Genomic DNA, 72,089 nt, shown 5'->3' with positions numbered 1-72,089 from the left:
AACTCTTACACATTTATTTGAAGACTCTAACTCCCAGCAAAAGACTGGTCAAAGGAATAGATAAGAATGTGAAATAGGATCTTTAGAATCTACTTGTAGATCCAGGTGTGCTGATTTGGAGTCAAAAGCAAGTGATACACTCTGGAATTTAAAGTTTTTTTCAATCTGTTTTGTCTGTACATGGTTGGATAGACACAGGGGAATGCAGAAGGGATTAATGGTCCAGTGTTTGGGGCTGGAAACAGAATATATCAATTGACCTCCAGCTCCAGATATAGGAAGAAGATTTGAACTGAAACCAATTAAATGGGAAATAGAAAGAAGGGACATTGAAAAGTACTGTTTGTGTTAAAAAAAAAATGCTTGGATATACTTCTCACAACAAATGAAATATTTTTAAAGAAATAACCAGTAAAGAGTCTGAAACACAGGCGATAACAAATAAATATCTGCTGAAGTCAACCAAAAGAGAACATAGAAAGGAAATGACAAAGAACAAGATGATCTTCCAGGCTTTAGGAAGCTCTATTTGGTGGGAACAACAGACAATTACAACAGCATTTCATGAGTGCTGTTTGCACAGGGCATATGAGAACTCTCATGGGCAACACATCCAACTTATGTACATATGTGACAAGGAGGTGTGTAAAAGACAGCAGTCCACCTGGATTTAAATGGCACAATTGCTATTTCTGCAGATGGAAGGGAAAGTAATGACATTCCAGAAAAATTAATGTAGCCTTTCCCATGAGTCATGTATGATCAGCAAGCAGCAGGAGATGCCTTTGGAGAAATAGAATCTACAGCATGGAGGTTCCTGCATGATACCCTGAAGAACTTGTGATAATGGGGTGGGAGTAGAGGTAGTTTTAGATGACACTTTGAGAGGCCAAAATGTTGATGAGCTTTTTATTTTATATAATGATGATGATAAAAATATTGAACTGTGTACTGGCCATGTATTAGGTGTGAGATATATGTGTTTTTGAATTGTCTTGTTTTATCTTAATAAAACAAACCTCTATGTATTAAGGGCTATAATTATCCTCGTTTCAGAGGTGAAAAAATATAACCTTAAGAAAACTAAATTTCCACAAGTTATGCACACACTATATATAGTGTGTGTGCTTGTATATATACATAATACATATTTATATATAATATATACTAATATATAATATAAATTTTTATATACTATATATACATAATATAAATTATGTATATACTATATATACATAATTTATATATAATAATTTATATATACATAATTTATATATAATATGTATCATATTATATATAATATAAATATCATATATATATACATATATATATATAAAAATATAAAGAGGCCTTACCATTGTCAGAACGCTGGACAGGACTATAGACTGGATCATCTTTCATCCTTTTCATAAATGAAAACACATGATCAATGAAAATGAGTTTCTTTGTACTGTTTACCTCTGACTTCGCCTTGGTCTACCTTCATGTCTCAGAAAAGGGAAACAGCAGACATTTCTATGTGATAAAAATGAGTGACCTCAAGAGATGTAGACTGTAGTGTAAGGAGAGAGATTGGGAATTTATCAAAGCATGATTACCTCAAGCAACATGCAAAACAGAATCCTGGTCTGACTGAACAGAGTATTTGGTCCTCAGCATATGATATAATAGCACTGAAGATATTCAGCAATCTTAAACTAACTATTTCTGGGTCCTACTTGTCCAGTCGGAACTGGTTACCTTCCATTGTCTTCCACATCTGGGACACAGTGCTGAGCTTGGGTTCTCAGTCGACCATCCTCTGAGGAATTTTATCCACTTTTCTGTTATTCTTGATCTATTTTCTGTACACCATTTCTTTCTTTCTCAGTTTACTCACTTACTTGAAGAACACATCTTCCAAGAACTTATGGGTAACTGCTCCCTGAGGGGAAATTTTACTGAGATCTTGAATTTCTGAAAATATTCTTATTCTATCCTCATACATCATATTCTATTCCTATTAACATATATTACCATTTTCTGGATATAAAAGCTTTTTGATTGGAAATCATTTTCCATCAGAGTATTTTAGATATTTCTCCATTGACTTCTTGCTTCCAAAGTCACTATTGAGAAATCTCAAGTCATTCTGAGCTGTCTTTCTGTGGACCTTTAGTGTTTTTCTCTACAAGCTTCTTGAATCTTCTCACTGTGCATAGCCCTCTGATATTCCAAAGTCCTGTCCTTTTTTCAGTGAAATTGGTGTTGGTTTGCTTTCATCAATTTTGATTATCACTTAGTAAGAGCTTTCAATCTGGGGCGCCGGGTGGCTCAGTGGGTTAAGCCGCTGCCTTCGGCTCAGGTCATGATCTCAGGGTCCTGAAATCGAGTCCCACATCGGGCTCTCTGCTCAGCAGGGAGCCTGCTTCCTCCTCTCTCTCTCTGCCTGCCTCTCTGCCTACTTGTGATCTCTCTCTGTCAAATAAGTAAATAAAATCTTTAAAAAAAAAAGAGCTTTCAATCTGATAATGTACATTTTTTTGATTTTAGGAAATTTGTTTATAAATTTGTCTATTATTTTCTATAATCCCTTTTTGGAAGTGTGAACTCCTGAATGCAGGATTTTCTGGATGGCTCCTCTAATATAATTTTATTCTCTATTCTTCATCTTTTATGTTCAATTTTAATATTTCAACTTTATTATTAATGCTTCTTTTTTCTATTTCTAGTACCATGTTTTAAATCACAAAAGCTGTTTTTTTCAATCTTTCATTTTCCTTTTTTTTTTTTTTTTTTAAGAGAGAGTGCACATGAGAGAGAAAGAGAGAGAGGAGGGGAGGGGCAGGAAAGGAAGAGAGAGAATCCCAAGCAGGCTTCACCTGCTCAGTGCATTGCCCAATGTGACGCTAGATCTCACTACCCTTAGATCATGAACCTAAGATCATGACCTGCACCAAAATTGAGAGTTGGACGCTTACCCAATTGAAAGACTCAAGTGCACTTTCTTTTAATTCTTGAAATATTCCTTATATTATGATACCTGGGTTGCATTATTTTTTCTTACTTTTCTGAAGATATTTAAACATATTTAAAATTAGGGCATACTTTCTGTTTCCATTAGTTTGTTTTCTGTTGATTTTGCACTTTTTCTGCGTAGTTAGAGGCAGTCTTCACATATCTGATAATTCTTGATTTTAGCTTATATTTAAGGATAAAGATATTTTTTGAAAACCTGAAATCAAATTCTGAACACAGACTGAAGCTTGATAACCTTAGAATTTACTGTGGGCTGATCTGAGTGGAGTGTTTAGTGGGTCATTTCTCATTCCAGCATATTTGATTCTTTCTTCTTGATGGATCGATTTTTGCATTGAAAAGTGTTCCAAACCCTTGCTCGGAGACAGAAGTATTGCTTCCAGCATTCTGGAAGAACAGAGAGTGGAAGGAATAAGAGGTTCCAGCATTCAACATTCGCATTTTTTTCACCTTCTAGAAGTGGTACTTAAATATTCAATTATTCCAATCTTTCAGCCTCAGAATAACCTGTTTGAGTCCTTTGAGGAGAATAGAGTGGGGGTAGTGAGGATTGGCTTCTAAAGCTTCTCACACATTTTCTCCATCTATTTCTTATTTTAGTGACATCCCGTCGTCATCAGGTAAGACTGGATGTGTTGTGTCCCTTACTAGAAGGAGGTCTTTCAGCATAAATCTATTACTGTTAATAGTAAAGGAGAATAGGTTCTCTGGGGATTGGCATTTAATAGAAAAATTATGTTTAACAGAAATACATTTATAACTGTGTATATATTTAATTTGTAATAATTTTACATGTATACTACTTAATTTTCTCTTTTTTACTTTAGATAAATCTTATAAATGTGAACATATTTTATAGAAAATAAATAGACAAAATACAGTGTATTTGTAGAGCTATAGAAATAAGTACTAGCAATTTAGAGACATGCTGATTTTTTTATGAATTATTTAGAACTATCAAATACATTAAAATAGAATTACATGAATAATATTGACTGAAGTGTGAAAATGATACATTGGCTAGTAAAGTATTCTCTGTCATTAATATGGAGAATCATGAAACTGAATTGTGCAAATTTTCATTTGAAGTGCAAGTATACTAACAAATAGTCTATATTACAACTGTGCAAATTAGAGAACACTTGTATGTTATGAAGGTTTTAATTTATAAAACAAACTATAGATAAAACTGTGTATAAGGGAGTATTTAAAGAAACACAGAAAATACTGTTTTATGCTAACTTCTAAGTGACCCAGATTGCTGATTAAACAGAAGACCCTGCAAGTTACCATTAGAGATGGCAGACAATGTTCTCCTCTAAGAAATCGTTGTAACATTGTGCGAGGAGGAAGATGAATAGAGAGTGAAATTAAATGAGATTGCACATCTCTCTGTATGTTTCGGAGAGATAGGCATTTTAAACTGGATCATGAAATGGATTGGGAGCTAAAAGGAAATCTGAGATAAATGAGAAGGCAAGCATGAGATTTAGCGTAATACGGATTCGTACAAAAAGCTCTTACACAATTTAGAAAATGGGAAGTTGAGATCTGTCTGTGTTGCTTCAGAGCAAACAAAGTGTGAATTTAAAAGGAGTCAAAATCGAAGAAAGAACATATTTTCAGAGTACTGGGGGAAAATGACCACAGGCATGTTTAGAGATGCGAAATGAGTGGAGGTAAGCTGAATTTTCTAAACGAAAATGATCAGTAAGTGTTGAGGGTGATCAAAGGATATAAAAGGGATTAGAGACCTGAGCTTGGAAAGGTTTCAGATCAAGAAGAAATTGTGATTTTGAAGCATATAAATAATAATAGCTATTGTTATTATTATTTAATATCTAAATTATTTTAATGAGCTTTTGGGTCATCCAAAAATTTCCAGGGAACATGAAATCAATCAGATATGATTTCTCCCAATCAATTTGTACATTTAAAAAAAATAACTAGACACATCACGACTGACAACTGGGGCAACAATGAATAGCAACAGCAAAAGCAACAGCAAAGCCATAAAATGTCCCTACTCTGTACAGAGGGAGTCAGAGATATTTTTGGGGCGGGTGGGAGGTGGATATAATTGCCAGAAACTCCAATTCGATTGTAGTGAATAGAAAGTGGGGATTTATTAGTTCATAATGAGTGGTTTTTGAAAAGAGGACGAATTAGACTAGGACAAGATTCCACCCAGATATTAAGACATATTAGGGATTTGTTCTCTTCCATCCCTTCTCAGGCCCTCAGCTTGCTCCTGTCTTTTTGTTTTCATTTTCTGGGAGGTTCTCTTCATACAGTGGGGAGAGACACCTACTTCCAGAATTAAGCTTTGTCTTCATTGCTCATGAACCAAAGGATGCTGGAAATAAAAATAATAAAGTGCCAAATACCACCATATGAATGGCTCATTGAGGGGAAGAAAGGTCCTATTCTAATTTCTTCAGCTAAGCCAGTTCTGTTACTTTTACCACTGGAGAATGGTAGGAGCAGTTGGTGGGATCAACCACTCTCCACAAATGGGATAAAGTACTGTCTACTAGCCGTCAAAGACTACCTGCAGCTAGTATTTATGGAACAGCAACTCTGAGCCAGATACTGCTGTAAGTACATCAGTGCAAAAAGAAACAAGCATTTCTGTTCTCAAGGAACAAAGGAAATCAGAAAATAAATAACACACAGACACAAAAGAGTACCTGATATATTGCTTTAGGAGGTGATAAATACTTTGTAAAAATGATAAAAGCTAGAGTGAAGAAACGGGCTTGGTGCTGCTGGAATCTGGGATACAGCAGGATTGGTACATTTTAAATACAGTGCTTAGGGTAGGATTCATTGAGAAATTGATGCCAGAACAAGCCTGGCATGGACTGTGGGAGTTAGTCATGAAGATAGCCAGTAGAGTAGCTCTCCTTCCAGACCTAAGACAAGGACCTCTCTAACATGTTAGAGAAATAGCATGAAGGCTATTGCGGTTAGAATTGGAGAGCCAGAGGGGTGCCTGGGTGATTCAGTTGGTTAGGCGTCTGCTCTTAGCTTAGATTATGATCCTGGAGTTCCAGGATCAAGACCCACATCTGGCTCTGTGCTCAGTGGGGAGTCTGCTTCTCCCTCTGTTCCTTCCCTTGCTTGTGCTCTCTCTTCTCTCTTCCGAAATTATACATTGTTTTTTGACCTTGACTTTTACTCTGAGTGAAATGTGGAGCCTTTGGAAGATTTTGAGTAGAGGGGTGACATAATCCAAATTATATTTTAAAAAAGATCACTCTGACTATTCTGTGGAGACTAAATTGCAGATGGACAGAGTGGTATAGAGATCAGCTAATAGGACACTAAGTAATCCAGGAGAGAACTGATGGTGTCTTAGACCAAGATAATTCACGATAATTCTTCTGGTCCTTGGAGAGATGCTAAGTAGGCAGAGAACACACGTCTACTGAAACAATTTGGATAGCAATTTGTATAAAAATTTGATTTGGCTAAAGCTTAATGGAGAGAAAAAATGCGGCATTATAAGACTTTATCATAATATATGTAGTTATCAATACTGTAGATACTTATAGCTTTACTAATAGCATTCTGTACAATTATACCGGTCTCTCCTCTATCATTTATTTACTTGATTATATTCTTCCATTATTCTGTGAAATAAGGAATCTAGGCATTATCAATGCCTTTTTTAAAGTAGATAAATTAATGATAGAGAAATAATTGTCTTGCTCAGCTCAAGAGATCTTTGAAAATTCCAAGTGTCAAGCAACATTGGAAATGCACCTGGCTTATCCTGCTCTTTTCTCTGGTAAAGTGTCTTCCTGTTCAACATGTTATTTTTAGTGAAGTTGCATGGTTGTGTCCATTTTCTTCCCACTCTCTCCTTTGACATCCACAGATTTTACTCTCAGTGTTTTGATTGATCTTTGAAAAACCACCCCCTTGGTTGGTGTTTCTCCATCCCTTCTTTCCTCTTTTACCCACAAGGAGTTCAGAATATGTAATGGGGAATTTTTGTTTTCTTTGTGTCCTCAAATTCTCTCGACCTTTGCCTTTTGTCTTGGTTCTAATCATCTGACCTTGGGTATCATAGGATGCTGAGTTCTATATTTCCCATTGAAAATTCCATCTGTTAAAAAGATGAGTCACTTCTGGATACTTAATGGAACTGGAAAACATGGGATTCCCACCATTAAGTATGCTGGGATTTAAGTCTGTCTCATTTGAATGTGAGAGGACAGGCTACTAGTCCAGATCATAGAACTGATTCTCTGTGGGTGTAGCCACTGTGTGCCATTGGGCCATTCCATGCCAAACTGGCCATGGGAGCAGCCATGTATCCAGACACAATCTATTCTGTATCATGAGGGAACAGAAGTCATTTCATCACCTTATTACCTCAACGTAAGAGGAACACCAGTCCTGAAAGCCTGCACTCCAAGAGAATTTCAGAGTTTTGTTGTTAAAAGCAAGTAGGGAGATTGAAAAACAAAAGAAAAGCAAAAAGGTGAACAAAAACAGACTAGTTAAATCAGCAACGCTGAGGAAAGAGACACTTACAGAATTTTTAAAAGCTTTTAGGTGATATTAACTTAGTTAAAGTTGAGAACCAGCGTTTTGGGGGTGATATAACTTTAATATATTCCAATAACACTTTGTGTTAATAACAGTTTATAACAAGTATGGGATACATATTATTTTCTCCTTTTTTGAATAGATTGAAGGCGCCTTTATCTGTTATACACAGGTTAGGTAAGTTGCTATAGGAACACTAATAAAACAACTCTCTGGAGTGTTTCTTGTAAGGCTACCCTTCAAAGCAATCCTCACCAGGTGTATTAGTTTCCTAGGGCTGCTATAACAAAGTATAGCAAATTGGATGCCTTAAATCAACAGAAATCTGTGCTATTACAAGTCTGGAAGCAAGAAGTCTGAAAGCAAGGTGTCAAACTTCCTCCCTCTGAAGTCTTTAAGGAAGAATTCTTCTTTGCCTACTTTATGTTCTGTTGGCCCTAGGCATCCCTTGGCTTAGGACACCATAACTTCAGTTTCTGCCTCAATCTTCATATGGCCTTCTCCCCTCTGATGTATCTCTGTGCCCTCTCCTTCTTTTAAGGCTACCCATCATGAGATTTGGGATTCACTCTGAATTCAGGATAATTTATATATTGAGATTCTTAACTAATTACATATGCAAACCCCCTATTTCCAAAAAAAGATCACATTGAGGTTCAGTGTGGGCATGACTTTTGGGGAGTGCTGCTCAACTCACTACACTAGGATTGTTAAGGAATTAATTACAAATTGTCCCTCTTGAAGTGTTAAGTTTGGGATTAGTCCTGTGACAAATATCCAATAGGACAGCTTTGTAAAAACCATCAGGGAATTTCTACTTTGAGTCATAAACTAAATGTGCTGCATTTCAAGAGCCAATAAAGAAGTGGAAAAACATACCAAATAGTTTTGTCTTATTTCCGAAATTCTGTTTTGCTTCAGGGGAAAATTAGAATTGTTTGTTAAAAATTATCATTGAATATTATATATGCAGATGTGAATGTTGTTTCTGTGCGTAAGAACTTCATTAGACAGATTCAAGATTCATCCTAATGACTCATAACACAACTTTAGCTGTAAACAATCATTTTTACTATGGCATTGAAAGCTTATTCTTATATAAAAAAATGCTTTTAAAAACAAATTCAGAAACTCAACGTTCAGGAATTTTCAGGTTTGTAGACTATGCTTCTTATACTAGTAAAGATATACAGATGTATGCTTTGCAATAAGGGTTCTAGATTCCAGTAAGATTTCTTCCTAGAAATAGTAAGTGAAATTACAAATAGTATTATACAAAAACTCACTGTCTTTTATCTTGTAAAATATATCTGTGAATGAAGAATAGCTGGAAATCCAAGAAACAGATGCTTTGTAATTGATGGCACAAAATTTGGGTTACAATACAAAGTCTGAGACTTCTTAGGCCAAGAAATTTCTTCCTATTTATTTAATTTATTCTATAGAATCTGTAAGCAAGAAAAAATGATGGTATTGACTCTGAATGGGGATATACATTTCCTTTCACAGTTTATCTTATGAAAATATTACTATAATCAAATAGTTCCTTTTATCATGTGTAAGTGTGGTGTTTTAGCTGTGAAATATTATGTGGATATCTTTTAGATATTTTTATTATCATCAACAGCAATCATGCATAACAATAATAATAACAAAGAATATTATAATGGATTTATAGAAAATAACGTACTTAAATCAAGCACATTTTAAATAGTTAAATTTCTCATGCATAACTTCAGACTATACCATTTATATTCAAATTTCAATTTAAGTATACTACGTTTATAGATATATACTGACAATTTCAATATGTAGTTGAGTTAAGTCAATCAAACTGTAACTGCTGAGTAGACCTTCTTCCAGATACATGACTTCGGATTAAGTTTACTCCTTGATGTCTACTCTAACAAGTGAAAAGAAATAATTGATGGGTTGTAAAGCAAAGGCAATAAGCTTTAACATTTGCCTAAGAACATTTTGATTAGGAAGAACAAGGAATTCTGTTACTAACTCTTACAGCCTAAAGCTTGCTATAAATACGTAGGCAGTATTCATTTAGAGAAACTAACAAAATCAAATGGTGACTTTGCATTGTGAGAATTGTACAGATTGTAGTTTGTAAGGTAAAGATATACTTCACTGGCCCTGTAGCCTAAAGTAATTTCTCATCAGTGTTCAATAATATCTTTATTAATGATCAGATAGAAGACATAAGTAGCATGTGAGAACTAAGAATGTTACTCTTTTTGGAAAACAATAAAACTAGGAAAGGCAGCACACTGCATCAGAAAAAAAAATGTGTAAGAAAGTATAAGTAAAGGATACAAATGGACAGTTTTAGAAGGGAGGTGGGATGAGGAAGCCTGGTGTTGGGTATTAAAGAGGGCATGGATTGCATGGAGCACTGAGTGTTATACAAAACAAATCATGCAACAACATCAAAAACTAATGATGTACTGTATGGTGACTAACATAACATAATAATTAAAAAAAGGATAAACTGAACTTTAAATTAAAAATGTGGAGTGACGGGGTGCCTGGGTGGCTCAGTGGGTTAAAGCCTCTGCCTTCGGCTCAGGTCATTACCCCAGGGTCCTGGGATCGAGCCCCACATCGGGCTCTCTGCCTGGCTGGGAGCCTGCTTCCTCCCCTCTCTCTCTGCCTGCCTCTCTGCCTACTTGTGATCTCTGTCTGTCAAACAAATTAAAAAAAAATGTGGAGTGACATATGTGGAATTTAAGAAACAAAACAAAGGATCATAGGGGAAGGAAGGGAAAAATAGAACAAGATGAAGTCAGAGAGGGAGACAAACCATAAGGAACTCTTAATCATAGGAAACAAAGGGAGGGTGAGTGAAGGGGAGGGAGATGTGGTAATAACATGATGGACATTAAGGAGGGCATGTGATATAATGAGCACTGGGTATTACATAAAACTGACGAATCACTGAACTATACCTCTAAAACTAATAATACACTATATGTTAATTAATTGAATTTAAATGAAAAAATTGGAGTGAAAAAAACCCACAAGACTGCTCATTGCCAGTTTCAAGTCAACATGAAAATCAAACCTTATAACTTCATAAAGTTTATTTAACAACAAAGAAGAGGCAATGAATTAAATAAGGACAGTTTCTTTCTTTCTTGTTTAAAAAATTTTAGCTAAATCCACTTTCTCATTCTTTAGGTTTATTTATTTTTGCTTCTCTCTCTCTTGCTTCATCTGTATACATTCCTATTTCCATCTACCTTTACAATTTAACTTTGATTCTAGTTCCTTACTTCTGTTTTTCTCCCCTGGGTAGGATAAACCTGATAATTTCACCCTCTTTTTTAGATCCATTCCCAGAAATAAGAATTGCCTGATAAAATTTTGAAGGAATATACTAGAAAGATTATCCACTGTCCTATTGCAAACGTCAAGACAAATCTGTATGAGGGCATGCCACATAGCAATATTTATTAAATGTAATTATAGATGATTTCAAACTTGCACACTAAACAACTTTTTTAACTATAGCTTCTGTACTATACATATGCCCATCTCCCTCTCTCTTCTTAAAGTCTTAGCCCAAATATTAGGTTTACATGTAATTTTCATTAGTTCAAGACATTTTAATTCGTATCTACCTATGTGCATATGAGTTCATACATATATAAATACACATATTTTTTAAAAAGTGCATTGTGATTAAGAGTTTATTCTTCTCTATGGGATGAAATAGTTTGCATCAGGTCAGCATTCCCGTCAAAGAAAATGAGAAAAGCTGGACAAAATAGGGAAATCATCTCGGGGACGGTATAAGAGATTTGGAGAGGCAGTGAGATCGGGGGGCGGGGGGGCAGTGGCTAAAACCCCAGGGCTGAAAGAACCTCTGAGAGGTGAACTGACAGCTGCAGCCACTTTTATTCTGGAATACTTTGCTATTTCTAAGCACGAACAGATGTCCGAGAACTGAATCTTTGTATTGGCACAAAGCTATTGGTCGTGGAGAGAGTTTGGTGGACTCAAGCATGCAGGACATGTGCCAGTCTGGGTCTTTACAGGGAAGGAACCTAAAAATCTGAGTTGACTTTCAAACTCAGTTTGAAACTCAGTGTTCTCTCAGTCTTGTGAGAGAATTCTAGAATCAGGTATTTATTGATCAAAGGAGGGGCTCTCATGGACACTAGACACAGAGTTTAAAATCCGAGGTGATCAAATACACATCCAGTGTAGATGACAGTCCTGGGTTCCCATGTTGACTGAACAAAAGCCATTTAAGGTGATCAGCTTCACCCCATCTACCTAGCAGAGGAGCAACTTCATCATCTGTCCAGGAAGCTCATCATCTGGAGACTTTAAAAAATACAATATTTACCATTAAAATAAAATTGCTAAACACACCTAACCATATGACCAAAATGAAACACACACACACACACACACACAAACTCAAACCTGCAGTGATCTATGTATCGGAATTAGCTGATAGAAACTTCAAAATAGCTATGATGACTATGTTAAAGAAAATAAAGCAAAAAAGTAGGGAATTTCACCAGAACCGTGGCATCTATGAAGAAGAATTAATTAGAAAGAAGTAGATAAGCTAACAGAAAAATAGATGAAAACCTTGCACAGGCAATTCATAAAAGAGGCTTCGAAATGACCAAAAATATATGAAAACCTTCAACTTCACTCTGATCAAGAAAACGCAAATCATGAGATGCTCCCACTGCACACCCACCATGATGAATATAAAAAAAAAGTCCGAAAATAACAAGTGTTGTTAAACCTGTGGAAAATCTGTTATAGACTGTTGCAATGATGTTAGAAACTATTAGGTAGCATTTTATAAAGCAGAATATATAGATTTGCTTGGAACCCAGAATCCCACCCTTTGGTTTCTGTCTAAAAGATATCCAACAAAAGATACATGCAAGGCATTCAAGACAGCTCCATTCATAGTACCTAGAAGCTGAAACAACTCAAAATGCCTGTTTACTGCTAAATTAGTATAATTTATAATAGTAGTAGTATACAACAAGCAATGAGAATAAAGTCTACAGAAATCAACTTAGAAGAAATTTCTCAAAGATAATTGAACAAAAGAAGCCAGATTCTGTAGAGTACATACTTCCAATTACATTTATATGAAGTTAAAATGAATGTAAAATTTATCTATATTTCAGTTTGAGATGGGCATTTTATGATTGACATAGTGCACAAGAAACTTTGGGATATTAATAATGTTTTAGTTCTGGATTTGGATGTTAGTTATGTAACTGTATCAATTTGGCAACTCTTTGCACTGTACACTTAAAATTTATACTCATTTCTTTTGTCGTACTTTATTTATTTATTTATTTAAAAATTTTTTTCATTTATTTGACAGGAAGAGATCACAAGTAGGCAGAGAGGCAGGCAGAGAGAGAGGAAGGAAGCTCCCCACTGAGCAGAGAGCCCAATGCAGGGATTGATCCCAGGATCTGAGATAATGATCGGAGCCGAAGGCAGAGGTTTTAACCCACTGAGCCACCCAGGCAACCCTTTTGTTGCACTTTAATGAAGGGTTTACATTAAAAATAAATAAAAAATTATTTCAAAGTCATGCAAAATTTTAACAAATTCAAGGGAATTTATACAACCAAGAAAACGACCTTTAAAGTACTGATATTTGTACTTTACAGTATATTTATCTCTAGTGATGAGGCTAACACTACATAATTTATTGCCTATACTTTTGGAGTTCTGTTTTAATTTATTTGTATAAATTATTTTTGAAAAGTCAGATTATTACTATATTTTATATCTTTTCTGTCTATATTCAGTCATTTAAAAAGGTAGTAAAGATGAAACATTTTATATTAAATTACTCTAACAATGATAAGAGAAAACAGTATTCTAGAAAAGTAGAAACTTCAAAAAATTGTTTAAAATACTGTGGTATTGACAATGACTGGTGTGTTTTCCAGATAACATTGGGATACTTATAAATCTAAAACAAAAGCAAGGTGGATAATTATGATGACATTCCCAAGGAAAAGTAAGAATGAAGTAAGTGATTTTCCTCATGTGGCTTGTCCAAGGTCCTTGCTATGACAATCTTATTGATAAAAATGTAACCTAGTGTGCAAGACAGTTTATTTACAATAGCTGGTGTACTCAGATGTTACCACACAGGTATCATAAATATGACACTTTAAGAAGCTTTTTATAAATTAAGTCAACATGCCTGTTTTTAGCCAAACATAAGAACAAAATACACAGGCTCTCTATTTAATGCGCTTATCTATTGAAAATGATGTTTAAAGGAGAGCACCTAGAGGGGTACCTGGATAGCTCAGTGGGTTAAGCCTCTGCCTTCAGCTCAGGTCATGATCTCAGGGTCCTGGGATTGAGCCCCGCATCAGGCTCTCTGCTTGGCGGGGATCCTGCTTCCTCCTCTCTCTCTCTCTCTCTCTCTCTGCCTACTTGTGATCTCTTTCTCTGTCAAATAAATACATAAAATCTTAAGGGAAAGCACCTAGAAACTGATAGATTGTGAAGGCAAATGTTTTCTCTGGCATGTCGAAGCGTACATTTCTGATATCTTTGTTAAGGTTATGCATTCAAAATTAAAGGACAAATATAAATTTGTCAAATATAAAGGAATATGTGTGTGTGTGTGTGTGTGTGTGTATATGAGAAATGCAAATTATATTTCCTGCTTTACCAACTAAAGAAAAATTCCATTTGCTATTTTCAGCGGATTTAGGTGTAAATTGTTCAAGTGCCTTGAGAGAAGCAAATTTTAAAAGCTCAGTATTTATACCACAATCAATAATTAGATAAAAGAACTGACTTTGAAACAGACAGGTATCAGGTATCAGTTCAAGTTCTGGCTTTGTCACTTCCTAAAGGTAAAATTGGACAAGTTCTATCAGGCTCTGAACTTTAGATTCTTCTTCTTCTTCTTCTTCTTCTTCTTCTTTTTTAAGATTTTACTTATTTATTTGACACAGAGAGAGAGACAGTGAGAGAAGGAACATAAGCAAAGGGGAGTGGGAGAGGGAGAAGCAGGCTTCCCGCTGACCAGGGAGCCAAATGCAGGGCTCAATCCCAGGACCCCGGAATCATGACCTGAGCTGAAGGTAGACACTTAATGACTGAGCCACCCAGGGTGCCTCTAGATTGCTCATCTTTAAAATAGAATCATAATAGTATCAATTTCTCAGGTTTGTTGTGGGGATGGAGCTGATTAATGCATAGAAATTAGAAATGTGCTTGGCAGGTATTACACACTATGTAAAGGTGAATTATTATTAAAAATATTTTTAAACTACTTTTAATATATTACTTGCTACTTCAGAATTTAAACGGTTAATACCTAGTTTTACTGATATTCTCTATGATTCAATACTGGGTAATGTAACTTGTTTTGTTTGTAATAAAAATATAACACAAGCAAAGGAAATAACTACATTTGCCTTCAATGGCTAATAGTTCATTCCAAAAACCAACAACTGTTAAATATTTATTGTATACCAGAAGAGTTACAAAATGTAGGATATAATCCCAGTCCTCAAGAACCTTAAAATCTAGTAGTGTTTACATTCTAGCAAAGAGAGGGAGGGAGAAAGAGAAAAAGGGAAACAGAAAGAGAGAAAGAGGAGAGAGATGGAGAGAGAGGGAGAAAGTGTCACACGTAGTTGTTTAAGAACTGTAACTGCAGTACATAATTCCATTTAATTTAATGCATTTATGTATTTATTTGCTCACTGTTTTGATCATTCATTCATTCATTCATTATTTTATACATTTAAATGACATTAATTAATTTCCCAGGTGTATTTATTTATTTAAAATAGATACTATTTTTAATATATGTAAAATATAAATACACTACATGCCTTCTCATCTTAAGCCAAAAAAAAAAAAAAGAAAGAAAGAAAGAAAGAAAAAAAAACTGAATTAGTGAAAAAGAGAGAGAGAGATTCTAGGTGTCTTGGGATATGAAAAAAAAAGTATATTGTCTCAAACAAATGGGTTTCCTGAAAAAAATGTCTGTAGAAACTATAGGTTATTTATATTGTCAAAGAAAATTTGCACCAGACAGGGTTAAAGAGTCAAGGAAGATTTTATTCAAGACTACTGCAATAGGGGTCAATTCTATTACAAATTAAACTAGACTCCACTGAAATAGAGGGAAGGAGAAATTTTAAGCACTGTAGTGAGTTGGAAGAAGAGTACTGGGAGAGGCTGGTCAATGTGATTAGGCCATCTGATGTTCCCTGAAAGACATTATGGAAATAGGGCTCCTAACCTCCCAGAGAGACGGAGAGATATGGGTACTATTTTTCTTGGTGATTATATTCAAAGACAGCTCTCAGATCCATAAGAAAGGTGTTCTGGGTTATAAAACTAGCAAGAAACTAGGAGAAGATTTATATCTCAAAGAAGCAGAAAATGAATTTATACTTGGAAGTTTTCTAAATTACATGTTCTAGAAAAAGCAGCCTATGGTCAAGAAGAGTCTGGCTAAAGTATAATCAAGCTAAGGGTTATTACTGTAAGACTGTCTTGGTCAACATCTTACTTCAAAATACATAACTGCAACATTTTTTTAGACTAGAAAACAAAACAGAAAGGGGGGGAAAGCCACTAACAACAACCCAAATGAAAAATTCCACAGTAAATACATATCCAAACATGTAAGAAAAAGTTCCACTCTGTGACTGTGTTGCTAATTCAGTGTTATTTAATGTCTAACAAGACTCACAGATAGTAATGTAACATAGACCCGTATCTCAGTATAAAGAAAATTGCATGTACGCCAGTTTTTTGGATCTTGATCTTGAACTTGCTGTGTTAATGCACAACATAATGATTCAAAGGCTGCCCCTATTTGCCAGATTATATTTCATTCAATATGAACAGATGGTCTCTCATTTAGACAAATTGTACCTCCAAACAAAAGATTCAATTCCCTACTTATAGAAGATACATATTCTGCCAACTATTTTTCTAAGTAAGCATGATATTAGATAAATAAGAAAAACAGTTGTAATTATGGTGAAATCACCTGTCAGCGCTGGTGATTTCCTGCAGACCACATTTTCCTTTCTAATCTTGTAAGCAGAATATATTTTAAATTCTATCTCACGGATGAAACGCATTTTTAATGCCTGTGACACTGACACTTCAAATTTTAAATGATTATTGCTGAATTACAGAGACTTGCAGTTAAGTTATAAAACGAGACCAGAGAACTTTATAAAAGCTGTACTCATTAACTTCCAAACAGCTCTAAAACATTTAAAAATATAATTCTCATTAATTTTTAACAGTTGCTGGTAATTGTTTAGTAGAGGTGAGGGATAAGGAGGGCAAGGTTCTCAAGAGGTAGAAAATGAGGGTTTGATGCAGATTATATGTTTTTTTTTAAATTTATTTATTTTCTTCAGCATAACAGTATTCATTGTTTTTGCACCACACCCAGTGCTCCATGCAATTCATGCCCTCTCTAATACCCACCACCTGGTACCCCAACCTCCCACCTCCTGCCCCTTCAAAAACCTCAGATTGTTTTTCAGAGTCCATAGTCTCTCATGGTTCACCTCCCCTTCCAATTTCCCTCAACTCCCTTCTTCTTTCCATCTCCCCTTGTCCTCCATGCTATTTGTTATGCTCCACAAATAAGTGAAACCATATGATAATTGACTCTCTCTGCTTGACTTATTTCACTCAGCATAATCTCTTCCAGTTCCGTCCATGTTGCTACAAAAGTTGGGTATTCGTCCTTTCTGATGGAGGCATAATACTCCATAGTGTATATGGACCACATCTTCCTTATCCATTCGTCCGTTGAAGGGCATCTTGGTTCTTTCCACAGCAGCAATGGCCATGGTTGCCAAACTGTGGAAAGAACCAAGATTTTTTTTTTTTTAAATTAAATGGGAAGAGCTGTCATCTCCATATTGAACAATTACACAATCATGGTCATCACAGTACCATCACTGTCCCCATCATTATAATTGTCGTTACTATCATGTCACCATCATCACATATTAACCTGGGTGGGAAAACAACAACAACAACAACAACAACAACAAACCAACTAAAATCACTTCCCTCAGCTCCAAATGCTCCTCCGACAACTAAGTCTCTGTTTCTCATGATCAATTTATGAGCTTCCTACCGCTGCTTCTCCTCAGTCCACCTTTGCTGCAATCCTCCATAGACAGTGTCTTTCTTAACAGCATCCAACTCACACGTGTGTGTTTCTAGAAGAGGTATTTGCTACTTTTCTCAATGAGCTGCCATCATCACCTTTAACGTCATTAGTTGTCCCACCCTCTGTAAATGATACCACAATCTGAGCCAAAAAATTGAGATTATGCTTGGTTCTATGCTCTCCATGTCCCTATCTACAAACCCTAGAGAAGTTATATCCATCTGTGGTTGTATCTATCCACTTCTCTAAATGTCCACCACCATTAAACTTGTCTGTGTCAGTCAGTGGTGTCTTGATGACAGCTGTTTCCTCTAACTTGTCATCCTTTTTCTTGTGTCCCCTCAAATCCATTCTCTACATGATATGCAGAGTCACCTTAACAAGAAGAGGACTGCATCACTCCACTTAAAAAAGTTCTGATAATGTACCAGTGTATGTTGATTGAAACTAAAACTTATTTAAATGACCCTTTCTGGTAGCACCTACAATTTTATTGTTCTTCTCGCCCATTTAGATTTGGCTGGGCTTGGTCACTTTCCGTTTTCTCAAAAATAGTCACTACCTTCCTGGCAGAAAGTCCTTCATACATGAGATGGTTCCTTCCTTGTTGTTTTCTCTCCTTGTGTTTGCATATGTCCAAAATCATGGCATTGAATACATTAAATACACAGACTTCATTGTATGTCAGTTACATATTCATAAAAACTGTTAAAATAAAAGAATCCATTTTAAAGGAATATTTCCAAAATGGCAATTCCAGAAATATTTTATCTCATCTCTCAGTCTTAGTTTTTGTCCATCTCTTTACCCTATTCACTTTACTTTTATCCCGTATTTTAATTTGTAATCAAGTTTTGCTTGCTTACTTTTTTTTTTTTTTTTTGTAGTCATGGTGAGATTACCTATCGACTCTGGGAATTTCCTATGGGACACATTTTTATTTAAATTTGTAAACCAAAAAATAATTTTTAAAATTCTTTTTCCTCAGTGATACTTAACTTATGCCTGCCAGCGTCATGCTGACAAGAATATGTACTCTGGATGAGAGAAATTATGTATGTATTGTTTATTGCTTTATGTTCACTGGCCCATAAGTTTCTAAGTTGTATATAAGCACAGAACTTTTAAATCAATTAATATAGTAACATAAAGAGTTACTCTTACTCCATAGCGAAACCTTTATAAATTCCCACTTTAACCATAGTCTAGATTTTCTTTTAAGCTTTTCTTACTACAAAGACAGAAAAATATTTTAAACCTGAGTTTGCATTTCATTATGCCACATGTAATAGAAACCCCCATGTAGAAACCCACATCAACTTCTATTATATTAAACACTAGTTTTTGATGGTGGCTTTTTTTCGACAAGTATGTTCCTTGGTGGCATAGGCAGTTAGCCTCATCTACCAAAGAGAAAATTTAAATTATAAAAATAAAATGAGAGGCTCCCATGCACTTTATATGAGGTTGCTGCCTTGATTTCATAGATACTAATCTGTCCTACGGGTTTGGAAGGAACATGATATAACAAGAATATTGATGGAAATTTCTGAATATCATCATCAGTTAGATGTTGTCAATACTTTATATCAACTGTCCATGTCTGCTTTTCCTTTGAGGAAAGGAATAATAAACAAAGAATTTTGAAAAGAGGTTTGTACTGGAAGTCCTCATCTGAAGGGGAGGAATGTCTACCTCACTCTACTTGAGCACAGCTGGGGGCCTTAATGAATAAGAATGATGAATTCTCCTTCAAGCAAGGTTAATTTAGAGCATTTCTGCCTTCAGGATCATCTATAAATTAATTTCTACAACCTATAACATTTTTATTAGCTCTTTCGGGAGAAAATTTGAATGTAATGTGCATAAAAATCCTATAATCTCACATTTCCTGCTTAAGAATGAAATGAAATATCAAATAGAAATGGTTAGTGTTGTACCTTATGTTTATCAATTAGCGGTGTTATCAAAACACATGAGTTTTAGGAATGTACAAAATACTAAACTGTGCTGATTAACAATTTCTTTTCTGCTCTGATAATTTTTTCAATGTATCTTTCAGTACTGGCTTTTAATATATGGTTGTTTTCTTGTCTACAAATTTTGCTATAATCCATTGTGAATTACTACTTGTCAAGAAATCGATTTTTTTTCCACTCCTTATTTTCTAGTGCCTGATTATATGAACTTTATCACTTATTTAACCACTTTTCCTAAATTAACCAGGTTTCCTAAGCAACAAAATGGGTTTTGGACTAAAAATAATTGCTGACAGACCATCTATCATTAACAAATTAGGATTGGCCTACTTTATTATTAAATAACTTATGACTAGCCTTTTCTAACCTTATCAAATTATACAGTGGTATTTAGTCAAAAAGGCATTCTTTTTATAGACCTGGTTTATAACACGCTCCAAGTTTCTTAAGTTGCTTGACTAGCGACAGTGTGGAATCCTGCAAATTCTAAATTGTAAATGACTGCATGTTATAATGCCTATAAGTTGATAATACTGTATTGTATACTTAATATTTGCTAAGAAGGTAGATTTTTTTTTCTTTGCTTCTTTGTTTCTTTTTTTGTTAGAGACAGGGAGAAAGAGAGAATGAGGGGGGGAGGGGCAGGAAGAAAGGGAGAGTGAGAGATCCTTGAGCAGGCTCCTCACCCTGCGGGGAGCTCCAGCTGCGTGGGACTCGATCTCATCACCCTGAAATCAGGACCTAAGCCAAAACCGAGAGTGGACGCTTCACCAACTAAGAAGAATGTGGATCTTAAATCAGGCGTTCTTACCATAGACACCTAAATAATAACAAAGGAGGGGAGGGGATACTTTGCAAGGCGATGGATAGGTTTATGGTCTTGATGATTTCATAGCTGTGTACCTATCCCCAAACTCATTGGATTGTATGCATTAAATATGTGCAACATTTTATATGTCAATTATATAATAAAATAGTTTAAAAAATAAATTACTTCCAAAAAGTGTCAAATATCAAGCTGTATTACTAATACCTACTATGTTTAAGGAATTCAGATGGGAACTTAAAGAATTGTGCTTTTAATTTTTCTTTTACTATTTATTTAAATATAATACACAAATAATTTGTATACGAATAGATACACTATTTTTACCATCATTCTTTTATTTACACACACACACATACACACACACATACATATGAATGTTAGTAAAAAATATTGAACTAAGCATCCCATTTAGAAATAAAATATTAAAAGCAAATTTTAGACTTTCCAACAAGACCAACATTTCCCTCTCTCCTTTCCAGAATCAAATTTTCTTTTGAATTTTATGTCAAACATTTTGTTTCTTTTTCCTTCCTATACATATATACATGTATTGTCTTGTGCTCAATATTATGATGTAAAGAGAATCATTCACGTTGAATGAAGCCCATGACTGTAATATTCTTGTTTTTTGTTACATAATTATCTATTGCATGGTTATGAGACAATGTATTTATCTTTTGTGTTGTACATATATTCAATAGATATAGCCAGTGCTTAAGTTACACACTTACAAAGCTATGAATATTATTGTGCACATCTCCTGGGTACACATAGAGGTGTTTTCAGGAGTGTTACCTTGGACAGGTATTTCTGGGTCATAGGGTTTGTCCATCTTCAAATTTGATATATAAGTCTAAACTATTTTAAAAATGGTTTACAAATCCTGAGGCTCCTGGGTGGCTCAGTTGGTTAAGTGTCTGATTCTTAGTTTCTGTTCAGGTCATGATCTCAGGGTCATGAGATTGAGCCCCAAGTCTTGGTTATACTCAGTATAGAGTGTGCTTTCCCCTCTCCCTCTACTGGTCCCCCCGCTCACACTCTCTCTCTAAAATAAATAAAATCTTTAAAAGAAATGGTTTACAAATCAGTGCATACCTGTATAGGAAATGACAACAGGTTTATTTATCTACAACACAGTCAAAACATGATATACAACATTTAAGTTTTTTCCAATCTATTTGGTATGAAATAGTATTATTTTAATGTATATTTTTTATTTGGCATTTTTCTCCTATTTTCATAACACACTTGTGTTTTCTTTAAAATGTTTGGCAGGGTTTGTTTATACTATACTTGGATGTTTCTTCTTTCTCTTAAATTATTATAGGAGTTCTTTATGTATTTTAGGGCTTAATTCTTCAGAAAATAATCTTATTGAAATATTATTTCCTAATTTGGGTCTTCTTTTCTCTCTCATACTTTTTAATGTGTGTTTTCAGGAGCATATTTCTTAAATTTAATAGAGTTCTATTTGTCAATTCTGTGTTTTACAGTAAATTGTTTTAGTCTTATTAAATAATCTTTTTCTCCCAGGAACAGGAACATCTATACGGTAATTTGAATTATTCATTTATATTCTAAAGAATACTTCAAATTCTGTATGTTGCATAATATTTATCAAATCATATTCACTAATTCATGTTAACCCACACTTGTAAGTTAAATCAGTTTGAGTATAATGTGTGATAAGAATTTTATCTCATTTCATTTTCATAGAAAAAGCCAGTTTTCCCAGAGTCATTTTAATAACAGTCTATCCTTTCCCTACTGACCTTCAGTGCCCACTCTGCCTCATATTACAGTTCAGTACATGTGAGCTTCCTTCTGGCTTTCTCTTCTGTCCTCTTCCAGGATGACTTCAGGCCAACATTTGGATACTGACATATCTACCAGAGTGCACATCTAACACGCAGAGATCCTTCTCGCCTGGCCTGGCTCTGACAGGCTACCCCACATCATCTTCCTTTATACCTGGACACCCTCCTTCCTCTGCTTTGGATTTGACAGTTCAGACCTCTACGCATAATCCTGTCACACTGCTTGGGCTCCCACATTCCATGTCAGGTTTTCCCTCACCTGGTTTGGGCTCTGTCACTCTGACAAGGATTTCCTCTAACTTGGAACCTTCTTCATCCTATCAGGCCCTGACATCTGTGCCACGTTAGCTCCACATGAGGCAGCTCTCCTCACTTTGCTTATGTTCTAACCCCAGAGCTGGGACATAGGGCCTCCCTCAGTGACCACGCTCAGCAATCTCTTCAGAATCAAAACAAACAGTAAAACTCTTCCTGAGCTCAAAGTGTGGGTGTTGAAGAACCCAGTAAAAACAGCAGGGCCCAAAAGTGTCCTTCTGGGGACACTTGGGTGGCTCAGTTGGTTAAGTGTCTGTCTTCAGCTCAGGTCATGAGCCCAGGGTCCTGGAATTGAGTGCCCCCGGCCCTCCCCTTGAGCTGCTTCTTCCTCTGCCTGCCCCTCCCCCTGTGTAGGCTTTCTCTCTCTCTCTTTCTCTCTCTCTGACAAATAAATAGATAGAATCTTAAAAAAGAGAAAAAGGAAAGAAAGAAAGAGTTCTTCTGTACTTCAGCAATAGTTACTGCATTAAGGAATATCTTCACAATGTATAAGCAGGGGAAAGACAAACAAAAAACTCAATATACATATTTGCCAGACTCCAATGGATAAAATAAAGCTAAGTAATTTTAGTGAGTAACCGAATGAATCACTTTTAATGATTGATTAAAAGAGTAAATAAATGATTAAATACAAGATTAAAAGTATTAGAAAACATCACAAATTGTAGCTATAAAACTGGATGAAATTTGGTGGATTTCCATGAGGGTAATTTAGTTTGTGTTTAATTTAATGATTTCACTTTGGGTTTCTTGCAGAAAGATACATTCTTTACATACATATTTACCTTTTGGCTCCACTACTCTTCTGTTAGGGAATAGATAATCCTAAGAGAACCAGTCTTAATTGAAAAGATGAGCCTAGGAGTGCCTGCTTGGCTCAGTCCTTTAGGGTCTGCCTTAGGCTAGGGTGGTGATCTTGGGGTCCAGGGATCCAGCTCAGCATCAGGCTCTTTGCCCAGCAGGAAGCCTGCCTTCTCTCTCTCCCACTCCTCCTGCTTGTGTTCCTGCTCTATCTCTGTCAAATAAATAAATAAAATCTTTAAAAAAAGAAAGAAAGAAAAGAAAATATGAGACTAAGAAGGGTAAGAAAGTGAATCAGGTGAGTACAAAAGAACATTTAAATAGAGCTTATAATGTTGGGGGGAAGTAGGAAAGAATGTTGGGTCTCAGTAAGAAAAATGGCCTCTTTGAAGAGAATTTTAGTTGGTAAATAATAAAAGCATAGAGAGAGAATGGGTACCAGATTTGAAAGTTATGAAAGCCTGAGAAGTAATGCATATTTAATTTGCAGTGAAAGAAAGAATATTAACTTGAGCAAGAAGACAGTACAATAAAAAGTAGCACACAGGGTACACTAAACAGGAATAAATATCACATAAACCAATTTTGGAAAAAAATACGTGACTATGCACAAGGTGTTCACAGCATATTATAGTAGCAGAAGAATAGAATGAGGGTTGACAAATAACCACACACAAATTTATGATTCTAATTATTTAACAAAGTTTTCAGAGATTCAAGATTATTACCAAATTGGAATGTGGTAAAATTAGGTATTTTTTTTTTTTCTTCTTCTTCTTCTTTTGGATCTTCTCCCTCTTCCAAATTTTACCCACTGGGGAAAGTAATGTATGCTAAGATGTCTGTTTAATGTGAACTTGAAGTTCAAAATGAGATTTTAGAAGCTCAAAAATAAAATTAGCAAGTAAAATAAGTGCATTTCTAATGGAACTCTGGAGACTTAATACTCCATAATGGAATATGATGATAATTGGTTTTTTGAATAATTTTATGCTTTTATGTCTATTTTGAGTGTTCTATTAGATTCATACAATTTTGTTTTCATGTTATCAGGATATTTCTGCTCAATACTATAACAATATGAATGAATTCCATTATTTTATTAGTTTGGTCAAAAAGTAGAATTAGGCACTTTCTAGAATGTGTTGAAATGTATTCATTACTTTATCTTATATATCTCCTATCTTTTATTTTTAAAAATAACATGTTCTAATCATTTGTTCATCCTTAAACAAGTTACTGAAAAATACTTATGCAAATTTGTAGATTTTATCTATCACGTTTCATCTAATTTTTGGTGCTATTAAAATAAAAATAACACTGATAATGTTAAAAATATAACCCTTTGCTTATATATGATCTCAAAAGCTCTATCTAAAAATCTTCCCACCCATCACATATTTGTGATGACCATGGCATTTTAAATGCCTTTTAACCTGATAACAGCAAGATTTAATCTTCGCATTTGGATTAAGAATGGACAACTCAAAATATGCACAAACCTAAAAGATTTGAGAACATAAATGTGATAAAACACAGAGGCCTAGTGATAAATGACTTCTTTAGATCATAGGACAGACATTTGCTACTTATTTGTCCTTTATAAAATAGCAGAACTCCTAGATATGTATTGATTTAGCTTGTTACAATCTCATAAAAACTATGTAGAATTATTTAAATTTTCAGTTATATATTTGAAATATTAATTAATAATATACACTCTGATGGAGTGCATTTTACAATCTGGATACATGAAATGTTAAACAAGCAAATAAATTAAATATGTGTATGTATGTGTGTAAAAATAATTGTCAAAATTTTCTTTGATATTAATCAGGTTATGTTTGTCAGTTTGGAGTAGCTATTTATACTTCATCACAACCTCGTAAGGTAGATATTTTAATGCACAATTTGATTCAGGTTGCATATCCTATATATCTTAGAGTTATCAATTGGAAGAGATGATGTTCAAATGCAAATCTGTTACAAATTTTGATGTGAAAACCATCATAAATAAATTGACAATTACATTGTATGTATTTGTGATAATTAAATACTATTTTTATTGTGCAAATAATTTTTTAGAACTTTTTTGATGAATATTAATCAATTCATTTTTAGCTGTATCTCAGTTCTGATAAAAATCTTTAAGTGCTTTTATGAGGCTACCTTAATAACTAGAGAATATTGAAAATATCCTCCTCTTGGCATTCTTTCCTCCCTACACTCCTTGTTTTTCCTCCATAACATTTGTTATTATCTGACGTAGGATGGTGGCATGAATAATCACACTTAATGACAAATACTCATAGTACAACAACTGCCATTTGGACAGGGCTTACCATGAACCAGGCACTGTGTTTCGTGTTTTGTGTAAAATTGCTCTTTTAATCTGCAGGAAATCCAGTGAGGTAAACAGTATAATTATTCCCATTTTATAGAGGGGAAAACTGGAGTGCAGAAGGGTTAAGCAAGATCTTTCCTAGGTCCACACACTAGTGAAAAAGCATAGCCTGAATTTAGCAAGTAACTATTCTATGATCATGGAATTCTATTCTATACAGCATTTGCAAGATGTTAAGTTAAACAACAGTGATGTGCTTCCCCATACATATAATTGAAACATTATAGATTTAAAAAATCACTTACTTGTCAGTTACTTTCTGATCACTCATAGTTTAACATAAATGAAATTTCTGAAGTCATTTCTCTTCTGAAATATTTAATATGCAATGGAATGTAAAGAACAGAAAGCGCATTTTCCCCCTTTCTCTGAAAAGTATTATACTAAATAATGCATCCTTAGCAAATGACTTGGGAACTTTTTAGTAAGTCTTTTTATTTCCTACTCAATAGACATTTGTTTCTTGATAGAAAATTTGAAAATTACAGTTGGATTATCTATTGTTGTCATTTTATTGCTGAGTGTATTTTGAAAAAATATTTATAGAAAAGACCTTTTGAAAGTTATTTTAATGTGTTGCATTCTGATTACAACATCAAATATTATAGATATTTAAGTAATATGTATTATAAGGATGAATTTATAAAGAATCAGAAATAGCCTCAGTTCATTTTACACAATTTGATTATGAGCCAAGAAGTATCTTGGTGGTTTAATATTTTTGAAATGTAGCATAGTGACCCTAAAAATAGAAATTTAATAAAAAACTGTATAGTAGTATATTGTATGTCTCAATGATGTAAGTATATGAATCTAATACTTTTTATAAGTGGTTATACAGGTAGACACAACTCCTTGTCTCATATAAGCCATATTATCAACAGTGCTAAGATTCTCAGAAAACATAAAAGATCATTTTCATGCATTAATTCATTTATTCATTCACTCAGTTAGCATTTATTGAGAGGTTACTTTGTGCCAAGTACTGATCCAGAAGCTGTCAAAACAGTGGGGAACGAAGCAAAGAAGGTTTCTGTACTGTGTTTATGTTTTCACTGGAGGAGAGAGGGGAGAAATCTAATTCATGTATATGTAGATTAAAAATTCCAGAAAATGAAAATAGATACAATGACAGTTAAAACGACAATGTGATAAAAATGAGAAAGGGACGTAACTTTTTTGGACTGAGTCCTGAGTGGTAAGGGGAAAGAGCCATGCATGCATCCTGCTTATCTGGGAAGGAGAGTGTGTTCTAGATAGAGCAGATAATGACGCTCAGGACAGAGTGTGGAAAGGAAAGCCTTAAATGTAATCCCAAGTGTTTTGTACAAGAGGGAGGCAGAACAAGATTTGGCTAAAGATGATGCAAAGGTGGGGCACCTGGGTGGCTCAGTGGGTTGGTTAAAGCCTCTGCCTTCGGTTCAGGTCATGATCCCAGGGTCCTGGGATCAAGCCCTACATTGGGCTCTCTGCTCGGCAGGGAGCCTGCTTCCTCCTCTCTCTCTCTGCCTCCTTGTGATCTCTGTCTGTCAAATAAATAAACAGACACTTATTTACTTGTAATAATTTATAATAAATATTTATTATTTATAATTTAATATAAATATATAATAGATAAGAATTATTTAGATATAATTTAAGATAAATATAAAATATTCAATTATAATAAATATTTATGAATATTTATGAATAAACAAATATTTATATTTATAAATAACTAAATATTTATTTATTTTATTATAAGTTTAAAAAAAAAAAGATGATGCAAAGGCAATGTGACAGTACAGAGACTGGAAGGATGCACTTTGAAGAAGGAGGAGGCCACAAGCCAGAAAATACAGGCAGCCAAGAGAAGCTGAAAAAAAACGTAAGGAAATGGATTATTCTCTTACAGCCTCTGCAAGGAAACAGCCCTGCTAACAATTTGATTTTGTCCTGGTGAAACTGATTTCAGATTTTTGACCTTTAGAACTCTAAGACAATAAAGGTGTATTGTTCTAACTGGGAAAAAAAAAAAAAAGGGAAGAAAGAAAGAAGACAAGGAAAAGTCCACAGCAGCTAGTTATAATAGGGTAGTGGAGAAAGCAAGTTAAAATAGAAGGATTGGTTTCTTGCATACTAGGAGTCCAAGTTTGGACTATATTCTAACTGCAATGATAAACTGGAGAATTTTTAAGTAAGGAAGGGGATATAATGAGATTCAGATTGAAAGGAAACACATCAATCAAGATGTAGTGAGACATATTATTCCAATGCAATCTGTAGACTGAATTTCATTCAAAGAAACCAGCTATGTAAGCAAACTTAGGAATTTTTAAGATTGACTGGGTATTTGATGACATTAAAAGAAGGAACTTTTTCTTTTTAATGTGCTAGAGGTTTTCTACTTTCATTTTCAGTAGGAGTCCTTATTTTTAGAAATGTATATTTAAATAAAAGGTGTAGCTGAAAAAAAAAGGTGTAGTGCCTGTTATTTTCCTATTGTGGTAGGAGACTAAGTGAAAAATAAATAAAATATTTTTCCTAAGATTATATTTTTGAAGTTGGTTTATAAGTACATGATTATTCAGCTCTCCTAGAAAGGGTTCATCTCTCTCTCTCTTGTGTTGGTTATTCTAGTATTTTTTGCTAAAACTGTTCTTCTGTGTCCTCAAAAGTATGATATACATAATTTACCTGTTTTTAATTTTGGTACAATGGGATTGATGGCATGGTTTTACCTATTCTATCCTACTTGGATAAGGACATATCCTATTCAAAACTTTAAGTTCTAGTTTCTTCTAACATATAATTTCTAGGAATGTCAGAAGACTCCAGATAGCCTCACATACACAGTGATATATGTTCAGGAGGATTATAATCTCAGGATGTTTAGGAGTATTTTGCCATATATTTGCTGCTAGAACACTAAGTGATATATTTTTAGTCGAAAGATCATATGAAACTAGCCCTCAGAAAAAGAATCTAAGACTGAGTTTTTTTCATAGTGTTGGGTCCCCCATAAATTAGGTACCCCAATAATGGGTCCGTGATTAAAGGAGCGAGACTGATACAAAGCGAAGGTCAAGCAAAGCTTTATTTTGTGCCAAGTATCAGGAATCATGCCGACGGTCAAACAGACCGGTTGGGACCCCCCTCCAGAGAGGACGACCCCTCCCTGCTTTCCAGACTAACTTTTATAGAGCAAAGGCCATGTGGTTGAGCCTGGCCACAGGTGGCCAATGAGATTGTAACTCACACAGGAAACTCCACAGTGATGCTAGGTGACCAATTGAATTACAATTTACCCTAGTAGACATTTGAACCAGCCTGTCACACCTTGGTTAGGTTTGCACCAAAGGGCTCCCAAAGGGCAGGGGCCCATACTCCTTGGTAGCTAGGAGACAGTATGCACCCCCACTGATTGAATACCTCCACCTGGCCTGACCTACCCTTGTACTTGGACTTTGTTACCTGAGACTGGTTTCCCAGACTTGCTTTTAAATAAGTTTCCCTTGGGGGGGGGGGCGGTCAAGGTTAATTTAAGCTTTACAGCAAAAATGGCAGTTCAACCAGGGTGGGGCTGCTCTGACTGAATAGGCCCTTACAATAGATTTAAGGAACACAGACTTCTAGGTCCAAGATTTCACTGACCCACCAAATACCTCCACTCGCCTGAAGGTAGAAATAATCACTACTGGTTGTCCTAGCAATTAAATACATACACAATTGTTCTAATGCTTTTCCTTCCCTCTTTGCTACTTCCTATGCTGAAATAGTGATAATCAGACCGATTATGGTACCAAAAATGCCATGGATTACCCATTTCCCATTTTTCTCTGTCAAGGAAGTTATCCTAGGATCCTTAATATGCAAGCAGACCAATGTCATATTCTTACTTTATGGGTCTATTTTCCATAAACTTTTCAGGTACCTATTACTACGTCAGCCAATGATTAACTAGAGAACAGATAGCTCTCCCAAATTAAGGTAATTCCAGTAGAATTTGAAGGAACAGAGACCTTCAGTGGAGGGCAATGCGACAAGAAGGAAACCATAGGAATAAATATTTCAAATTTATATTTATCCTTTTCACCCATTTTCTGCTGGGCTCCTCTTTGGAAACAAAAGGGCAAGAGCATTCATTGAGTTAGGACATACTTGTCAGCATTTCAAGGTAGAGAGTAGGGTGGAGAAGATTCTTCTTCTAATTAGATTCATAAACTCATCACTAATGACTATAATATAATGTGATAATGTATTCATTTTAAAGAAGCCTGGTCAACTTGAGGTACCCAAATCAACTGTAGGATTAGATAACGAGAAGTAGAGAACAAGATCTTTGATTGTAATCATATCACTGAGAAATGTTCATCTATCCATCCATCCATCCATCCATCCATCCATCCATTTCCTTCTTTATCTCCCCTTGAATATATGCCTACCATTTTAAGTCCAATTACACTAACCATATGGGTTTTGTTTTATTAGGTTTTTTTTCCCACCAGTTCTTTAACAATAATCAGATAAACATTAGGATACCATGGAACAGTGAACAGATTTTTTTTCATCTGCTCCCGATATCAAATATAGAAAGAAGATTCATCTGATAAAAATCAAACAGAACCAAACCCAAACACAAACAACACCAAAAACTCAAGGTATAAAACAAATACATATGCAGTTTATCATTTATTATTTAATATATGTCTTCAGCTAGTAGTGAAATAAGCCTTCACATGGCTATAAATGGGGGGAAACTGTTACACCTCTTATCCTTTCCTTTCTTCCCAACAGAGATGCCAGTCGTTGAAAATGATTTAGCTCAAGTATGAAAGTTAACCCAATTGAAACATAACATTGATGTATCAGATTCTATTTATACATAATTTTAATGAATTAAAAAAATAACCATTTAATTTGAAGGAGATGTATAGTTTGGTGTGAAATCAGACTTGTTGTTTTAGTCTATATGAATTTAAATAGCATGTAATACAATCAGTGTATGAATACTTCATCTGATTATGAATTGTAATAAATTCAGATAGGACTTAAATTCACATTTACAGAATATTTGAATGAATTAAATGCTTTTGAATGCATGGAAACATCAGTTAAATGCTTTTAAAGACTGTGTAATGTCTGACAATATAATTTATTTGTATTATAGATGTTTGAGAAATATATAAATAAAGTAACTGTTCAGCATTATTCTTTTGCATCTACGTCCCAAGCTCTTATCTTGTCTGGGTGAATTAAGCTACTTGAGAATCTCTGTTTCATTCAAAATTCTTTCTCCTATCCTCCACTCCTGACGAAACAATCTTTGAAATCATCAAATAGCGTAATTTACACTATTCATCCTTAAACTACCAATTGCACTAAGCTCTCTCAGTTCTTCCCTAATAGTGACCAATTCCAACCTTCTTCCTTTGCATCCAGTTCATAGTCGCAAATGTATCATGTACTTTGTCACAAGATCTATTTCCCCAATGCATAATTCTGATGAATTTCTTCCCTTGTAAAAAAAGACTTAAATTTTTCCCCATACCAATAAAGCAATATTATTTAGCATAGATCTTTAAGTGCTTCAAAATCTAGCTGCAAGATGTATTATTTACTCATCCTCTGTGCAACTTACAGCCAGACTGGAATGTGATGTTAGTCACTGTTTCTGTTCCCTCTGCCTTTGAGTCTCCAAAATTGACACTGATTAGAGGCTACAGAACTTCTCTATCAGAGATGTAGGGTCCAAGATATGGAAGGAAAGGGGAGAGCACAGACTAAAAGAAGAATTTTCAGCATAGGCACACTGTGCTTCTGATTAGCAAAAATCACAACGTTTTAGAACATATTTTTATTCACAGTGTAGAGAAGAAGGAGAAAATATCAGGATTGCTTATTTTAAGAAAATATAGTAGTTGTGAGATGGGGGATGCTAAGGCCTTCCATGGTATGAGTTGTGCGTACACCAGTGCACCCAATGCACAGATGATCCATCTCCTTGAAATAGTTTTTTTCTTCTCAGCCTCCTTACTCAATCCTAATCCAAATAGCAAGTCCCAACTCAGTGCTACCACCTGATGAGCCTTAGTTCAACTTACAGGAAGAAACCACTTATTTGAGATAACATTTTAATATATTTTATACGTATGTGATCTAAATGCAGACAGTGCAAAATTTAGATAGGCTATAAATGAGAATATCGTGTTGATGGACACTTTCACATGAAGTAAATTAAGACTTATTTCCATAAGAAATAAAACAATTTCTATTTAAATAAAAAAATTTTTACAGATGGAAGTTATAACAGTAGCTAATATTTCCAAAAATGAACACTCGAAGCCAATTCTAAAAATAATTGTTCCACAGTCTCCATCTGTTTCAATGCTCTGTTAAATTGTAGGATCCATACTTTTGTATCATAAATAAGCTACGGTAAGTACATATTCCTGTGTAATTTTACTGTGGTCCACAAACTTAAACTAAGGAGTTTTTAGGCATTACCTTAGTTTTGCAATGAAATATATTACACCTTACAGGAAAAAAATTCTTTCTTATGTTAAATAATAATAATGCGGGGGTCCTGGGTGGCTCAGTGGGTTAAAGCCTCTGCCTTCAGCTCAGATCATGAGATTGAGCCCCACATCCGGCTCTCTGCTCGGCAGGGAGCCTCTTTCTCCTCTCTCTCTCTCTGTCTGCCTCTCTGCGTACTTGTGATCTCTGTCTGTCAAATAAATAAATAAAATCTTTAAAAAAATAATAATAATAATAATAATAATAATGCTGTGTAACAAACCACTCTAAATCACAGTAGTTTCTATTGAAAACATTTTTTTTTTTTTTCCTGGTTCACTGCGCATAGCAGTTCCCTTGGAGTAGCCTTGATCCAGACAGTGATCTAGCTGGGTTTTGCCAGGCTTCTCAGGGCTTGGCTCCAGTTACCTGACTTTGGCATATGAGTCAAATCTTTTTCAAGTGCGTTTAGGCGTAAGGGGTCAAAGCTACATAGAACCCCTCATTTTTATGATAGACCAGCAGAGCACAATATATCAATCAAACTGCAAACTTCATTTCTAATTTCTGCTCCTATCACTTCTATGCATATTTCAATGCACAAATCAAATTACCTGGATAAATGGAAAATAATAACTCCCCAGAAAAAAAAAACAAGTTCTTCCTGAAGAGGGAGGGGAGTCGATAACTGCTGAAAAGTAATTTACTCCATTACACTCTGACCTCTTGTTTACAACATCCACTTGCCTTGTGTATGCAAAATCTATAAACATCTGCCTATGACACACTAGAGGACTCCTCTATTTACAGCAGGAGGCTGGGCTTCTAGGATCTGTGATCATCTTAAGCATGAATTGGCTTTTCTTTGTCCAGATATCCCAGAACTAAAAAGACACCAAACATAATGGTCAAAAGCAGGGGTGGAATTAACAGGGGAAAATATAAAGACCTCAAAGGTCTAGAGCCACTATGAAACATCACAGGGCAGATTTTCCAGTTCCTTCTGCCCAGTGTTTATATACTGTCTGTACTCGTTTAAACTTTTCTTTTAATGTTTAGAAACACTTCCCTAGTTCAGTAATATTCAGTTTTTGGTTCCACTTTCTAGAAGGCACTGCCTTTTCTAAGATGCTCATTAGCCGCAACTGAGTAGGAAATTGGAGAGCTGATTAACTAATGAAGTGGGAATAATGAATTGTGATTGTTAACATACTGGCTTTCTTTTCATCCATAGTGATTCCAATTAAATGACCGAGTGATAATAGTCTTGTACTTTTTTATGCTCTTCCCTCTCATTCCAAGGAAAGTATGCTTTCTTAATGTGTTTTCTTTGATATTTGGTTCAATGATCTGATGATTTGCTAACTAGATATTGGCTCAAATAATGCATGTTATTGAATTTAAATGGTTGGGTGATACAAAAAAAGTTTGAATATATTTTTTCTAAAATTGTTTGCTGGATTTTTGTAAGGGAATATTGTGTATATCTGAAACATTTTGTGGTTTGCTTCTTACAAAACAATTTTTGTAGGTACACTTTTTTACTAGCAATACAACTTTGTAACTTTGTTGTTATGATTTATAAATTTCAATATACACTCATATAAAGTGTATGCAGACATATATGTGTGTGATGTTGTATAGTAAATTATATTAAGTATTCTGTTATTAAGTATCTCATGAAGTTGGAGGGACCATTATACTGTATTAATGTCTCCTCCCTTTTATGATTAAAGAAACATTGACATTTGCCAAATTATGAAATTTGCATTTATTATCAAGGATGTGATCCAATGTCCATAGTAGAAGCTTAAAATAAATTCACTACAATTTGCCCATTTGATTAATAAGTCAGGTGATTAATATGCAAGTTGAGTAACTTAAAATCAGAAATATTACAAAAACTGGAATAAGGCTTTTGTCTTTATAATATGTATTTTTAATTGTTGCTCTTAATTATAGTACATATTTAAAAATTTAGTTTATTTTCTGCTGAATCATAAGTATATTCTCTTCTGCATACAGTGTGTTATCATTTGAAATAGAGATGACTACCTCTATTAATCAGTCATAAGTCACTGAAGAGCTGTAAACCAAATGTAGGAGTTAAAATTGTCAGTGTGTTCAATGTAAACAAATGTTTAGCCATGGTTTATCAATTACTAGAAATTCAAATTTGTATAGAAGCATGATTAATCAATATTTACAAAATAGTTCAGCAGCCGCACAGGTTTTTTGTCTTGGCATGTATCAAATTGTAGCTACACACACATACACTTGCATTATAGTAATTTGTTAAGCAGCTCAAAGTATTATTACTTCCTAAATAAGAGCCAAGTGATACTTTGGTATGAAATAGCCTATAAAATCTATAGCCTGCAGAATGTATAAAGGTAATAAATACTCAAAAATGATTTGTTACCAAAAGATAGGTTACCCAATAACAAGATCAATCAACAAAATGAATGAAATATACACCATTTCCTTTTCTGCATGGTAATAATGGTGGATAAGTAATAATACATACTTCCATTGCACTGATCCAGTAAATATTTTAAAATATTTTTTATGTATCAGCATGGACATCTGTATCAGTATCTATCAATCTATCAGTAGAGAATACATTTTGCTTCATACAACAGAGAAACATGATTCCCCCCCGGCATCCCAAACAATGGCTTAAATGAGACTGTAAATTAGAGGGTTGTTTATTTCATGTACCAAAATGTTTTGAGTCTGCTGCTCAGGGTTGATGCAGAGATCATGGAGGTCAACCCAGACTTAGACTTCTCTCTCTCTTCTTTAGTTTAAGGCTTTTATCCCCATTGTAGCAGTAAGAGTAATGGTAGGTGATGTAACAAACCTCTAATATTAATGGTTTTAATACAGTAAATTTTCATTTCCTATTTTTCCGAAGTCTCATGTGCTACTTTAAAATTTGACAAAATAGGGGTGCCTGGGTGGCTCAGTGGGTTAAACCACTGCCTTTGGCTCAGGTCATGATCTCAGGGTCCTGGGATGGAGTCCCTCATCGGGCTCTCTGCTCAAAAGGGAGCCTGCTTCTCTCTCTCTCTCTCACTGCCTGCCTCTCCATCTACTTGTGATCTCTCTCTGCCAAATAAATAAATAAAAATCTTTAAAAAAATTTGACAAAATATAGTTAAATTCTCATTATAACATTTTATTTTCTTAGAAGAAAGTGTTGTGCTTTATCTTTACAGATCACCATTTATCATGGGGCTTAAAAATATTTATATGCACAAGAGTGTTGGACTAAACTATGGTTCCAGGTAACTATGTCATGTGCTTCTTATACTTCTTCTTATGCACCAATTTCCTACACATTGCGTAAAGCATGAGGACCATTGTACTGAATGCAATCATTTTGTAACTTAGTAATACTTCTGAATTCTTTGAAAACCTATTCCCTGTAACTTGTAATGAAAATGGACTTAAATTCATGAGAAAGAGAAAAGGGGAGAGAGAAGGAAAATTTTTCTCAGTCTTGACAAATTTCAAAAAAACCTGTTAGGTGCAATTTAATTCTCAAAAAATTTAAATTGGGTGAGGAAAAAAAGTAAAAGCACAATTTGAAATGAGAAGTCATTATAATTAAAAAATGATGACTAACTGAATATTCTTTAACAGATTAATTTAATGATAGTATTTCCTATATGTGCTCCTGTGTGCGTGTGTGTATGTGTGTGTGTGTGTGTGTGAGAGAGAGAGAGAGAGAGAGAGAGAGAGTAGTTATACAGTTCCCCATAAAATTGGTACTGAATAACAGCTGGGATTACTAGTGAAGATACTTGGTTTTATCCTTGTATTTAAAGCAGAAACACAGGGATGCCTCTGTGGCTCAGTTGGTTTAGCTTGTGATTTTGGCTCAGGTCATGATCTCATGGGTAGTAAGATGGAGGTCACCCTGGGCTCCATGCTTTGTGGAGAGTCTGCTTGAGATACATTCTCTCCCTGCCCCCCATCACTTGCACTCTCTTTCTCTTTAAAATAAATAAATAAATCTTAAAAGAAATAAGGCAGAAGTCCATGGAACTGTAGAAATTTGATTTTCTGCTAAATTATTAGATATTAAATGTGGTGGGCATAACTTAAAGTTCATAAATGTTGCACTCTTCTGGTTCTAGGACACTAAAACTATATAACTATGATTTTTTTTTTCTTTTCAGACATATTTATGTAGGCAGTGAAAAAACTACAAAGTAATCCCTTTCTAGAGTTTTCCACCAGTTCCATCTTAACGTCATGAGATGATTAACAAGGTAACAAGGTTAATCGATACCCTTCTTCCCTGTCAAAATTAAAATTCCAGAGGATTTCCTCTGAGCCATTAATGTGAATAATAGTAGTAGAGTTCTTCGCACATCATTGTATTATTAGAAACAATGTCAAGTTATGTATCTCAAATTTTTATATGAAAAAATGATCCTCATGTGATTTTTTACTTTGGTCACCAACGCATAGTATACATATTTGAATATGAATGTGAAAAAGAATATGTTTAGTGTATTTTTCAGTTCTGAATTTTTACTACTAAAGCTATATGTTGCATTCTTTAGTTAATATTGGAAAGAAATTGTTTGTGTTTAGTGTTTTTAGTAATTTTAATAGATCTCTAAGACATACCATCTTGAAAATGTTTATTTTCAGAGGAATACTTTGATAGGTCTAATGTACCCTTAACCCATATAAAAATAATTGCAAACCTAGAATATTTGCATACTTTTGATAATATTAAATTATAATTATGTATATTACTCCATATAGTTCTCCTGAGCAGATAATATGACCCATTATTCTTTTTCTTCTGTTTATAACACTGAAAAATAAACAGAAAAACAAGATTTCAAGGCTTTCAAAATCAAACATATTTAGTCATTTGGATTAAAAACAAAATTACATATATATCAAGGTAAACAAGAGCCATATCCTAAAATATATTGCAAAAAATTCATTCTTAGAGTAAATACATGCATTTTTAAGAATATGACAATTCAAAACTTATTCAACCTAAATTGAAAATTAATGAAATCCAGAAATTTTCACCATTGTTAAGCTATTGGCTCTATTTTATTTATTTTTTAAGGATTTTGTTTACTTATGCGAAAGAGAGAGAGAGCATGAGTGGGACAGAGGGAGAAGGAGAAGCAGGCTCCCTACCAAGCAGGAAGACTGACTCTGGGCTCATTCGAGGACCCTGAGATCATGAACTGAGGAGAAGGCAGATGTATATCCGAATGAACCACCAGGCGCCCATCTACTGGCTCTATTTTAAAGTGAATGAGTTATTCACAAAAAACTCCAATCCAGCATACAGAATTCATGTGCAGAAAACAAATAATTATAAAATAAGTATAAAGTATATTTATATATAATATATAGCATATACATAAAATTTTAAGTTACACATGTATAATCCAATATTATCATGAATAAATATATGAATGAATAACTCATAGGTTCAGCTGCAGTTGAATTAAAAGGATTGGGCAACATTTGTCCTCTAAACCATTCTTATTTTAACTGCAGGAAATTCGTACACCAGTTCAGAAGTCAGAGGAATATTTGTTTTAAGGATCAGAGTAGCCATTTTCACTTGATGTTCATAATTTTGTTAAATATATCTATTCTTAATTAGACCATTCCAAGTCAACATACAGATAATTCACAATTTGTTCCAAACTTATTTTAGAAACACATATTGCTTTGCATTTAATTGCCTCAGGTTTTAAAATTTGAACTTCGATCATGAGGCTATGGGTTATTATCAAGATTTTGTTATCCACGATATGCATTTATTTGTGTATATGGGATGATATATGAACTTACTGAACATACAAATATTGTATATGTTCATTTCTATTATACATTTATTATAACATATTAGGAAGCAGGGAGGAAATTTTTTGTTAGCTATCCCTTATTGACACCCATGGATTGTAAATTTCCAGATGAACTCCTTATGAGAGCATATAAAATAGAAATCAACTAATCAAGGTCAGGATTATCTAAATGGGATAATAATAAGAAGAAGAAGCTGGTTCTTCAGAATCCATAGACATGAACCAGAGGCTAAATGTGAAAAGTATACCTGTTAGGCACTTTGGGACAAAGGAATTTACCTCTTTCAATCCCAGTGTTGTCATTTTTAAATGGGAGGGGACCATAATAATAGCTAATATTATTTGTGTGTAAGATTACCCCTGCATTAACTACTTCATTCTTACAATAACTTAGAGGGCTTTGCACCATTTCCCCCCGTTTATAAAGAATTCTGAAGTTGAAAGATGAAATATGGATAGTCATTTACTTATAAAAATAAATATCCAAGTTATAAATGGCAGAGCAGTAGAATAGCCATGAACAATCTGATTCTAGAGCCCAAACATGTAACCAATGTATTTTTTTTTTCAAGGAGTCTGTTGAAGATTAAACTAGAGCATGTATGTAAAATGAGAGTGAAATTCCTGGTACATAGTAGAATCTCAAGAATTATACATTGTTTTTGCTACTAATATGTTATTATTTTGCTTTTATAGACTGTCTCCGAATAATTTTAGCATAAATCCACTTAGTTTATTTGAGTAGAACAAATATTAATTAAAACAAGGATGCATAAATCATCCCTTAAATATAAAATTTTAAAGAAAAAAACATGCTATCATAAATTTAGTAAAAAATATCTTTATGTAGTCATAAACTTTTTATTCAACCCTTTTGCTATTTTAATCATACTAATTGCATTTTGGTATTGCATTTTTTATGTATTAGAGTCATGAAATCATACTCATGAAATCATAGATTTCATAGTCATGAAATCATAATCATAATAAAAATTGTTCTAGTCTTTCTCATTTTCCCCCCTTCTGGCTATTATTTTACTCCTTTGGCTATTATTCTCTTGGTTGAAGCAATATTTATGTTTCACTTGAAATAAAGATATAGACTACCATATTTTCATGAGGAATTATGCAGATAAATTCAGATTATAGTCTAAAAACCTTCAATTTACCATATTTTTATTGATGTTATTGAAATGGTGCCCTTAGAAATAATGAAGATTGATATTTTATTAATTTTCCACCAATTAAAAAAGTATTTCTATTTATCCATAAACTATATGTACATGGGAGTTTTTCAAAAACTATGCTGTTTTGACTGCATAACTATAATTAAATAAATATTTTCAAAAGGATACCAAGTAGTGATGTTCCCTTCTTTTCTAGATACAAAGAAGAGAGGGGATACTATAGGCTACATGTTAATTATTGCAACAAACTCATTTATGCCAAGTGCTTGCACACAAGCAAAAGTTGTCTGCTTTCCTCTCTCCTTCTTGCATTCATCTGTCTTTCCTTATCTGTGTTCTTTTTTATTTCCCCCTTTCACCATTTGGTGGCATATTCATTTTTCAATCACTTTACCTTGGCATCACTAACAAACCTTAACTCTTTTTATTTTCTCCCACATCCAGGCTGTTCATCCAACACATTTCAAAATTTTGTTATTTCTTCCTGTTCCTGTCTTTAAAAGCTGTCACTTCCTTTCTGTTCCTGAAGACAAAAATCCTCATCCTAACATCTTTATCTACAACAGCATGTCCTCTTCTCCTCAAAATGTATTCGGTGGTTAAACCACATCAATTAGCAAATAAAATTCCTGCTTTCCATTCAAGGTGATCACACAGTTTTACACTAAGCTGCTTTCAAGTTACTTCTGACACTCCTGAAGTTGAATTCATTTGGACTGACCCTGGGACTTCCAGGTTTTTCAAATAGTATCTCCTGCCCCAGTTTGCTTCTCTACATTGTTTTCAAAGCCAGACAAATTGCATTTATGAATGTTGTTGTTCTTGTGGGGTAAAAACGTCTCAAACTTCATACCTTTGAATAAATCAGCATAGAGTAGGACATGCTGCAGTAAGAAATGACCTCTGAGCCTCCATCTCAGATCAGTCTCAATACCAATGTCAGGTTGACTACTGTCTGAGTCACAGTTGCATGGTGTCTTCACCTTCAGTCCAAGACTGACAGAGTAACCCGTTTAGAAACACTGCAAGTCTGGGGCGCCTGGGTGGCTGAGTGGGCTAAGCCTCTGCCTTTGGCTCAGGTCATGGTCTCAGGATCCTGGGATCGAGCCTCATGTTGGGCTCTCTGCTCAGCAGGGAGCCTGCTTCCCCCTCTCTGCCTGCCTCTCTGCCTACTTGTGATTTCTCTCTCTCTCTGTCAAATAAATAAATAAAATCTTAAAAAAAAAAAAAAAAACACTGCAAGTTTGTGGCAGCAGGACATAGGAACCATGTACTGGCTTTGAAAATGTCTGCTTTGGCAGGCAAAGGTTACTTTCTTTCACACATTGTCAAAAATAAGTCCAGTGACAGTGCTCAGGTTCAGTGGCATGGGGATAGAGGTTTCCTGCAGGTGCACTGAGGCAAGGGCATCAACGTAATTGGCCAATAGCAGTTAAAATTTACCACAACCTCACAATCACTACCACTACCACCAAATTTATACATGCATTCTGATGAATAAAATTCAGTTGATTTGGAAATATGAAAAGCACAATCTCTTTCATCATTCCTCTGAAATTAGGTTGTCAGTTTGAAACAAGTCTCTGTCAGATTGTAAGTCTGAGTGGCAGAGGCAGAGCAAAAGAGATCGCGGAAATATGAGTTCCAGAAGGACATAGGAGAATGATAAGACTCTGCAGCAGCTTCTTCTCTACAGTTCTGCTCACAAGCATTTTTGTCAATTATTTTTACTCAAATGTAAGGGCTGATGATGTAGAGTGTGAATGTCACCGGTTTAAAAGAGTAAGTAAAACCAATTAGCAAATGCATCATGCAGGGCACCATTGTGGGAGAAAATGTTTGCAGGGTTTAAGACCCTTGTCTGAGACCTAAGAGAGCGTGGACTCAAAAGATATGTGACTCACTAGTGAATTTGAACACCTTCAAGGTGACAGTCCTTATTATAACTAAGCATGTAATTACAGGTGGATTGATTAGTAGATTATTATTACTGAGAAGTCTTCTTAATCTATATAATTATTTTAAATAAGTTATAGAAATATTTAATTTTAGTATATGCTTAAAACTATTCTGTTCATTGAATATGTTGGTTGTTTAAAAAGTCTAGGGAGTTACAATAATTCCTTTTCTTGTTTGGAATTCGATGATAGTATCAATGAATTATAAGATCTCCATGCTATAAATGTTCTTAGAAATAATATAATCCTTATTTGTAACTAATCCAAAAAATGTTATCGGTGTGTTCTAGTAACTATTATTTCTCTGTGTAGGTCTCTATGTGGGAGATTGATAGACATCACTTATCAGCTTACTATATTGTAAACTCTCCCACTGTTTAGGAAAGTCTTCCTCTGTGGTTTCTTGAAGTTTATGTAGTTTTTTTTTTTCCCAAGATTTTTATTAATTAATTAATTTACTTGACAGATGGAGATCACAAGTAGGTAGAGAGGCAGGCAGAGAGAGAGAGAGAGGAGGAAGCAGGTTGGTTCCCTGTGAGCAGAGAGCCCAGTGTGGGGCTCGGTTCCAGGACCCTGAGATCATGACCTGAGCCAAAGGCAGAGGTTTTAACCCACTGAGCCACCCAGGTGCCCCTATCTAGTGTTTTATCACATTTCTACCCACTGGAAGAGACTAATCCAGGTCCATTTTGTCTTTTATGTTATATAATTTCAAACATTTGGAAACTACTGTGGATTCTTTCTTACTCTTCCCTTAACTTTTCCCAGAATACGCAACTCAATATCTCTGATGTTTTTCACTATGGCAAAATTTATAGATCCCTTAGCAATCTAATCAAATTCTTTAGGGTTCTTTTCTTCACTGAAAACATATTTATTGTCTGTGTATTCAACACCATCAGGAATTGTGCTGATAAAATGTTGATCATGCTAAAACAGTTTTTCCTTTATGAAACTTACTGTTTAGTTAGTAGACACATAATAAGAAATAATCACATAAGTTCATATATAGTTGCCATTATGATACATTATCCGAACGGAAATTACTGCATGCTTTCTTAATACCTTACATGGAGCCAACTGCTCTATTCTAGCTGTTACACTGTCTGATCAGTTGGACTTCTATCCTAAGTTACATTAACTCTATTTGAAGTAGCATTAAAACAGTGACAAGTTACTGATCCCAGTTTTTTTTTTTTAATTTTATTTATTTATTTGTCAGAGACAGAGGGAGAGAGAGCGAGTGAGCACAGGCAGACAGAGAGGCAGGCAGAGGCAGAGGGAGAAGCAGGCTCCCTGCCGAGCAAGGAGCCCGATGTGGGACTCGATCCCAGAACCCTGGGATCATGACCTGAGCCGAAGGCAGCAGCTCAACCCACTGAGCCACCTAGACGTCCCCTGATCCCAGTTTTTTAACAAGCTGTCATACAGAGAACTTTTTTTTTTCCAATTTATTTATTTTCAGAAAAACAGTATTCATTATTTTTTCACCACACCCAGTGCTCCATGCAAGCTGTGCCCTCTATAATACCCACCACCTGGTACCCCAACCTCCCACCCCCCCCCCCGCCACTTCAAACCCCTCAGATTGTTTTTCAGAGTCCATAGTCTCTCATGGTTCATCTCCCCTTCCAATTTACCCAAAAGCACATACCCTCCCCAATGTCCATAACCCTACCCCCCTTCTCGCAACCCCCCTCCCCCCAGCAACCCACAGTTTGTTTCGTGAGATTAAGAGTCACTTATGGTTTATCTCCCTCCCTATCCCATCTTGTTTCATGGATTCTTCTCCTACCCACTTAAGCCCCCATGTTGCATTACCACTCCCTCATATCAGGGAGATCATATGATAGTTGTCTTTCTCCGCTTGACTTATTTCGCTAAGCATGATATGCTCTAGTTCCATCCATGTTGTCGCAAATGGCAAGATTTCGTTTCTTTTGATGGCTGCATAGTATTCCATTGTAAATATATACCACATCTTCTTGATACAGAGAACTTTAAATGAAGTTTTAAATTCTACCCTCCAATTTGTATTTTACCATATGATTACCTATTAAAAATACCCTAAGGAAATACCACCCTCAAAAGACCTCCCCACCCCCGCTCCCCCCCCCCCCCGCCCCGTTTTCATGTATTTGGTTGGAATTATTTAAATCAAGATTAAGTTAAATCATACTGTAATGTAAATGGAATAGGGTGTTGTTTTAGTTGACCTTAGGAATCTATGGAAGGTGTCAGGTTAGATGGCAAGAGACAATTGTTGTTTGTACTTCTTTGCTAAGGGTTGACAATAAGCCAGAGTGCTATGACTTATTGTTTTCAACCAGCCAAGAAGCAAAAGTCTCTTTTTATTCTTTTTACAACTTAGTAATCATAGAATGCTCAAGAAAAGCCCAAGGTAGAAAATGTATTGAACTAGGTAGAACTTAGCAATTTAAGGAAAACTGCTGTTCTTGTCCTGTAAAAATGAAAGAGATGATTGAAATTTAAGACATTAGGAGGTAAAAGAAATTGAATTCTCAAGATTAATTTTTTAAAGGACCCAAGGAGTTAGTTCTGTTTTTTTTTTCTTTTTTTAAGAAAAGTTGCTGTTGTAACTTGCTAAAAGAAAATGCAATCTTCAGATTCCATTACACAAGGGGGGTGAACTCAAGTTTTTGATCTAGATAATTTATGTACAATGTCCATTAGAGATAGTTTCCTAAAATTTGTCACTGATGAGGAGAACAAAGGAAAAGCAAGTATTTCCTAGATTAATATAGTTTCAGATTGAGGATATTAAAAGTCTAATTCAAAGGACATATTTTTGAAAGAAATGCTATGATGTTAATTAATGTTTACTAATAGAATAGTGATTTTATGTGATCAATTTTCTAAAATCTGAAATCCATAATTCAATTATATAAAATATAAAATAAGATATATAAAGTGTCAAATAAAAAGTTGATGCATTTTCTTATTTACAGTAAGTTTTGGGACAATGTAAATATGACAATGACAAGAAAGATTGTCAGGGAAAAGAGTGACTAGCTGTATAAAGTTACCTTTTCTCATACATACCCAAGCTTCATGCTACAGCCACTGAACTGAAGTAAAATACTTATCCCTGAGTGTCTCTGTGTTCCTCAGGTAAACAGAGGCATCTATTATCATCAACTTCTGTACGTGTACCCTTAAAGTGGACCAAAGTTGATTTACGAATCAATTTTTAAAATATCTGCAGCTTTGCCTTCTTTAACAGTCCTTTTGCTCATTTTTGCTCAGAATGTTCTATGCTGTATGGGCCCATCTTGCAATTGATCCTGGATTTGAAACTGACAGCTATGAACTAGCAGGAAAATGATGTGGCAAGTGTTGCTATTCTTAAAGAAAATTCACAGAAAGTTCTATTTGGGCAGATCGTAATTCATAACTCACTCATAGAGCACAAATTTTTATCTTCTGAATCCCTTTGGGCCACATAGATTTCAAAGTGTAAAATATATATATATTATATATATTACATATATGTAATATATATATATGCATACACACATGTATACAGATACATATATAAAAATACATATATATAGTATTGGATTTAAAATTTGGAATATAAAATAAATATAGTTTATTTTTACTTAATTATATTATAAAATTTTGTTATTTACTTAAAATACTTGCATTTATTTTTATATTGTTATATGTAACATTAAAAAGTATTGCAGTATACATGCCAAATATTATGTTACACTCTAAATTAGCTCTGAAGCAGTACTCCATAACCACATCCATGAATATTTCTGTATCCAAAAGATATCCCAATCACACTAAGAGAGATGAATAATGATTATAAACCATGTTATGGCCACTTACGCTATGTTTAGAAATGAGCTAAATATTTTGAAAATATTGGGTTTTTAAAGCTTTTTAAATTTTGTTATTTGTATTATAAGTCGATATTAAAAAAAAATATGTGCTCTGAATCTTGTATGTTCCAGGTAACCTATTAGGCATGGAAAAAGAATGTCAGGGAGTAAGAAAGATAAATCTAACTTTTTGGTTTCACACAAGTTTCAAGAAATTTGAGTTTTGACTTATTTATTTACCTATCTATTTATTTATTTATTATGTTCAGTTAGCCACTGTATAGTACAACATTAGTTTTTGATGTGGGGTTCAGTGATTCATTAGTTACATATAACATCCAGTGCTCATCAAAATTTGTGCCCTCCTTAATACCCATACCCAGTCACCCCATCCCCCAACCAAAACTCTGTTTGTTTCCTGGGGTCCATAGTCTCTCATGATTCGTCTTTCTGATTTCTCCCCCTTCTGCTATGGTCCTCTGTGCTATTACTTATGTTCCACTTATGAGTGAAACCATACAATAATTGTCTTTCTCTGCTTGACTTACTTCACTTAGCACAATCCTCCCCAGTTCCATCCATGTCAATGCAAATGGTGGGTATCCATCCTTTCTGATGGCTAATATCCCATTGTATATGTGTACCACATATTCTTTTTCCATTCATCTGTTGAAGGGCGTCTCATCTGTTTCCACAGTTCCGACTTATTTATGCAAGAAAGGATTGTCTTCGGGTATCTCCATGAGAGGAGCCCTTGATACCTTCAGGGACAGGCATCTTCCCCATGGCACTCTGAAGAACTGACCGACACTTCACAACACTGTAAATATTTTTATTCTCACTCTCTCTCTTTACTAGCTGTGATGTCCCCAAAACGAGGGTTCTATTTTACTCATATCTATATTCCCTGCACCCAGCCCATTGCCTAGAACATGAGAAGCACTAAATATGTATTTAATAACTAAGTACAATGAATAATTTTCACCCATATTTTGGGGAAAATAACCAAAATACTTACTGATTCTTAATTTTATGTGCCAAGTTATATTAGAACTTCTCTTCAGTCTATCAGAGAACGTTTATTAAGAACATACAAATTCATTACATGTGTATATGGAAAACAAATCTGAGTCCTGTTTCTTGTTTCCAGTATTTGATAGGTCTAGTTGGGAATATGGTGTGAATGCATGCACACAAAAATTAAAGTGAAAGACACAATATACTTGTTACATGGACATTCATCAAGAAAATATTGTGAATTTGATTTGCATGAATATTTGCTGAAAAATTGGAAATTATTATTTTTGGTTGCTACTTTCCTTATCCTTTAAATAAAAACAAAACAGTGACAATGTCTATACCATCACTCTGTACAATGATTTGAAATGCAAAATTGCCACGCCAACATTATTTAATATAGGAGCTCAGGAAAGGTAATAAATACAGTTGGAAAAAATAAAGGGAAAAGGTGCTTTGGCATATGTTGAGAGATTGGAAAGAGCATTTACAGGAAGAGGAACAGCATTTTTAAAGATGCAAATTAATGTTGTCTAGAAGAGATGCAGTGATAATTAAATATACATAGATGGGCTTGGGAAGGCTAAATCATGAAAGCACTGTCTAATGCCTAGGCGTGAGTATTAAGGAAGTAGTACAGTTAAAAATTAGATCACTTGTGTTCCATTCTGATTTTATTGATAGAACTTGACAAGAGACCATTGTCTTTAATCCAGTAAAACGTGTTTTCAAAACTACTATCCGTAATTATTTTGAAAATGTACCAAATTTCACCAGACAACGGCCATACATGCTATGTGGATCTCTACAGATTTACAGATTTTGAATCATAACATAAAACCTATTTGCATACGTTTTAGCAAAGTTTGCTTTTGGGAGAGAAAGGATTCAGAACCAGACAAGACTGGAAACATGATTAAGATTCGGAAGCTGCATCTGGAGAATGTGGGGCATTCACAAACTTGGGTATTTCTGTTTAGGGGAAGAATGGGGATACTCAGATAGGCCCATGTCACCACCTTGGTTTCAGGAGACCTGCCTAACTACAATGGCTCTCTCGCTAGGGTCCTTACTGTAGAACATAGGCTTTAAGAAAAGGGAGCAAACACTGATTAACGGAGGCTTGTAATCCCAAAGACTGTCCTATCTCCTGGTACTGCCTTTTGTTTACTCTACCGTGCAGTAAGCTGAGATCAGATAAGGGCAAGAACATACCTTAGGTAAGACCAAGTGCTATGACGCTTGGGGACCTAAAGAATCAAAAGACCATAGAAGGACAACCAGTAACAAAAGACTTTTATAGTTAGAAGAAAGTAAGGAAACATGAGCATGGCTAGGAAGAAAAAAGAATTTTCTTTTGGGTTTTGTGTTGAATCCAGATGGATCCAATGTTATGTACTCCTTGGATGGCATACTCTTTTGTTTTTCATGTATGGGATTATTTTCTATGCATTTGAATTGATATTTCTCCACTAGAGGCTCTTTAATATACATCTAAGAGTTTCTAAGTGAAGTTCTTCAGTCATAGTATAGGCATCATTTTCTTCCCTATGTAAGAGCTATTTCTGTTCTAATAACTGTATTTCTTTTTAAACTAAGGCTTTAAAGATTTCTCACTTTCCTTTAGCTACTAAGAGAGAAAACCAATGTTTAACCATACAAACAGTTTTGGTCCATCTAAGGAATGTGTGATGTTATGCATTGTCTAAGAAAAATTTTTCTAACAGATATGAAAACAGAAATTGTAGACAACCAACTGGAAAAAAAAAAAAAGTAAGGAAAAAACATACCTGAGAAATCTTCAAGACCAGAGACACTGATTAGCCTTACTTCCCTATAGGCAAGTTATTTGTCTTAATCTTTCTCAAATAAAGAATGAGCCTGGAATACAAGTAAGTATTAAAACAGCTGGGAATCAGTATTGGGGAAATAAATCCCCCAGTATTGGGGAAATAAATAAAACAGTATTAGAATGCCATGAAAGATGGCTTAATTGAGCCCCATAATTTTTATACTTGACATAAAATACTACATTATTTCACTAAATATAATTTTTTCTGAGATCATTTTTGCCCACTCCCACCTCCATTCCTGGATATACCATCACCACAGAGTTTTTCAAACTATAAAAGCAGTTTATGATTTTTTAAAAAATCTGCTTAATTATTTCTGTTTTGAGCAAGAAAGGAGTAGAATGCTACAACAGGATGAAGGCTAATTCTGCTAGAAATGAAATTAAAGTTGCTTCTCTTGTCACTCCATCTGTCCCTTTATTCCTCTCCCTTATTTATTATTAACCTTTTTGCCCTCATTAATTTATAGCCTGAACTTAAGGTGCCTTTGGCTGATTGTAATCTCCTTATTGTGCTTCAGGTAGAGTTATTTGACCCCAAAGGACCTACATTATAAAATTTTCTTTCTGACAATATCTGTGTAGCTAACTTTGATAATTTCTTGAGAGGATATTAAGAAAAATTAGAGTAGATTAGATAAATTTCTTTATTTTCTTAGTGCTTATTTTGTGCTAGATGTCCATGTAGTGATAACCACATTTTAATATGGCATAAATATTACTGCATACTGGATTGTTTCATGCTTATGATGTTATCTATCCTACTCAATATATATAACTTACTTGAGTTTTATCAAATGTTTACATATCCATCTTGTAAGTGTTCACACTAAGTAAAAAGAAAGATAGGCAGAAAAAAGAATTAATATTCTTATTTGTAGTTATTATTGGAGCTTTCAGTCTTGATAAAGATTCATAAGTACTGGGGTGCCTGGGTGGCTCAGTGGGTTAAGCCTCTGCCTTCGGCTCAGGTCATGATCCCAGGGTCCTGGGATCAAGCCCCGCATTGGGCTCTCTGCTCAGCAGGGAGCCTGCCTCCTCCTCTCTCTCTCTCTGCCTGCCTCTCTGCCTACTTGTGATCTCTGTCTGTCAAATAAATAAAATCTTAAAAAAAAATTCATAAGTACTGAAACTGAATAAATTCAATAATTAATACCTAATTTGTAGAAGACGCTGCATAAGAAATCATTTTAAAATGGAATAATGCCTTTTCTCAAAGGCATTTAAATCTATAGCAGGGCTACAAGAACACCTGTAACAGGGTCTCAAACAGACCACATGTGGGCTAATCACCAAGGACAAAAGGGCAAAATCCAAAGGCAGTGAAAGGAAGGTAGTGAAACAAGAAAGGGATTCATTGCAGTGAGGCCAACATTGAGAAGACAACAAGCTAATGTCTCAAAGACTGTCTCCAAAGGGCTGAAAAATACTTCCATGTTGATATGAGCAAAACATGGGACAAAGTTGGGTGGGTACACGCAGGTGGGCACCAAGGAATAAGAGATCCCTGTCTTGGAATCAGTCAGGGGCAGGGTCTGACTGGCTCCAGGCAGTCCTTATTGGCTGAGGGGATGGTTGCAGTTCCCAGCAGGGGATGCTCCGCCCACTGGGTCTTCTGTCTGGCCCAGAGACAACCCAGAAAGAAGAATCCATCTAGAAAGTTTGAGGTCAAAATGGAGGCAGCCAAAGTCCTCTTTCAAATTTACAAGAAAATGCAAATGCACAATGACAATAATATATGGCTTAAAACTATAAAGAAATTAACCCTTCCCCACTATCCAAACTTGCCCCAATAATCATCAATGTTGGCCTAATTTAAAAACAAAAACAAAAAGGCTCTTTGGTGAAAGGAGAACACTAGTTTTTCTCAAAAGATTAAAATAATATTATTTTAAAAAGTGGTAATGAGAGTTATTAATTATACAATGGCACAGGCATTGGAAAAGAAAAAATAAAGACTACTTATGATGTTGATAAGTACATATGAAATGGTGTAGGAGAAGAATTTTTAAAGAAGCAGATTTCACATAGTTTCTTTCTTTCTTTCTTTCTTTTTTAAGATTTTATTTATTTATGAGAGAGAGAGAGAAGAGGAGACAGCCCAAGAGGGAGAGCAGCAGACGGAGAGAGAGAAATAGTGTCTCCACTGAGCAGGCAGTCTGATGGGGGACTCAATCCCAGGACTCTGGGATCATGATCTGAGCTGAAGGCAGAGGCTTGCTTAAGGAACTGAGCCGTCAGGACATTCCTTCACATAGTTTTCTTTCTTTCTTTTTTTCTTTCTTTCTTTCTTTCTTTCTTTCTTTTTTTCTTTCTTTCTTTCTTTCTTTTTAAGTAAAGATTTTATTTATTTATTTGACAGATAGAGATCACAAGGAGGCAGAGAGGCAGGCAGAGAGGAGGAAGCAGGCTCCCTGCTGAGCAGAGAGCCCCATAAGGGGCTCCATCCCAGGACCCTGGGATCATGACCTAATCTGAAGGCAGAGGCTTTAACCCACTGAGCCACCCAGACGCCCCCCACATAGCTTTCTAAAACAAGCCAGACAACTTCTAGGTTTCAGCGTGCAGCGCAGGGAACTGGAAAAAGGACTGTGACACTCTGACAATTCTCAAAAAGCTGAACAAACTGAAAATTAGATACTTCTCTTGAAAATATTGGCAAACTGAATTTACAGTGAATGGAGTAATCTGAAACCTGGGGAGAGAGAAGGCCAAGGTTTTGCTGACCTGCAGCTGAGCTTTCAAGGCCATAGAAGCCATTAAGAAGATAAAGCTTTCAAATTTTAAATTGACAAGAGTTGGCTAGCAGAGGAATGAGAAGCCACTTAGGATGGGAGTGGGGGGAGCTCTCTTGCCGGGGGCTCACAGGGAAGATCAGACAGTCTAAGGAAGCTTTTCTTCTGTGCTGACTACAGCAGGGGAAGAGAAGTCACCCCTGAAACTCCACTCCTTCATCTCTACTACCAGCCCTAAGGGAGCCAAACCCTTAATCTACAAAAGAACCAGGAACACTCTTCCTTCAGAGAAGCAGTGGAAAACCACTGTAGGTGGCTTTCCCTTTGTGCCTGTGTGTCTTCTTTGTCTTCTCATGACAGCCTCTCTGTGGAGTCTAAATTTCCTCTTTCTTTCTTTCCTTTTTTTTTTTTTTTTTAAGATTTTATTTGTGTATTTGACAGATAGAAATCACAAGTAGGCAGAGAGGCAAGCAGAGAGAGAGAGGGGGAAGCAAGCTCCCTGCCCAGTAGAGAGCCTGATGTGGGGCTCGATCTCAGGACCCTGAGATCATGACCTGAGCTGAAGGCAGAGGCTTAACCCACTGAGCCACCCAGGTGCCCCTAAATTTCCCCTTTCTTAAAAGGATACCAGTCATATTGGAATAAGGCCCACTGTAGTAATGACTTGATTTTAACTTGCTTAAATCTACAAAACCTTAGTTCCAAATAAGGCTACATTCACAGGTATTGTGAGTTAGGACTTGTACATATCTTTTTGGAAGGGGTTACAATTCAACTCTTACCAGTACAAGCTCCAAAGCAAATTTAAAATTTTTCTATTATTAGGAAAGGCAATGATAATAACTTACAAAAGACAAAATGATACTGTTAATCTTTCTTTAGTCTTCTAAGTGCTCTAACTACTGTCCTAAGTAATCTAGACAAGTATTAATTTAATTACTCCTTCAATAAATCTTTTGAAGTAGGTACTACTTTTTGGCTCAAGACCACATATCTGACAGGTGATAAGACCATATTATCACCTACCTGTATTGTTATGTTTTAGAGGTAGAGTTATTTAGTCATATGAATATAAGAAATAAAATCCATAATTAGACCTTTGGCATTAGCATGATCAGAAATAATTAGAAACTAAGATCAGAGTAACATCAATATGACACCTTTTGCTTAGAGTGAAGGCTTCAGGACACATGTTTTTTATATTTGGGAGAACAACTCAAAACATTTGTAGTGAGACACTTAAGGAGTCTAAAGAAAGAGAAGAAACTCATTCTTCCTAAGATCCTGAATGAGAATTTATAAACTTAAGAACTGAATGTTTCAGAGATCTCACACTTTTAAGATTAGCCTAAAGACTATTTGGAAGACTTTTTTTTTTTTTTTTTTTTAATTGTTACCTATATCTTCATACCATCTTGATGTATCCAGGAAGATTATCATTACAAATCATTATATTATTTATTCAAAAAGAAATGGAAGAAAAATAAAGAAAAACCTTGGAAAGAACACAGACATAGAATTCATAAAAGTAGACTCTTCTTACGAAATTAAACAGACCCTTAACCTACCATCCAGCAATCCACTCCTTTGTGTTTACTCCCAAAGTAGTTGAAAACTGATGTTCAGACAATTATCTGCACATGGATGTTTATAGCAGCTTTACTCATAGTTATCAAAACTCGGAAGCAAGCAAAATGTCCTTCAGAAGGTGAGTGGATCAATGAACCGTGGCAATTTGGACACTGGAATGTTATTTAGTGCGAAAAAGCAATGTTCTATCAAGCCAGGCAAAGACTCGGAGGAACCTTAAGTGGATATTGCTAAGTGAAAAAAGTCAATTTGAAAAGGGTATATACATTATGATTCCAGTTTCATGACATTGTGGGAAAGGCAGCACTATGGAGGCAGTACAAATATGAATGGTTGTTCCGAGTTGGTGAAGAAGAGGATGTGTATAGACCGAGAAGAGAGGATGTTTAAGATAGTGAAAACACTCTATACGGTACTCTAACGGTAAATACATGTCATTATACATTTGTCCAAACCTAGAGAACGTACAGGACCAAGAGTGAACCCATTTTGTTCTCCTGAGTAATCTGACGGACAGTGTAAGTAGAAGTTACTTGGTTTGAAACACAAAGCGTACATTAAAAATAAACAAATATGCAAAAGAAACTAACAGTTTGATTAAATTTAGCTAGAGGCTATGTTTAAAACAACAGAAATTTGAAAACTGTTTCTTTGCCAAATTAATTCACTTGTCAAATCAATTCCTCATGTGACACAAAATAGTTTTATTTAAGTTATAAGGAAATTTATATTTTGTACTGTAAATTATGGTAAATTACTAAAGACCAAGAGGTAAACCTACCCACTCCTTTGTAGCCATGCCTAATTCACTTGCAGTAGAACTAAAGACAAGGCCAGACATGCTTTAAATTCATCATGACCTCTTCACTCTTGTGTTGTCCGTGGTCTTAGAAGACTGCGTGCTAATTCTGGGAGTTATAAAAGAATATACACATGTCTGGTTATACAGAGAACCCACCTTTGGTTGGAACTTTACAAATAATATAACCTCATATGACTGTGCGTCCTTTTGATTAATAATTCATGAAATATCATACTTTCAAGTAGACCCTCTTGTTGTCATTCTTAGAACAGTTACTTTTCAGAGCATTTTTCAGAATGTTCCTTTATTTTCCTAATTGCAGCTGAAATAACATTTTGAAGCATCAACAGTTGTGTTGTTCCTTACACATTACACTGTATTCTTCCAGGAATTAGATTTTATTCCTGATCATAAAAAAAAAAGGGGGAAGCAATTTTATCTTTTTTTTTTCTCTCCCACATGTATCTCTACTCAAGAAATGAATTTCAATATATTTCTGTGGAAGCATGGGTTTTAATTATTTTCTTAGGGACTGACAATTCCAATTTCCCAGATGATAAGTTAAATGTGTAATGCTCGATTATATATCACATTTCATTATATGAACTGGATAACACCCATGTGAAAGTTATTCCCTAGAAACAGATCACTAAAGTACTATTTAGTACACTGTTGATTTAGGACACAAAATGGTACTTCAGTATCCAGAAATAGTTAACAAAACATCAAAAATTATGTAATTTACTTTCTTGAAATATTTTAATAATGCCAAGTTCTTTATAGTTTGCAAAGCAATTGTAAAACTGTTATCATTTTGTACTCATAGTAAACCCAAGAGATAACTATTGCTGTCTCCATTCTCTAAATGAAGATATTATAGCTCTAACGAATTTTCTGTTCCTAAAGTATCCATGGTTGTTAAAAGGCAGGGCTGGAAATTTTACACAGACCTTCTGACAGTAAGTTTTGGCTGTTTCCTATCATACAGCTTCATATAGTTCTGGATATATGAAGATATTTAAATCCTCTTCTGAGAGGAGGAAATATTCTTAACATAAAATATTAAGCTACAAGCTTTTAATGCATCATTTGGGGGAATAAAATGCATAATACCTTGAAGTGTCCAAAATTCACGTTTTTAAATAAGATACTGATTGAATAAATAAAAAAATACATGTGCTCAAGCAGGATATAAATTATATTTTTCTTTGTCTAGAGATTCTGAAAAAATATGATTGTTGGTTAACAGAACAAGTATTTCTCTAGCAGTGCAAGCAGACGTTTTCTTCTTGGTGACATGTGAGAGTGGGTGGTGAGTATTTCAGATCAGAACATTGAGTTCTTGTGAACAAAAAAATGTATAATGGCTGGATTTACTTTTTTCCCCCTTTTTCCCTTAGATTGGCCATGTTACAGGCTTTTAGAATTAAATGCCAGCCCCTCTTCAAAAAAAGAAAACAAAAAGCAATACTAGATATCTTGACTACAGATAACCTTCATAACAGATTATTTTTTCCTGCTTTATTTTCTCTGGGGAATAATTTAAAAATATTTAATCAGACAATGATTAAATTACAGTTTAAAAATAAATACATTAATTATCACACAATTAATTATTAAAATTAAATGGTGATTTCTCCGTTCTAAGGATAAGGTAAAATTAAATTATAGTTGGTTATCATTTAATTCATTTATCACAGCCTCAGGAAATATTTCTTCTCTTAGATTCTACTTAGAGGAAAGTACATGTAAGACTATGGAAAAGACCATCTCTAAAGTCAGGAATAGTTTCACATCCTCAAGGAAGATGAGAGTCAATCTATTAGTAAAAAAAAAAAAAAAAAAAGGTTCATTTTTTTTTTCATTTACATGAGTAAAATGTATAGTAAAACAAGAATTCACTTTGAGACCACGTGGTTTTTAAGCAAACTGTACACGCACACACACACACACACACATTTTTAACATGGATCTTCATATTTCAGAGGTATTACATTAATATTTCTTTTTTAAAAGGATTTTATTCATTTGGGGCACCTGGGTGGCTCAGTGGGTTAAAGCCTCTGCTTTCAGCTCAGGTCATGATCTCAGGGTCCTGGGATCGAGCCCCGCATCGGGCTCTCTGCTCAGCAGGGAGCCTGCTTCCTCCTCTCTCTCTCTGCCTGCCTCTCTGCCTACTTGTGATCTCTGTCAAATAAATAAATAAAATCTTTAAAAAAAAAAGGATTTTATTCATTTATTTGACAGAGGGAGAGAGAGAGAACAGAAGTAGGGGGAGTGGAAGGCAGAGGGAGAAGCAGGCTCCCCACAGAGCAGGGGATCCCGATGTGGGACTCCAGCCCAGGACTCTAGGATCATGACCTGAGCTGAAGGCAATTGCTTACCGAACTAAGCCACCAGGCACCCTATATTGATAATTTAGTCCAAGTCTGTAAAATTCTGAGTTAGTATCTTCTTGTCTGAAAATCTGAATAGTCTGTTTTTATCCTTGCTTACTACATGTTAATATGTAAATAGGCATAAGCGATTCACATTTCCTGTATCATTTTCCTCTTCTGAAAAATAGGAAAAATTAATCTAAATTATAGAGTTAATTTGAGGATTAAATGATAATCCTAAACCGTTTTCAGCTATTTCTGATAATTTTATTAGCTCTCCAAACTGAGAAGTGCTGAAGGATGAACACTGTTTTATGTTTCTCTTTGTTTTCTTGCCTTTTTTTTTTTAAAGAAAAGCAAAAAGAGCTAGAAGAAATATATATTCAGTATTTGCTAAAAGGTGTTCAAAATCCAGGCCTGCCATCCTGACTTTCTCATGCACCTCAGAGTTTATGTAGAGACAATTGAAGAGCCAATGGATTGAGAGAGGAGGATGTCTTAGGATAGAAAAAGATGATCAGGCTTTGGCTTTTTACTTCCCTTTGCTTTCTATAAAGGTAGAGATTTTTGCTTATTCCAAGACTAGCTCAGAGAGTTTCAAGAGATTTGATGAGGTCTGAACGGACGGCACCATCCAAGGACACAACCCTGCACCAGCCAGATGCTTTCTTAGCCAAAAATTTTTGGCTTGTCTAGGTTGTTGTAGAAGAGAACTGTGCTGAGAAGGGTTTTGTGAGCTTAGGGTTTGCTCCTCTAGAGAATTTGATCAAGGAACACACACATTTGTGTCCTCTTTTGTCTGGAAAAATCTGAAGGTATTGACTGGTTTGGCTGGATTCCGCCTGTGGGCAGAGCAGGGGACCTGTTGCTGGCGGGAGGCTGTGCTACATTTCTGTGCTTTAGAGAAGAAACAAAATATGTATATTCAGTGGTTAACTTGGAAGGCTGACATCATTGCAAGGAAATGGTAGTATGAGAGCTCTGTCTCCATGACAGAAGAAGCTTGCTTCCACAAAGTATTCCGTGAAAGAGTAAAAATAATAATACTTTGATTATATTTGCCATGCAGAAGACACCAATGGCGCATCACGAAAGCTAGTCCAATTCCCTCCTCTCCCCCTACTGTTTCATCTCCTTCCCCATTCTCCAGCCTGGGGAGCTAGAGGCAGCCCAGTCAAGTAGGGAAGTGACAGGAAGTTATAGTGCCCCATTTCACTGATGTCCTGCAGAATTCTTAGGTCAGACTTGAACCAAAGAAGGGGACATGCTTATATTGGATAATAGGTCATAATTTTGATACTAGTCTTAGCTAGCCTTTTTAAAAAATATTTGAAAATGGGTTTTCTTTTTCTTTCTTTCTTTTTTTTTTTTTTGAAAGTGAATTTTCTAATGCATGAAAGTAACCAGGAATGATTTTGCATCTAAATATACTATCAAGAGATAAGAAAGCAATATCTGACAGATGGATGAGAAGGAAAAAAAAATTATACACTGCACACCACTGAGTCCAGCTTCATAATAATATGATTTATGTCTTATCAGTGATATTTTTAAAATATCACTCAAATCTGCCCTTCTAGCCTTATCCCTATTGATATCACCTTAGCTCAAACCACCATCTGTCTCACCTAAATAATGGCACCTGTCTCCTCTTTGTGCTCCCACTCCTGTGGTTTCTCCTCCCTTATTCATTCTCTGCAGAAGAAGAAACATGATTTCTCAGAACATAACAGAGGTTGTGTTTACCTTCCTTGCTTAAACATTTCAATGGCTGTATTGCTTTATTAATAAACCTAAACACCCTCTCTTGTCCTACAAAATCTGGCTTCTGCCTATTTATTCATCTTCTTTTGGAGCTCATGAAGGCTCTTCTATGTCTGGTGCCTTCAGGACCTGTCCCCTTCATTTATCCCTTCCCACAATCAGGCCAACTCATCACATCTCTCCAAAGAACTCCTTGATCTTTCTACCTAAACAAAGTGTCCTATGCATCTTTCCATCTCCACAAATTATTTTCTCCTTTATAGCATTGATTTTTAACTCACTAAAACACTAAACACTTAACACTAAAATAGCACTCATATGTTCATTGATTTAGTGTTCATTTCATCTCTCCAAAACACTGTGTCCCCACATCTCAAACAAGGTCTGCACTTGTTGGATGTCTGAATATTCATGAAATGAATTGTTATGTTTTTATTTTTGGTACTACTGTGTTATTATCAACTCAAAGAAGAGGAAAAATATTCAGAGTAAGAAAAAAAGTAGGAGAAAAAAATAATAACAATCAGACATTAATAAAACAGAAATATTACATTTGATTTTTTAGGAGAGTAAAAATACAACATGATCTATCCAGTCATACTAGAAAAAAAAAAGTACAAAGAAGGAAAATTAGCTTTAGAAAATAGAATAATTAGTAGAAGCTGTTCAAAACTTTTAAGACCAGGAAAACATTAATGACAATGTACTTGAAAAGGAATAATATGACTATTTCAGAAAATACATTTTAACTAACAAAAATGAAATATGTTACTATAACATAAAATATGAATCAGTGGTCAAAATATCCTTCCTACAAAAAGTTTTAGGAAAGAAAATGATGGCCAAGAGTTTTGGAGATGTTTTAACAAGGCTTTGAAGAAACACACAATCCTCATCTTACAAAAGCTGTTCAGAGAATAGAAAAAGAGGATGGACTCCGGAGCACATTTTATTAGACCCATATAACCTCAATTATAAAACTGGACAAGAATAGCACAAGAAAATAAAATTGCAGAGCAAAGTCATTTATGAACATTGATGCAGAAAGCATGAATACACTCTAACCAAATTGAAACTTGCAATGTATGTATATAAAATATATCACATTTAAATTTGTTTTGTTCCAGCGATAGAAAAGAGCTTAGTATCAGAAAGTGTGTGCTTACACATTTTAACAAATAATAAATTAAATCTCAGTTGTCGCATTGAAATATTTGACAAAAATTCAGCACCTGTTCGTTAATAAAAATAAAAACAGAAACAAATCACTTAGCGAATCATAAGGCAAAGTTTCCTTCACCTGAAGAAAGGGTATTTGTTACAACCTGCATCAAACATTACCTTTATTGATGTAACTTTAAGATTATTTTAAAGCCCTGTAGTAGTCATCAACTCAAACTCAAACCGATCTATGCTAAGACTTTGTGATGTCTCCGGGGATGAAGTAGAAGCGGTCAGAGTATACAAACCTCATTCACAAGGCTCGCTGGTCTGCCACAGAGCATTTACTGAATGCAATGTTTCTGGGATTGCCTTAATATTTCCAGGATAGCTTCTCCATAAATGTAGTGTAGTGCATATTGTGAGAGAGGGAACATGCACGCAGTTAGAAAATTAATTGGAACAGGAATGCATAGGGAAATCGCTAGAACATCTTTTGCTGCTTTCACTTGAACCCAAGAAAAACAAGTCGAATTCCTGAAGGCTATTACTTCCTCAGCACGAATGCTGCTACTACTTCATCTCTCCAGTAACACCTTGCTTTATAACCCTTTGCAGATGCTGCTTGTTTTACAAGTTGAAGGTCTGTGGCCGCCCTGCATCAAGCAAGTCTAGGGGTGCCTGTTGTCCAACAGCATTTGCCCACTTTGTGTCGTTTTATTGCATTTTGGTAATTCTCATAATATTTCAAACATTTCCATTGTTATTATATTTGTTCTGGTGATCTGTGATCAGTGATTAGGACTGGCTGAAAGTTTGGAAACTGGCTAACATTATTTAGCAATAGAGTCTTTTTAATTAAGGTGTATACCTTTTTTATTACATAATGCTTTTGCACATTTCATAGACTACAGTGTAGTGTAAACATAGCTTATGTATGTACAGGGAGAGCAAAAAATTCATTTGACTTGCTTTATTGCAATATTTGCCTTATTTGCAGTGGTCTGGAGATGAACCCACAATATCTCTGATGTATGCCTCTATGACAGATAGTAGTTGTTCAAGTTCAATAAGTTATATTTAGTGTTACTTCTTAATTTCCATACAGCTGAAGGATTTGCTTCACTCCGTAACAGGGAGTTCCACTAATTACTTTTTCAATATTCTTTCAAATTATTGTTTAAAAAAGGGCACAGCCATGCTAATGACCTCTTAGGCATTTGCAGGTTTACATTTGCATTTATTAAAAATTTCATGGAATTTCCATGGTGGTTAAAACTTTCCTATTTATAAATATTTGAATAGCTGCTAGATACTCCAGATATAAATAGATCTCACCTGGGAGGAACACAGTAAAATTACAGACAAGTACATTATCAGGACATAAGAGTTTTGGGAACAAATCAAACCTCCATTTACATGATGGACCATATTATAATTATGTTAGCGTGCACTTAATCACTTAGCAAAATAATTGGCTTTAATATAAAAATATAAAAAGGGGGACAATGTCTTATTTAAGTAAGAAGGTTGATTAAAAATTTAGAAAAAAATAATAGAAATAAAAAATCACTAATATTAATTATTATAGTAATACTGACTCAGCCAAAAACCGTAAGTTAAGGAGAAATCACCTGATTATAAATGTTGGGATATTCAGATAGTTGGAAATTATTACATTATAGATTAATAATGACAAAAGGAACAAAAGTTTAAATGTTGTAATGGAAATATTTGTCATATACTCTCTTATCCAATCAAACTTCATATTATCAGTATGGGATCTTAGAGAACTACTAATGTTAACTCTTTATGCTTTTCCCTGCTTTTTTTGAGATAAAACTGATATAAAACATTGTATTAGTTCAATGTGTGTGAACATGAAGATCTGGCATATGTATAATGATTACCCATAAGTTTAACTAACATCCATCACCTCACATAGTTATTGCTCTTCTTCTTATGAGAAGTTTTAAGATCTAATCTTTCAGCAACTTCTAACTATATAATACAATATTAACTGTCGTCACCACGCTGTACATTACTTACCCAGCACTTACTCATCTCATAACTGCAAGTTTCTACATTTTGAACACCTTCACTCATTGTCCTCCACCTCTGTCCACTTTGCTTATCAGCCATTTGCATATCTTCTTTGGAAAAATATCTATATAATTTCTCTGCTTATTAGCTATTTATTCTACTTAAGTATTATATTTTTGTTGCAGTAAAAAATGATGACTTTTTCTCTGTGTATGATTGATTTTCTTGGGTTTATACCAAAATGAATGCAAGGTTACAAAAAATTTCAAAAGAGTGATTTTTTTTTGAACCAATGGAATATTTTTTTTCTTCAACAATATCCATAGGTTCTTATAAATAATATCCAGCAAGAACATCCAACAAATAAACACTTTTTTTCTTTTTATGTAATTGTTTGTTTTATCTCCTGGTAAAGAAAGATTGCAAATTATAATATCTTATACTACTACTAATTTTTTAGACTTCAGTGGGGAAAGGTAATTATTCTTTTAACATATAGGTAAATAGACATTGACAATATTGTTAACTAATTGTTATTTAATCTAATTATCTAATTGTTATCTAATCTCAAAAAATGTCAGGAAGCAATTGACAATATGTATGGTTTTATAATGAAATTCTCTGAACTTTTCACACCAAAAGACACTTTATGGGCTTGAATTCTCTGTCCTGTGGAGTTCATGTGACTCTAAACTAACATTGCTATATTTAAAATTTAATTAACTAACATCCAGAAGACATAATGCCAGAAAACCTCTTTTGATATTTAAAAATTTATAATCTAGTAGCTTGGCTAAGACAAAATCCTCAGATTTACACACAAGATCAGAGTTAACAAAAATGTTGATTTCCCTCCTCCAGCTCCCCTGACACATAGTATCTGCTTTTATTAGAGTATCTAAATCTTTGTATGGGAAAATGGTGCTTGGTCTCAGATTTTTATTTCACCTACAGTGACAGAAGCAGTTAATTTGAAAATCCCAACTTTTTTAACCAATTGGTGGGTTAAAAAGAAGAAAAAAAAATTAGGACAACTTGGCCGAGGGACATAGCATGAAAACATCAATAAACAAAGAGGAAAACTTTGATTTTTTTTAATAATAAATTTACATCATAACCCCATAGTAGGAACATTGGACGGATAGGAAAGTATTTCTCTCGTGGTTTTATATGTCAGTGCATCTGAGACTATTTGTGCTCTGTATGGTTATTGGATCTAATTGTTATCTAATCTCAAAAAATGTCAGGAAGCACTTGAGCTCTCATGTGGACAGAGAAATCTTTAAAGAGATGGACTTAGGTTGCCTGCCTAAAATGTCCTGTGTATCTTTAAGTGCCAAGTGCAGCCTCTGGCTGTTAGATCTCATACTATGTTGCTCTCAAGTGTCTATTTCAGATCTGCTAAAATTTGCTATTGAGGCAAGAACCCGGAGCCTAGATTAAAATAAAGCTATGTGGATAAGAGTTACATTTCTTCTTAAAGAATCAAGATTAATAACCCTATGTTTGAAAAACAATGCATTCAATTGGGAAGGAGGGGATTCTTCTCAATGTGGTGAACTGAACTGATAAGAGTAGTTATATTAAAAGATATACAAATTCTAGCTAATGTTTTAAGCATATGTAAGTAATCAAAAGGAAAAAAAAAGAAATTAATTCCAGGCTACAAGTAGAAAGAAGATGAAGTAGAATTGTGAGTGGGAATTAAGGTTAAACATTTCACTGGGTATCAAAAGTTGATATGCACATGAATCCCAGTGAGAAACCCGGCCGTGCCATAGACCCTCACGCTCAGCACACGTCACAGAGAGAAAACACTGAACATCTTGCATTAGTTCAACGTTGGGGAAATGCTGGCTTATCTTGGAAATGAGACTATAAATTTTTACCACAGTGTCTCAGATATGAAATAATGAAGCAGGATGCTTATAAATCACAGATGAATTGTACAAACTCCAGATTAAAAGTTAATTTTCAAAAGTGGTTAGAATTTGGGGCGCCTGGGTGGCTCAGTGGGTTAAAGCCTCTGCCTTCGGCTCAGGTCATGATCCCAGAGTCCTGGGATCGAGCCCCGCATGGGGATCTCTGCTCTGCAGAGAGTCTGCTTCCTCCTCTCTCTGCCTGCCTCCATGTCTGCTTGTGATCTCTCTCTCTCTGTCAAATAAATAAGTAAATCTTAAAAAAAAAAAAAAAAAAAAGAAGAGTGGTTAGAATTTAGACAAACCATATGGATTACAAAGTATAAATAAAATATTTTATAGGAAGACTTCATTCCAGGGCTCTCAGATACAATAGAAAACAACGATACACAATAAATTATAAAGAACTAGACATAATAGGGAACATGAAAGGATTTTAAAATAAACATGTTTAAAGTGTTTAAAGTAAAAAATGAACTAGAAACACTGAAAAGAAAGGAGATCATACCAGAAGAGCAGAGATAACAAAAACTCTGTAAAATGAAAAAGTTTCTGTAAACAAAAATGCAGTCATTGAATTAAACAAAAAAAACTAACAAATAGACAAAATTAAACTGAAGATGACTCAACACCTAAGAGATAATAAATAAATTGGACATAAGATATGGAACCCAGGGGAAAGAAAACAAGTCTTAAAATGGGAACTTGATAGCATAAGCAATCATATTTAATGTTTTAGTCTGTGTGCATTTTTATGATCTATGAAAGTATCTTGGCATAATTCTGATTTTTTTCTTTTTTGATTTAATTTTCCTGAATTTTGTAACCACTGTAAAATTTGTACAGATGACAAACTTGTAACATTGCTATTATGCACACTAAGATTGCAGGGTCATACAGGAAAGTGAACTGACCACCTCGAAGTCTCCACAGCTGTCTTCTCAGAGATGCTTCTATCACTTTGGAAGGGCTTGGAAAGCATTTGCTCTGAACAGACTTGCTCACCATAGAGTTAGAAACAGGGAACAGAAGCATGATTTGTGTAATAGCAGGTGCCTGGAATGATGTCAGACAAATCCTCATACTCCACAGTGCATTTCCTGGGAAGATGAACTTTGAAGATGAGAAGAGGGCTAAGAACTTTGGTTAATGTCCGAGTCCCAAAAGAAGATATGGAACTGTGGGGAAGCGTAAAGGATGAAATCTTCATATGACACTGAGTTTCTATGGACATTGTATTTTAATAAAGATTTTATTTTATTTATCTGACAGAGAGAAAATAGCACAAGCAGGGGGAGACTCAGAGGGAGAAGGAGAAGCAGGCTGTCCCCTGAGAGGGAGCCTGATGTGGGGCTCGATCCCAAGACCTGGGGATCATGACCTGAGCGAAAGGCAGATATTTACTTAACTGACTGAGCCACTCAGGTTCCCCATGAGCATTTGACATAAACATGGCATAATGTGTCAAAATGTTGACAAAAAAATAGCAAAACAAAGATATTATGCAAAATGAAGAAGGAGATACCATGAGGAATGGCACGGTCTGGACTAGAAAGAATAGATAGGGTCCTTTGGTTGATTCTGGAGGAAAAATGGAAAATTAAACTCAGAAAGTGAGGATCTTATGTAGAGACATCTTGCAGACAATCTAAGATAAGGAGTGGAGACTTAAAAATAAATCTAGGAAATAGAGATAAAAATCAAAGATTAACTACACTACATAGTATAGGTAAAACACAGACAAAGAATTCTAGAGCTTGCAAAAGTGAAGGAAAAAACTGTGGAAAAGAGAAAGAGTTAAAGAGTTGAATCTCTGATGAATTAAAAATGAAGAGATGCTCAAGATATGAGGGTTATTATTCAATACAGAGGTGTAAGAAAGAAGAATGAAAGAATAGGAAATGAATTCAGGGGAAGAGGATTTGAGCAAAAGGATATTATTGATTTTAATCATTAGTGACCATTATTGACATTTGCAGAATACTTTTTTTGTAGTAACAATGGCATTTCAGTTTTTAAAGTTCTTATCCCCAAAGACTCTCCCAGTCTTCCTGGGCATATGGGTGTACCTAGCTGCTGGTGAGATTAGAAATTGTAGTTCCTTTATTTATGTCATTATATTATTATATTATTTATGTTATTATATTTGGAGACTTCTTTCTGTTGCCTAAACTTTAGTCAAAATAAAACGGAAGTTTAAGTCCCAAGTGGGTTGCTACTATAATGGAAACCTAAAATATGTGACATTGGATCGGTGGTTAGGCAATATGGACCCCTGAAGATTGGTAAGGTCATGACCCTTGTTACACCTTCGTTATTGGTAACCTATTGTCTTTGATAACTTGTAAAACAGAGCATGTGGCTATTGAAGCCTTCGTTCTCCATCCTCTGGAGAAATGATTGTAAAGAGCCATAACATGAATGTGTATTGCCTGAATCTTGCTGCTTTGTGCAAATTATTACAATCAAGAAAACACCTCAGGCAAGATTTGACTTCCTTTCAAAACAAGAGGAAGGGAAAGTCCAGAAATATGAGGCTTTGTCGAGTTGGAAAATCTAACTCATTTTGTATTCCTCTAACATATGAAAATAAAAATGTTATTCAGAACATTTATCAAGGCCTGTGTTTATGATTCCTCAGCCAAGAAAAGTTATCTAAACTCAAGGTGATTGTAAGAAAATGAGTATTACCTTTACTCCAGCCTATTGCATCAAAAGGTCTTCAAGTTATCTTCATTCAAACAAGCTAAGGAGAAAAAAAGGTCCCACAAAATAAAATCTTAAGCCGGGCTTGGAACGATATTCGTAAACAAACACTGTGATTTGTTCCTCAAATACTGTACTAGATGGAAGGAAATAGATCAGAAGCCCAATAACTTTTGAGAGAATAATTGCAAAGAACTTATAAGTCTGGCCTATGAAATTCTGATTGTTTATCTCTAGAAGAGTTTTCAGCCTCCTGGAATTGCAACAGCAAGAAGGGGTTTGGGAAACTGCATCTCCAAGAAGAATAAAAACTTTCTTCAGATCTGACCATAGGAGATAATGGACACAATGAAGAACCCCCGCCCAGATATCAGAGTCAAGGAAGACTGAAAACAAGGGGGTTTTTTCTCACAAATCAGAAGGACTCTAACCAATGAACTTCTGCAACATTCAGCAAAACCAACCTTTATCATTTCTGCCTAGGATTTCAGCATTGACATGGACTGATAGACGTGTTTTTCATTCTCTTTTCTCAGTGGACTCCCCCCTCCCCCCAGTAGCATTTGTTTGTTCCTGTTCCACCATTATCTATTATTCTCACTTTCAGTTTTGGACTGAGGCAAGAGGGCGTGTTGAGTTGGGCTCCATGCATCGTCAGGCCTGACTCCATTCTTCAGTCTTGCTCAAGTCATCAAGCTGAGGATTCTACAGACCAAGCAGCAGCAATGTTCAGATGCAGCCCATGTTCCACTTCTAGGCTATATTTCAGAACCTGAGACTCTAGAATACTCTGTCCAAACAATCCCACATTGGCCTCCAGGTTTTTCACAGATTTTACCCACATCTTCTTCCTCAGAGTTGCCCACTCCACTGTTGGCCTTAGCTTAAGCCAAGAACTGGCTAAGGAGCCCCTCTTTGGGTAAGCATGGAATATACTCTGACCTTTTAGGCTGAGTGTTGCACAATCAACCACAAAAGAGGGATGTGAAGAGAAGGAAGGGCAAAAAGGGTCAGGAGGTTAGCAGGTGGGGGCATTTATCTTTGTGGTACCATACTTAGGGATGGACAAATGAGTGAGAATTCTGAATTTCTCAAAGTAGGTGGATAAGAGTTATTTTATTCAATAATCCATTTGCTTGATTTATAATTTTTCAATAGTTGGGTACATTCTATATAAGCCTCCATTTGTATTCATGCTTCTGTCCCCAGAAGTGTTGGGGCATATAAAAATGAGTGTGGGGAAAGTGAGGATGAGTATAGAGGACAAATCATTTTCCTATTAGTTTGCAAGTTACCAGGTGGTAAAATCTACAACTAGTCTTAATGGATAGCAATGTCCATTAGCCACATATCAGAGGCTTTGAGTTGAATGTGGCCATTGGATAGGACCTTGGGTTTTGTCCTTCAGCTAGAGAGTGAGTTAAATTTGTTGGAAGAAATGTGCTCAGATATTTGGGGACCACAGGATGGACTCTGGTGGTCTGCAGGATGTTACCCCAAATCCACTCCCTTCTTTCTGAGCACAAGTCTACACAGCTGTAAACTACTTTTCTCATCCTCATACAGCTGACTTTGCTTCTGTACTCCAGTTCTCTTCAGTAAAATATGAGCAGAAATGGGAAGTATTTAAAAGATCTTACCCTGTTCCTCCTTTTTTTTCTGCTTAGGGACTGAAATGTTGATGTGGCCAACGTCCCTCATCAGTCATCATGAGGGAGGCGGAATCCATGAGCGTGGTGGACATTACATGGAAGGAAAATGAGACCATGGCAGGGGTGGGGGAAGGGAATCACAGGGCACAGCCTCACTTGCTTAAGCTTTTTGGACTTTTAAATTGTTCCATGTGCATGAGCTAAACTTCAGTTAACTAAGGCATTGCTTTTTGCTTATTTGTTTGTTTTTCAGCAGTTTAGTCTTTATTCTAATAAAACTGCTTGGAAAAATATGGATGGATTGCTATTTTTTAATTGTTATTCTTTTAAAGTGGGTTAAAAAAAACTTTTTTTTAATTAGACTGGATAAGACACAGATGGATTGCATGGAAATAATTAACTTACAACATTGTCTTTTAATCACATAGTTTCTCACATGCTTTAGAAGTATGATATTAATCACAATTCTAAGAAGGGGCAGGTTTACATTGCCGTATGAAGTCTTATCATGCCTATCTCCTCTAACTGTCAGAGGAAATATTATATACACATAACAATATATAGAGCAAGAGTATGAATAACGTAGACAGTATAAATTATAGAGTGAATCAGTTATATATAAAAAGTATATAAAGTACCCGACATATAGAATAGGTAGAGTAATAGGATATACTACTCTCTATGTGTTCATAAATAGATTTATGAGTGTATTACTTTCCACACATTCACAGAAAGTATTTGTTTCTGAAACTATAAGAAGATTGAATTTTCACAAGTCACAAAATACCAGAACTTTCAAGGTGTTCTAAAATTAGGTAGAAAATAGTTACTTATAAGAAAACATCCAGAAATGCATCATTAACTCTCTGAATGTGTAAATAAATCTGACATTTGCTAGAAGCTAATGAGATACATGCTTGCTGTCTAACTTGTCAAGCATTCTTTTTTGGAAATCTTAAAAAGGGAAGCCGTCTAAATCTGAGTCATTAAGGTGAGAATAAGTCAAAACACACCAAAATCAGAATCACATTCTTGTCCTCTAAGTGTATTTCATAGGGAAAAGCAAGGACTCCAATGTAGGCTACATTTGATTTCAAAGCCTCATCCTGTGAATTACTGGTTGACATCGTAAGCAATTTACTCCATTTCCTGGAGCCCTTTGCATGGTAAAACTTGGGAGTCAGAACGAGCTACAGTTTGGTGTCAGCTATTGGCAATGCTGTAAATGTACTTGCCCTTTCTTTTTTCCCCTGCATTTTCCCATTTATTTTGACTGCTCTTTTCCTTCAGAATGTAAAACCCATTGTCCCAGTTATCAGTTTAGATTTAGACCACTTATGTCCTAATGCCCGATAAAACAGTTTGGTCTACACTCCACTCAACCAAAGTGGATGGTTTCTGGATTCAACTCTATCTCAGATCTGTTCCTTTAAGGAATTTTGATATGTGTGCAGAAAATCATGCCTTTTGCACTGCTTCGGTCCAGAAGGTTGGGTAGAAGGGAAGAATATATACATAAAGCACTGTAATGGAAGAATATGAAATGGCATTTTTCCTTATGAGTCCAAAAGAATATTAGCAGAAAGATGATTTGACAATGACATCATAAAATTGCGCTTCACACACACTGATTGCTCTTTTTATCTCGCGGAGCAGTCTCTGGCTTTGTTGATTATCTCCATTATGTATTTGTTTTCTATTTCAGCTGTTTTCAGTAATTTACTTACAGTTTCCTTCTTTAGGTATAGTCTTTTTGTTACTATTTAAATCAGATTTGTATTTCATAAATATATTAGCCTATTTGTTTTTTAAATGTAATCACTTAAGTGCAATAAATTGTCCTTTTTTATAGAGGCTTCTAAAAGTATAAATATTCGTTTAAGAACCATTGGGTTGCATCCCATCAGTAGTATTTGCATTATTCTTCAGTATTAAGTAATCTTGCATTTTCATTTATATGAAACTGTTAAATATTAGGATTTATATCTCCCATAATATTTTCCATTTCCATGTTATTTTATTGTTTTCATATGCAGATTAGATGCTCATTACATGTTTTTCTTAGCATCATGGAAATTATATCCTCTATTTCCACCTTTTAAGTGGCTATTATTGAAATTATCAAGTCCATTTCGCTTAAATTTTAAGTGAATAAATTTCTCCAACTTCTTTTTGAACAATGTAATGTCCTCATAATGCTATATCTAAGAATTTCCCTCTCCTGTCTCTTACTAACAGATATTATTGTCCATTCTTCTGATTTTAATCTTCTAGTTATCATTAATGGGGACATTCCAATTTCATAGCATCAACATGTGTTTCGATTTGCCTATGCACTTACAGATTGCCTTTGGTCACAGACCACACATTTTCAATTCTTTTTGTGGGACAATTTTGTTTCTTTGGGAATTACATATAAAAGTGAATTAGAAAGAATTAATGGATGGCACAGCCACTATGTTTATGTGTGTGTGTGTATGTGTATATATATGTATGTATATATAGAAAATTCTCTTACTTTAGTTTCATTCTAAAGTGAGAATAAAGATAATTAACTCATATTGTGTCCAATCTAGATTGAATTCTGTGCCTATAATACTTTAAACTCACATAAAGCTAATTGGGCATCATACATTTATATATCTCCTTACATCTAATTTTAATATAATTTGCAACCTGAAACTACTTTTAACCATAGTTTTTAAAAAAGAGCTGTGCATTTTCACAGTAGCTGATTTCATGGCTCTTATGCTGTAGAGAATGGTTTGATGAGCTGACAAAGTGTGGAAGACAGTGAGTACATGGTTTGCAGTGATTGTTATAGGATTTATATTTAAACACTTGTCAATGGCAATGGAGGATATTTAGCATTAAGAATGCAAATGAAAGACATAAATTTGAGGGAGGTGTAAAGGAAACAATGTAGAGTTACATTACATTACTGAGTTAGACTTAGTATTAGCTTGTGTTTTGTCACTTAACCCAGTTGTAGAAGTTGCAGGAGTAATTGGCCTGTGGCAGAAGTTGTTGCGAATGATCAGCTATGATGATTTTAACATATTAATAACTTAAGAATGAAAACAAATGCTTTAAAAATGCGTCAAAGGAGGTCTAAGAAGGGTTCTATCTGAATATGGCATTATCAAGTCCCAGGTTATTCACTCAGCATTCATGAGCTTTTTCATATGAGTGTTTGGGGTCAAATGCCATTACCTAATAGAGGCAAATGTTCATTGCTTTGTTTATGGATGGGATGGTGTTTCGACTTCTGTTCCTTTTTTTCAAAAATTCCTCCAGATAATGGACGTACTTCAATATTTTTGCCAATGAAATCTTTACAACTTAACCCACAATTTTCACAATGCTGAATTACTGTTTTGGTGATCATAATAATTTTCTTTAAGGCTACTTAATTGCCCAATATAGATTTCTATTAGTGAAATTATTCTCAAACTTTACCTCCAGGAACTCCTAGGTATATTAAGAGGCAATCTAAAGGCTTAAAATCCAATTTTGACTTTAATTCTCTGAGAGTCAGCTGATTATTACTAATAATAAGTAGAGCTAAACTACTTCAGCAAACATGTATGAAGCATCGGGCACATAATAGGTCAATAGAGAAGTCCCTTGTTATCTGCAGCAGATATAGTCCATGACCTCCAGTAGATGCCCAAATACTGATACACTATGATTTTTTTCTACACATGCATACAATGATAAAGTTTCATTTATAAATGAAGCTCAGTATAATATTGACCTTCCAATAATTCATCAGAAGGAGGGTTATTTGCTTCTGGACTGCCGTTGCCTGCTGGTAACTGCAATTGTGGAAAGCAAAACCATGGATAAGAAGGGAGTACTGGGGGTGCCTGGGTGGCTCAGTGAGTTAGAGCCTCTGCCTTCAGCTCAGTTCGTGATCCCAGGGTCCTGGGATGGAGCCCAGAATCAAATCAGGCTCTCTGTTCAGCAGGGAGCCTGCTTCTTCCTCTCTCTCTGCCTGCCTCTCAGCCTAGTTGTGATCTCTGTCAAATAAATAACTAAAATCTTACAAAAGAAGAAGAAGAAGAAGGAGGAGGAGGAGGAGGAGGAGGAGGAGGGAGTACTATATGTTATATTTGTTCTCATTTCCCTGCCTTGCTAGTCCTGAATTTACATTTATTATTTTACCTGTAGGACTAAATTATTGGGATACATGCAAACCTCTAAGAAGTCTTGTGACAGCTGGGTTTCTACCTAGGATAATATTTGTGAGAAGAGAGGTACCTAGTTGGCTCACCTGTGACTCTTGATCTTGGGGTTGTGAGTTTGAGCCCCACACGGGGGGTAGAGTTTATTTAAAAAAAAAATGATTAACCACTTGTTAAAAGCTCAAAAGAGTTTTGATTATTTAGGCAAACCACAAATGTTGACCCCGTTTGAAGTAAAAGACTCACTAATGTCAAGGAACATGCAACACAGGGAAGACAGGATGAATTCTCCACACATTATATAACCCAGAGTAATAAAATATGGTAAAGGCCCTGGCGGGCCAGATCACTAGGCTCTAAGAAACTTGTGGATGCTTCCAGGAAGGCTCAGATAGAGTAAATTATAGGAAATCATTATACTAAATGGTATACTTGTTTCTGTGGCTGGAAACTGATAAGGGAGATTCAGCAGATCTGTTGTACAGCTTTTTCTATTCCTTATTTGTTCCAGGAAATGAACATATAATTTGGTGTTGTAGCAAACATATTTTTCTATATGATCCTTTGTTGCATGATAGCTTCTTATGTCAACAAATAAACAAATGAAACAAACAAATAAAGAACACACAGAAAAACCTCTACCTTGCTCTTCTTGGGCAAGAAACTGAATATGAGTGAATGGGGAGAAACTTTCGAATCTTGCATTTTCCCTTCCTGTCCCCAGGCTTAGGCAAAGCAATTAGAACAGTTTTACTCTGAGGCTCCATCTTAGAGCAAGGCTTAAGATTATTGAGTGAAACACAATCTTGTTAGAGAACGGAAAAAAAAAATCATACTTTGAATCTAAAGTGTGAATCCATAATGACAGCAAAGGTATCTGTCTGGAGAGAGGAGAAGAGCAGAAAATGTGAGCCACTGACTAGGGAAAAGACACGAAAAGAAGAGTCTGGAGCCCTAGGTGGCAATTTTATGCAATATGAAATCGTGCTGGCCCTTGTTTCAAAGTCTAG

The 72,089-nt window shown here is 35.0% G+C and overlaps 1 long non-coding RNA gene across 1 annotated transcript; it reads left to right on the top strand.

The window, feature by feature from the left end:
- Positions 1–35,644: 35,644 nt before the first annotated feature.
- Positions 35,645–67,756, top strand: LOC122907178. Its single transcript, XR_006384696.1, has 4 exons — positions 35,645–35,706; positions 36,604–36,696; positions 45,971–46,095; positions 66,908–67,756. It is a non-coding gene; the product is annotated as an uncharacterized LOC122907178 (long non-coding RNA).
- Positions 67,757–72,089: the final 4,333 nt, after the last annotated feature.

The sequence above is a fragment of the Neovison vison genome, chromosome 5 (genome assembly GCF_020171115.1).
Source record: "Neovison vison isolate M4711 chromosome 5, ASM_NN_V1, whole genome shotgun sequence".
Lineage (NCBI taxonomy): Eukaryota > Metazoa > Chordata > Mammalia > Carnivora > Mustelidae > Neogale > Neogale vison.
The sequence above is the reverse complement of the archived record's forward strand: the minus strand, read 5'-3'. Positions and strand labels throughout refer to the sequence as shown.